Genomic DNA, 56,155 nt, shown 5'->3' with positions numbered 1-56,155 from the left:
TAAAGGCCCTTCCAAGACAGGGTGTCAAGATTAGGTATTGCCAACTTTGAACCTGCATTAGCTAATATTGTACTTAGGTGATGTAAATGTGTGTGTAAAAACACTTGTAGGCTAATAGCTTTTTAACATTTATAACAACTCTACAGTTAAACAAAATACCTAAAACTAATTGCCACACAATGTACCTCCAAATCTGCAATTTGGAAGGTAATTAATATTTTAAAGTTTATGTTACCTGAAACTACAACAATTTCTTATTTTCATGAAAATCCAACGTAAAATTGGTGCTATTGCACACTCTTGTACATACGCACGAAACATGGCCCGCCCCTAGGTAATATCTGCTTTTGGGATATTGATACTTCAAGCAATTTGCATGAGATGTTTTCGTAAAGTACTTAAGTTTCCCGTGTATTCTGACCTCCTGCATTTTTTCACGGTTTAAACATTGCAGCATACGTTGTTGGACTGGGCTTTTATTTTGAAAGCCATACCAGGAAGTTGGGCTTTCCTGGCGCTTGAGCTAGCTAGCTTGATGCTAGTGTGAAAAGCTCACGATCATTTCTGAAGGACGGAAAGAAACACAGTCACTGCTCGGAATACTTTCCCATCTCGTTAAACGTCTCAGCGTTATAACATTATATTTACCAGGTAAGATGTGAGCTGTGTAGCAGCTGAAGGATGTTAGCCGTGGTGTTTTGTGGCCTATTGTCGTTTCAGGCCGTATTGCTGGCGTACAAGCTGAGCTGCTCTCTTTTCACGGGATACATCACGTATGGCGCTCTTTACTTCGAAACGGTTTGCGAAGACCCGCGCCTGTCATGATAATTTCCCACATTTAAAGGGAAATATTCGCAGTTATTCTGGTTCCAGCAGAAACATAATGTCTAAGTGTCATCTTTTCCCACCACCGACCTTTATTTTCCTTCATGAAAGGGCCTTTGGAGAGATTTCGGGGCGCTGAGATGTTCATAGTGAAAAATGTTTTCAGTAATAGCTAGTTTAGTGGAGAAAGAGACACACACCCCCTTTAATTCAAAACTTTGTAAGAGGAATTTGAGGCACTTTTTATGTTTCACTTGTTCTCGTCTCAAATCGATCACAGCCTCACCATGTAGCACAGAATTATTATGTGAGAGCTTTAGACTGAAGACCAGAGGTTGAAATAAAGGATATTTGGTGTTATTTACGTGAACAGCATTGTGTGTTTGCACGCTGGCTCCGCTGCTGTTGCCGCCGCAGTGAAATCCCGGCCCTGCTATCATGGCTGTAATGGCTCTATCAAGGCGTCGCAGCACACTGCTATTGTGATTTTTTTAAAAAACAAAAAAAACAAAACACCCACTTTCGTTTGTGGACTAAAGGATTGAATAGATCTTTTTAATCCTCATATTTAATGTTTTCGTGGCCCCTCAGTGCATTATGGACAACATCAAACAGACTATTTCTGTAAATGACAGCACACATTTGGAGATTAGATCTACTTCTCTACTCTAAAGACTACAGCGATGGGTTTGCAACCAATCATATGATTTTCAAGAAAATGTTGATCAACATACATCTAAAATGTTTATGTTAAAACGAAGCTGGAAATGATAGAATAACAATAATGATAATTAAATCGTCCCGTTTCCTGTTCATGTGGAAATATTCACTACTGATCACAACAGACGATACAGTATAAAGTAGCAAATTTCCACTTGATAATTTTTATTTATTTATTTTGTTAGAGATGAGGAGGGTTTGAATACTGGAGCGGAGTGGTGTATGCAAAATGGAAAACATGTTGCATCATTTGCACTGAAACTACTCATGGGGCGTTTATAATTAAAAGTCGCCCCTATGTGTAAGGTATACTGGGTTGCTTAAGATCTGATCCTCCAGGTTCAGAATCAGGCTGTTCATCTTTAACGTGATTTAAATCTGGGATGATTGGTGAATGTTGTTAATTGCCGGGCTGTGTTGTGCTGATGTTGTCAACAACCGGCATAATTAATGATGGAACCTAAACAACATTATTGATTATCCTCCTCAGATATAAGCGGGATCTCACAAAATACTGGCATTGAGCAGCAATTTCAGCCTACATTTTTTTCTTCTGTGGAAGTGGAGTGTTCTAGTGTAAGACTGCAGGCCACCGGGAACTCTCTGTTGCACAGTCAGCCAGAATTAAGAAAGTGTTAAGCTGTTGTCCTGTAACAAATCACAGATTTTAGGGTACAGGCCTCTTTTGTGACTCTGACTTTTGTTGCCCTATTCTGGAGTTACTCACAGTAGTAATTGAGTCAAAGTTTTCCAGCTGTTTCTGGGAAAGAAGTTCTAATGGCTTCTTTCCAAAGGGTTTTATTCATTATTTCACAATAGTCACATTTAGTTGGTGAAAGAACTTGATTTCCAAAACAGTTTACCCTTAACTAACTGAATCTGTAAGGGATGTTTGGCATCCCTCACGATGTAGATTTATAAATATTTATCCCTTATGAACAATTGAAAACTCCTAATATGTTGGGCCATTATTTTCATCATTAATTCTGTATCTACAATGCCAAAGACTCTGGGCATCACACACTGTATGCATTTGTAAGTCTTATGGCATCCAGTTTGGATCAGATATGAGTTGCGACAAACCAATGTTTATGCAAGCTGCTCCAATGATATTGTAGAGGACATGACAAGGTAGCGTTACAGGATGACTGAGTGAATTGAACAAATGTTTTTATTGATGTTTGCTTAGGCAATACCTTTTTGAAAAGGATTTACCAGCCTGTGCAATGCAAAGTTATTTTGTTCTTAACTTATTTGTGTTTTTCTTGTTTTTGTTTTTATTTTTTGTCCATTAGAAACTTTGGAAACGAAAGAAACGAAAAATCCTTTGGTCATGTCTGGACAGAGGAAAGGAGCTGCAGCACGACTGCCTAAATGTGCCTTCTGCAGAACCAACCGGGATAAGGAGTGTGGCCAGCTGCTAGTGTCTGATGGCCAGAAGGTGGCAGCCCATCATAAGTGCATGGTGAGGAGATCACATTGTCCCTAAGCCTTTTAGGCAGTGATCCTTCAAGACAAAGTCATGCAATTTTTTGTTGTTTCTTTTGTTCATAAGCAGAAACATGCAAAGGAGAAAAATCGCCATTCCATAAAGAACAAGAACAAAGAAAATATGGCAAAAATAAAAATTGCAGAGGCAGAATTTTATGATTAGAAAGCAGTTTAACGCTGTGCAATCAGCTCTGATGTTTGTAAAACACATGAAATGTATGTTAACATTCACAACAGAGCGGAAAATGGTGCAACAGCAGTCAAGGGAAATGAAAATGTAGATGTATACATCCCATAATCATCAAACAAAAGTAATCTTTTTTTTTTTTTCAATAAATGTCATTTGCAGCTTTTCTCCTCTGCCCTGGTCACATCTCACTCAGACAGTGAAAATATTGGAGGATTTTCCATTGAGGATGTGAAAAAGGAAATCAAGAGGGGAAATAAATTGGTAAGTACCCGTTTTCCTTCTCAGTGCAGCATAGAGGAGTGGAGTGTTACAGGGCCACCAGACTGAACCTGGGGATGTATTCTTACAAGATACTGTCATGGACAGCATGTTCCTCAATCCTACAAACTACTGTATGAGAATATGCGTTTTCATGAGTTGTTCTTACTGTTCGGCGATATGTATGTCAGACACTGAATGTCATTAGTAGTGCTGCCTGTAAGACCAAGCTGCACTTGATTTTTTAAAAAACATTTTAATCTAATTTGAGGCATTTGTAATTGAATTTGCATGTTTTTGTTTTCTGTAAATTACAATCAGTTCTTGTAGTATGTGTGTAGTTGCCACCGTAGTTCTGGCACCAGCTCGTGCCATGAAACGTTTATACATATATTTACAGGTACTGTGTCTGCTTATGTAGATATCTCTAGGTAATATGTTTACTTTAATTCACATATATATTGTACTTTCATCCACAGCCTGCATACATATAATATTTTACTGTGAAATATTTACTGGAAAGTGATTTTTAGATACCGACAAATTTTAAATAATGAAGAATATTGGTTATGCAAGCATGCATAAATTTAAAAATGTTTTAATTTTCTTTAACAGGCCATCAATATTTAGCATTTCTCTGTATAATCCTGTTATGTGCCATCTTCCCCGCTGAATTTAATTTGTTTTTCTCCTGCAACAATCTAATTTTCCCAACAAGGATGATCATTTCATGATATTTGCATATGGCCTTTCCAACAGTTGTGTCTATCAGGGCCCTGTGATGTTTGGAGAGCAATTATGATTCAGACCCACATCATAAAATCATATTTCACATTACTAATTGACAAATCCCATTATGAGTTGTCAGTTACATTGAATGGACTAGAACTGCATGTTTTTCTGAAAGATGTAGGCGTGTTTCTTTCCCCTGCCAGATGTGTTCTTCATGTCACCGACCGGGTGCTACTATTGGCTGTGATGTGAAGACGTGCAGGAGGACGTATCACTATTATTGCGCTGTGAAGGACAAAGCCCAGATCAAAGAGAATCCCTCACAAGGGATTTACCTGTAAGCTGCTTTATCTGCAAATTAATCTACAATTTAAAAAAAAAAAGTAATTTAAGTCAGTTACATAAAAATGTATTTCTTTTGCTCCAAACAGTGTTTATTGTCGCAAACACCGGGATACTTCTCAAGATGGCATTCAAGGTGAAGTACGCTTTAGCATCTGTTATACCACTAGCCCATATACTATACATAGGGTTCTCAAGGTGATGATTGTCCTGTATCATTGTGAAATGTATTGCAATGATAAATTCTAATACCATAGATGAAGAGGGAGGTGTGGCCAACGATTCAGACTCATCGCCTCCACAAAGTAGGGGCAGAGGAAGGTTTGAGAAGGGGAGAGCCAAGGCTGGATCTCGTGGCCAATCCGAAGACTCCCGCTCCACCTCCTCACAGGCTGCAGACGAGGAGAGTTCCTCCCATGTAAGGCAACGCGTCTGTTCTCTCTACTTGAGAGGTCTGTTTGCCCCATGTAGCCTCTTGGTTTTGAGTGTTGTTCATTGTGTTCTAGCGGGACCGGTCACCCCTTCGAGCCAGCCCCGGAGATGGCGGCCAGCGCTGTGGCTTTTGTCACGCTGGTGACGAAGAGAATGAAACCAGGGGCGTGCTTCATACCGATAACTCAAAAAAAGTGGCTGCACACTACAAGTGCATGGTAAGACACGTGTGAGTGTGTGTGTAGGTGGGCATATCAGTTTAAGCTGTAAATATGCATTTAAAGCGCTACCACTTGGTGGGTCTGTAATTTATGACCCTTTCCAGCTTTTTTCATCGGGGACGGTGCAGCTCACCACAACATCGCGGGCTGAATTTGGAAACTTTGACGTGAAAACAGTCATCCAGGAAATCAAGAGGGGGAAAAGAATGGTGAGAAGATTAACCTAACTTTAATTTTAAAAATCATTTAGGAGTTTGAAAACAGCTTATTATTTTTGACTTAAAAATCAATGCCTTTGTTGTTTTTCCAGAAATGCACGCTCTGCACTCAGTTGGGTGCTACAATTGGGTGTGAAATAAAGGCATGTGTGAAGACCTACCATTATCACTGCGGCCTGCAGGACAAAGCCAAGTACATTGAAAACATGGCGCGTGGCATCTACAAGTGAGCTCACCTTCTACAGATACACACATTTGCCTTGTGCTTTCACTTTACAGCCAGATTTAGATGCAGTCATTTGACTATATTACTGCATTTTAAATTTTTCACATGGAGATTTTCTCTTTAGTAATTCAGTAATTGTTGCCACATCATTATTTGAACTTTGATGTAAAGTTTGGCATATGATCATAAAAAAAAAAAAGCTGCAAACATCCCTTGAATGCCATTCTTGTAAAACCCTTCTTGATTATAATAGGTTTTTAATTTATACATGTAAAAATATGACAAATGTTCCACTTTAACCCCTGAAGAAAATCGCTCACATGGTCATCCAAGGCTGGATCCCAAAGCTAATTAAAGCCATTCAGACTGCTTTGTTAGAGTGATTTGTAATTATATTTTGTTGTGTCATTTCCCAATGTGTATTAGTTATAGAAGCAAAGTTTACTTTGCCACAACTAACAATACTAAACTAAATCCCACCCATTTCTTCTTAATGCTCCTGTCACAACTAAGCTTGAGAATGGGAATAAAGGTGCGGTAAGGAGTTTTCTTGTAAACAAAATTCTGTTTAGATTCAGCGTTACTTGGCAAAATGCATTGTTGTTGCAGAGGGCTTAAAATGTGTTGGATGCATTTCCTTCCTCATAAAACATTTGGAAAGACCTTTTTTTTAAAAAAAATTGTAAATTACGCAAGGGATACGTTCATGTTAGGTTACTTACAGTCTCCAGCCTTTATTGTGTTTGTGCTCTTTGTGTTAAACCAGGGAACTCCACATAAAAACACTACATAAAAACTTCATAGGCTATCTTTAACTAATAATCTTTACCGCTCAATTGAACCACATCAGACTTTCAGTTTGATTAGTGGTTTGAATCGAAGCTTTACAGAAACAGTTACTGTATTTTGTTACTTACAAGCCCTCCTCTGTGTGTGTGTGTGTGTGTGTGTGTGTGTGTGTTCTTAGACTTTACTGTAAGAACCACAGTGGCAACGAGGAAAGGGATGAGGAAGATGAAGAACGAGAGAACCGCAGTAGAGAAAGGGCAGCAATCAACCATGGAGGAACACCATCAACGCAAGTGAATGGCAACTAGGTACGATGTTGGGATTTTTGTTATAACTTGGAAAATGTCAACATTTTATGTCAGACATGTAGCATCAGAGACATTGCAATAAATGGAGCTTAAATATGTCCTGACATTTCATTGATTTACAGGTTGGCCTGATGGATGTGAAGTGGGGTGAAAACAGAAGAACTCAAAGATGAGGGAGTGATATTTTTTATACTAAATCTTAGCCTACTCACAAAGCCGTGCTCTACAAGCTCCTATGAGTCCTCTACATGATTGCTTCCATTAATTGGACATGATGTCCCAATAAGCAGCAGACGTCTTCTTCGTGAGACCCCGTTTTGAGTTGGCTAGATGAGCTTTTCACAGACTGGTTTTACTCTGCAGAGCACTGGACTGCTGCGGGATCATGAAAAGCCATGGCCAGTCTTTTCCACCAAGAGTCAGCTCAAATTCAAATACACATATTATTGCCATGAATAAGAGCTGATGGACTGATGTTTTGATTGTCACTCACTGCCCATGTCCCCCACAGATTATGTGACACACACAATTGCTGAAATCAATACATTCTTGCTCTTTCTTAGCTTCTAAAGGACTCACTTTTAAGAGGGGTCTGTTTGTTACTAGTCTCTCTATCAAGTTGTGCAGTTTGATTACTTTGTTTCTGTAATCATGTCTTAAAAATACTCTTTTGATGTTAGCCTTTCTTTCTTGATATGTAATATTTTGCTACTGTATTATCATCATGAGTAATTTTGAATATCTGGATTTCAAACAGTCACGATTACAAGTTTTGCCAGCATGCACTTGGATTTTTCCACTGTTAAAGGTGGCATTTTTTTTATTTAGCTGTTAAAGGGCAACGTAGAGCTCTTTGGAAGAGTTGGCTTGACTTTGTTTGATGTACTGTTACTTGTATCTCTACAAATGTATCCATGAATGATTGGAAATAGAAAAGGTTTTATTTTACACATTTAAAGCGTACTTGGAGTCTTTCATTTGGAAGTGTGTCCACAGGATACTCAAAACCCAGAGCAGCATTCATGACTGGTAAAAGCGTGTTAGACGTGAAGATTTCTGGATGAGATTTGAAGAGTGAGGAATGTCACACTAACTGCAGTGTCATGAGGTCACACCACGCAGCCATGCAAGATTACAGTCCTCTCCATCTACAGTAAGGCCTAACATGCGCCCATCTACAGAATTCCATTCTGCATTTATGCATTTAATTTATTTAAATGTACAAATTTTATGCACTTAAACATCAGGGCCACACTATGATATCTATCTATAATCTATAATAAAGCCTTAATGTAGAGTATGTTGATAGTGATTATAGTAAAGTCTTGAATGTTGATCGAGTATATGTCAGCAGTCAAATCACAACTATGTATGCTGTAACATCTGCCATAACCTTAGCAGAACAAGTAAGACTGTGAGGGTGTTACAAATAGGAGACATTGCTTTAAATCTGTAGATTTAACATTGTTAAATTACATTGCTGTTACTGTTTTACAGTACTGTACATCTCAATGTAAGTTATGCTGTGCCCTAAGGCATGCTACATACTAATGCAGTGCTGCTGCGCACTAATGGGAAATGATGTACATGTAAAGCAGGACAACAGACAAATTACAACTTGAGAGTACCACTGGCAATTGAACATCCATCCATTTTCTATACCCGCTTTATCTGGGGGGGGGGGGGGCTGTCCCAGTTGACTATGGGCGAGAGGCAGGGTTCACCCTGGACTGGTTGCCAATGAGTCACAGGGCTGACACACAAAGACAGACAACCACACACACACTTTCACACCTTGGGGCAATCTGGAGCAGTCAGTTCACCTAATGTGTTTCTGGGAGGAAGCCGGAGTACCTGGCACAGGGAGAACATGCAAACTGAGCACAGAAGGGAGATAACCTGGAACCCTCTTGCTGTGAAGCAACAGTGCTAACCACCGTGTCGCCCCAATTAAACATCACCAAGAGAAAGCAAAATTCAAAGTATGTATATTTTAGAATAAATAATAAATGTATTATTATATTTTTTAGATTCCCAGTTCACTGGCTGCCTTACATTGAGGGACAGCCATGTACACAAACAGAGTACTAAAAACTAAAGCATCTCCTAGAGTATATGCTGGCTTTTACCCAGTGTTGTCAGGTAAGGTGTGAAGACATTACAGACTCAAAACTCCCCTGAGTTTGGTTCACAGTTACAGTTTCACAGTTAAAGAAAACTTCAGAAAATAATGTCAAGGTGTTCCTAAGCCTGTGGAGTAATGTTCACAACTGCAGTGCTGGTGGACAAACTCAAAAAAGGGTCCCCAATCTCATGCATTTGACTCTTATGTGGGTCATGACTTACAATTTTACAAAAGTCTTTTAGACTATCTTCCAATGGCAAAAGTCAGTGAAAAACATTATTTTATGATGTTTCTAACTTACTATGATCCTTCAGCAGTGCCGTAGCCAGGGTCTAAGCCGTAAGGAGATCATGGCAACCAGTAAGTGTGCTCAACAGGAACTTCAACCCTGCCCTGCTGTCATAGTAGTTTCGTTCAGCAGTCAAGACTTCACGTTTCGAGTCAGACCCAGACCTATAAACAATGTACTTATATGCTCATCTGTACAAAGACAGGGTGGCAATAAATGAGGTACACTTTGTTTTTGTTTATTTTTCCAACCTGTTGTCACGAGCTTTGCTCTTACAAGTTCCACACACGTTTCACAGCTCGGGCACCTTTCCCCTATCGGCGGGCCGGAGATAACCTTCCTGCTCTTTTGGTTTGCGCTCTTGCGTCATCACACAACACAGCGGCGGAGCTTCGGTGGAGCCGCAGCCCGGAAACACACTGAGCTAGCCGCCTCTATGTGAATGCTGTCACAAGGGCGAGCAGTCCGTGAAACCAAACTGAGGAGACATTTCGTCTATAACACCGCGGTAGACTACACAAGACTAAACGACAGGGACGGACAAAGACATGGAGACATCCAGCCCCTGTGTCGTGGTAAGTTCCCTCCCCGCCCCCAACAACAGGGCTGCTCGCAGGTTACCTCTACATGCACACGGGGATAACACGTTGTACATGGGCGCCGTTGCTTTTGCTGAAGACCCGATACCCTTGTGGGCTGTTTGCTGTTCAATATCTGTCTTTCCGGCCTGTGTGCTCACCTTTTGTTGTGCATAATGCAGTGTGTTTCCAATGTAGCATGGCCTGCGACTACAGAGAGTCACAGACACGCGTTCTCCACGCTTGCCGTACGTGACGCAAAAGATGGACACGCTGAACTATCATGTGCGGGGTCTTATTTGTTCTTTAATACGGTTTTCATTCAGTCACAAGCAGACGAACGTCCTAAATTTACGTCGAGCTGCAAATTTAGTAGTTTGAGCGCGCGCTTCTTCAGCACGTATTTTAAATAACTGGCTTCAGATACATTAGATAGATAGATAGATAGATAGATAGATAGATAGATAGATAGATAGATAGATACTTTATTGATCCCGAGGGAAAATCATTTAATTCAATTCATTAGTCCAATCAAACGCTCGTGTTTGAGTAAGGGCAAGGTTTAATTCTGAAACAGTACTTGAGTTGCAAATAAAAAACATTTGGCGTCTTTAAGCATTATTAGGAGCAAGAATGAGACGTGAACTCTGTCGTACTTATCTGGAAAACAGATGTCTGATTTCTTTTCTCGTTTCTGGGGGGAATCCAATAAATTAGTCCCTTTAGCAAATCAATAAAATTCACTAACGATTTAGTGAATCTGGGAAAACAGCACTGACAGTTGCTGGCTTTGGTGCTATGAGCTACTTGTGTTTACAAGATAGTGTCGGTGAAACAAAGAGAAACAGATGGCTCCACAGATTGTCTTTTTGGTTCCAGTTTAAGTATTTGTGGAAGTTGTCCCGATCTGAACAGGACCAGCATTTTAGGAACAGAAATATGCATCATAAAAAATAAAGTTTTTGTTTGTGTGCATGTATTTTATTTCAATTTGATTTCCAGCACAAGATCTTTCCATGGGATCTGTGTGCATTTGGTAATACACATATTACAGACGAGCTGACTAGCCTGCAATGGCCTGTATAGTGTAATGAGTAAATAAATCACCAGTTATAAACCACTGTGACCTATCTCCCAGGACATTTCTAGTATTTGGAAGCCAGTGTTTTACTGTGATGAAGTCTGGTCAGCAGCCTGGCAGACACACCTGCTGCCAGTGAAATGAAGCTAAATAGACATTTTGCTAACGCAGCATTAAAACAGTGGAAGCTCCTGTGCCATTTTTCAAAGGAACTTAGCTCCACAGTGCAGTGCTGCCAAGCATGGACTTTGCTTGTGTGAACATCAAGATAGTCCATACATTGACCTCAGAGCAGTTCAGTGTTTTTTTTCATGTTTTACAGTGCAGCTCTCTTCTGTAGATAACAGGCAACAAGCCTGTGTCTAACATTGGAAAATACTCCTTGAGATCATGTTACCACAAGGACATCTGCTGGGTATAAGTGATTATTTGGAATTGAAAGGGAGTAGCCAAAACAGATGGCCATGTGTTTATTTTTCATTTTGGTGTGCACAAGAGGAAATGCTTTGTTAAAGTTCAACCACAAGCAATGTGAAGATGAGCACTTTGCAATCCAGTGGTTAGTAAAGCAATGAGATTTTGTTGACTTTCAAGGATCCAAGTTTTTGCACCATTATAAATACTTTGAGTGTGGTTAAGATCAGTCACATCCCTCCCAGAGCACCCCCAGCTCTGCACCACCTTCCCAGTTGTCACATGATACCAGTTCTGACATAACTGTTGTGTTGTCTGGGTTAATGTGGCATGCAGTTTGACCCAGAGCAGGAAATTTGATTTTACAAAATAAAAGAAATACTTTTAACCATTTATAGAATTAGGCATAATATTGAATTTCTGGAACGACATCTGCTAATATCTTGCTGTTTGGACAACATGTTTACACACAAGAGATCTTCAGTGGTGACAAAGGGATTGACTGATATTTTAGCAAGGCCTAAAATGGAAAGATTCCTTTAAGCATCTAACGTCAGTAATTGCTACCACTGACAGCTGGCTGTTGCTTGCTGAACTGCACATAATCAAACATTGTGTTTTGTGGGATTAAACTGAAGAGGTAGTAAAATGTATGGTGGGAGTTGGTCGGAATGTAGACCATCGTTGACCTCCCTCCCTTCCCCTCGTACTGCCCTGTATCAGATGAATGCCCTCTGGCCCATGTTAGGTAATACCCTTGAGAACATATTTTTCTTTCTGAAATTATTTTTAATGCTTTGTGTTGTGTTTTATTTTTTTTTTAAAAGATCAGTGATGAGGAGCAGGGATACGACCTGGACCTTTTCTGCATACCAAAGCACTATGCCTCTGACCTGGAGAGGGTCTATATCCCACATGGACTCATTTTGGACAGGTGGGTCGCATTTTCTGCAGCTCTTAGTAGTATTGGGAAAATGTGATGAATTGTTGACTAAAAGGTGAGTTGTCTGAATGATTGGTGGACTAGTCTGTCTTAACAAAAGCCCTGCAGGATTCCAAGATCTTCAGTAACACCTGCGTCTTAACTATAAACAAAGTTGGGCACTATTTGAGATTTCATAAGATGATGTAAAGTATGTGATCATGTTTTTTCCATTTGCAGATTTAGGATTTAATAATGAACGCATATAGTCTTGTCTGGTAATTTGTGTTAAGGGGATTCCTGGAATTTATGTAGTAGGGAGTGCTTCAGAAATAACAGCTATGCCTGCTGACACAAACAGAAGGGAAACAGGAACTACTGCTGACTGTAGCAGAAAACTTAGCTGACTCTCTCCCTCTCTCTCCCCGTCCCACGTGACTCCAGGACAGAGAGATTGGCCAGAGAGATCATGAAGGAAATGGGGGGGCACCATATCGTGGCCCTCTGTGTGCTCAAAGGGGGGTACAAGTTCTTTGCAGACCTGCTGGACTACATCAAGGCTCTGAACAGGAACAGCGACCGCTCCATCCCAATGACAGTGGACTTCATTCGTCTCAAGAGCTACTGTGTAATCACACTATAAATTAATTCAGCACAAGTACACTGGGTTTCATCCAAATGCAGCTCAAACTTTAACTGAATTTCCAAAGAATGTGAATCAATTCCCTTTTCCATCCAGTACCATAATGTGGATTTTAGGTGTTGTTCAGGTGACTCAAGATAAATGACTGCATGTTAAATAATGACTTTTAGCCAAAGCACTTTGCCTCTCATTTACTCATTCACACACTCAGACACACACTATGAGTTTAATGCAGTATCTGAAGAACACCTTGCGTACATTTTTTTTCAAATTAGAATTCAGGGATGAACTGATTAGAATTTGGTGGTCAAAAGTCAGGGTCACCGTGATTTCACATGTTCTCGTGAATGCGATATCTCATGTTATATATAACATGTGGGGGGAATTTCATTACATCTGTCACAAATGTCCACCTGGACTCAAAGATGAAGTGATTATTCTCTAAATGAAGATAGCATGTCTCTCACTGGAAAATATTCACTGGAATCCTGTTTGTCAGCATGGTAATAACCATACATTAACCATTTTTCCAGTAACTACAAGTCGTCACTACATGTCTGAGTCTGGACAGACATGGATGTAAAGTTCAACTTGACTGGTGCATAGAGGTATACGACTGTGAGACATTTGCACAAACAGAAAACTTTGCCTAAAAACGGATGGAAACGCACCTATTGACAAACAAAATGTGTTTTGGAGAGAGACACTGAATGTAAAAGTAATTTTGTTTACTGGATGTGTATTTTGATGCATATACAACTATGCAACAAATGTAGCTGTTTTTTTTTATTTAATCAACCACTATGTTAAGCTATGTGTACCTGTCCAACATGTAATGTGAAGTGTGCAAAATGTCCACTCCCTGCTTGCATTCACAGAACGACCAGTCGACAGGTGAAATCAAAGTCATTGGTGGAGATGACCTTTCTACACTGACGGGCAAGGTAACTGTCCATTTCTCTGTCTGCTCCCAGTAAATCCGTAATGTCTTTCTGTGAGTGTTCCTCTCACTAACGCTTCCATTATGGTTCCCCCATTTTCTTAATAAGACCATGTAACTGTGTAATGAAAATGCCCCAGAGATGCAAATAGCTGAGTGTTACACCCATAATACATTCCATTTTGGGTTCAGTTGCATACTAAGATCAAATGTATGCAGTTCACTGTTTTTCACTGAAATAATTCTTCTTTTCTTTCTTTCTTTCTTTTTTTTTTTTACACAGAACGTCTTGATTGTGGAGGTAAATACTGATGTTTTCTTGTATAGTAAAGTAGATGGTTTTCTATTCCAAGACGCCTAATATAAGCTCCTCTCATGCTGCTTCAAGGATATTATCGACACAGGGAAGACAATGAAGACACTCCTGCAACTCCTCAAACAGTACAATCCCAAAATGGTTAAAGTAGCAAGGTAATTTGATCTATCAAATGATCATGTATCTCTGAATGTTTTTTAACAACAGATTGTAGTGGTTTTCACTGATAGGCTGTCTCAGTCTCTTGTGTTTATCAGTGTTTTGCGCAGCTATAAATATTATGACCGATGATCAACATGCTTTTCATCCTCAGTTTGTTGGTGAAGAGAACACCAAGAAGTGTTGGCTACCGACCAGACTGTGAGTTCAACACAACACACGTTTAACTGAATATTTGTGAAACTTGTAGTTTGTATAATTCACTGGATGGTCTCCAGTGAAGTTGTCAGAATGTGAACTTTTGAATGAAACTTTGCATACATTAATTTCAGTGCTGTTAGTTAACTAATAGAAAGACAAGTAGATTATTTATTCTTTATTCGTTTTTTTCTTTTCAGTTGTAGGATTCGAAGTCCCTGACAAATTTGTGGTGGGATATGCACTTGACTACAATGAGTACTTCAGAGATCTAAATGTAAGTATTTGAGATAAAGAAACTTGTTGAGTAATGTAGTTGTGTTTCATGCTTGTTAGTGTTTGTACCTGTGTGTTAATGTTAGGCCCGACCAGGTCAAGAGCCGCCAAACTAAATCTGTCAATCAATAAAATGCTGCAATACTCATTGATCCTTTTCTCTTTCAGCATATCTGCGTCATTAGTGAAACAGGGAAGGAGAAGTACAAGGCATGAAGAGCACTTTGTAACAGTTTCTAATGAATGGTTCTCTCTTTGCCTTCTGCGGTTCATTTTATATTTTATTATTTCATATTTTATAGTAAAAATACTCTGCCTGGTTAGGGTCCCTGAGGATACAGTGATGGAGTCATAATCTTGACAGTTGCTTTCTGTATTTCAGCCACCACACTAGCATCAACTTATGAAAAAAATGCCTTAGATAGAACATGTCTGGGTTAATCAGCATGGAGCCCAGCTTCCCCTGAAATTAATTAATTCTAATGCTTCAATGCCCCCACACTGATAAATTATTTAAAGCAAAAGAGAAATTTATTAAGAGCAATGCTGCTAAGTTTAAGATAGATATCACAATTGTTTTGTTACTATAAGGTTTGAAAATATTGCTTTTATTAATTGTAATTATACTTTTACCTGTATCAATAGAAGAAAAAAAGAGGATGTTACTTTTTTTTAAATCTGCATGTATATTTTGGGATAAAACACATTTCTGTTACTGTGCTGTGCGATAAGATTTTCTTAAGATATGTACACTCTGTAGAAAAGTAACATTGATGTCGGCTACTGTCCCTGATTTGACGCATAGGTATGCTGAAGATGAAATATCCCCTTACTGATGAGTGTAAATGAATTTGCTTGTGGAACATAAAAGACAGATCCTTTTGTACGCAGGAAAATATGCGTAAATGTTCAGTTCAGTTGTTGGCGGAAGTTATCAGTCATGTTTGAAATAATTCATCTCTGTGTACCTGTCATTGAAACAGAGATAGTTGTTTTTAATATATAACATGCTCTCATTCAATGGTGCCATCACAATAATATCAGTGTGGACTGAATTTCACAATACTGCTCATTAAATTTTCCCACCCTGACCTATGACTAGTGGATTCTACTACAAGGCTTTGTATACAATATAATGCCAAATATTAGGAACAGTTAAGTATTATTTGGACAGCTGATCATGAAAACACTGTACCTGGAAGTGCAGCAGTGATGCAAATAAATGTCTTCCTCAGATTAGTGATTTAGTGTGTGCTGTGTCCAGGACCTAACAGAACCCACCACTATCCACAAAAATGTTCTAAACTAAGGTAATCATGAAATGTTTGAGCTGGTGGTGTTGTCATCTGGCCTTGAACACCAAGCTGTGTATCTGTACAGCGGGTCAGGGGTTGTGAGCAAAGAAAGGACATCACCATTAACAGAGTGGAGAAAGCTTTAAAAAGTTCAAATCTCATTCATATTAAATCCACACTTGGTTTAGTGTTTGGCTTCTGAACGCACAAAGAACTTGGTTTGCCAGTTCAAATACGATATAAAAGATTACCAAAACTGGCATGATAATTAACCTTAAGTTACTAGCAGCTAGTATGGTAATAAGAATAGTAAGTGCTTGCTGGGAAAAAAAAGTATTCCAGAACAATCGTACCTCTGTCCTCAGCACAGGACCTTCAGCGGGTGAGGATTTCAGTAAAACAAGTAGGGTAAGAACTAAAATTGCCATTTTTGCTTCAGCAAAATGTATCAATCAATTCGAGTGCCAATGTAAGTCTTTATCTTGGAACCAGAGAATGCAGTTCGCCACATTCCTTCTTAGCACGCCGGCCGATGAAGCGATCTCATTGGACAGATCTGCTAACGTTAAAAGGGGCGTGAAGTTTGCTGCTAGCAGCTAGCTCCTGTGTGATCATCTGGCATCTGGGCCATTCTTGGCGGAATCCTGCAGAGACGAAAAACGAAACTGTAGAGCGTGTTATATTTACAGCAGACAGCGGTTTACTTCGCTTGTGTGAGCCGCAGTAGCTACCAGGCTGTTGGACAGGAACATTTAGTGAAATGGTGGCCCGGTCTGTCTCTGGACATGGCATTGTGGCTATTGGCGTTAATGCTAACTTAGCTAGTTAGCCTATCGGGCTAGGTAGCTGGGCTGAATCAACTAGCTAGCAATAAGTGTAACAACACTAGCGTACATGAGCTAGCTTCACTGTGTTAGGTAGAAGATAGATTCGCTCTATGATAACCACTTGGATGCAGCGACGTTAGATTAACGTCACCTGCGTTAAACCTGAAGCGAACACTCATTTTGCACTCAAAGTAAGCAGCTGCTCGGTTTAGCCAATGGTCGCTGATTTACCGCGCTAACGTGCAGTGGTAGTTCAGTAAGTTAGCGTTTCAGTCGTCACCTACAGCTGCCTTGCGCCAGCAGACTAACGGGTCGATAGCGATCAGTTACTGAGCATTGTGCGGTCTGTAGCCATGGTATGCTAACAGTCTGTCAGGAAAGTTGGAGACTGGTCATAACGTTTCAGGTAACGTTAGCGCAGGTCAGATGTGGCTGAGCATAGAGTTGTAGTATGAGTAATTATAGAGATAACGTTGTCGTGGCTAATAGGCAGCATTAAGTTGCTTCAGCACCGGAGTTAATTAAACAGACGACAGGGCCTTGCAGTTTGCCGTAGGATAACTACATTGCGTTAGCTAGTTTGTCCCTCGTTAGCCCAGTAGCCTCACTTATGATGTGTCTTCTAAACATGTAAAGTTAGCCAAGTTTGAGTAGCAACAATGTAACCTCATACTGGCCTATTTAGCCATTTTTTAAGTTTATGAATTGGTGATTGGCATCGTAAGATAGCAAAAATGAACAATTCGGCAGTGTTGCCACAAGAAAAGATGGAGCTGGATCTGGAAATCCCATCTTCATTAGTTCAGAGCGATGGACACTTAAGAAGATCCAACAGTGCACCAATGATAAACGGCTTAAGGTTCTTGAATATGATATATTACCAGTAATTTATTGTTCACTGTATTTCAGTGAATGTGTTTGTCCCTTTTCATACACATTGACGTAACTACATTACATTAAACTGATGGGTTAGAGACACATGATGTATGGTTGTTCTGTGAATTTGTCATTGCAGTGATAACTCCCAAGTGTTTCAAAGAGAGGTCCTGCGTAGCCGGAGAAATAGCACTACAGTTGTCAACAGGCCCAACATGGTACAATACTTAAATACTTTTCCTCAATGTAAGTTCTGCCCGAATTATTCAGTGCTGAGTTTTTTCTTGTCTACACACGTCCTTCTTTACAGGTCCCCTCGTCACCTATTCGCGTCCCCAGCACCAGGCTTCATCAGATAAAACAAGTAAGGAAGTTGTGCCGTCATTTTCGACACTATTGGAAGCTTCATGTTGAAAATGGGCATGTTAGACCACTGTCTCCCTCTCAGGCCGTAGGGAGTGATGGTGTCTAACAAACATGCTAGAGTAACACTTTTTGGAGTTCACAGGGCCGTCGGTCTTTCAGGGTTGATCATTTGGTAGTATCAGACTCCAACAGAGGAAATGGTTATTAATGTGCTGCCTGCTGAATGATTTTAATTGCTGTAATCGAGATGAAATGCGGTTTGGTTAGCTTTTGAGATGAGATTAAGGTTATACCTGTGGGTCAAAATTGGGACTGGCTGCAATGACATGAGACATATAATGTAAAGTTTTAGTTCTGTTTGAGGAATGTGAGTCAAAAAAGGCAAAGATATCCTGGTAAATTCAGAGTTTTAACCACCGAGTCCCTTGTGTGCCCTTGCAGGAAGAGGGTGTAGACGTGATGAACAGAGAGACTGCTCACGAGCGGTAAGTCGTGTATTTATGGATACAGTTGGATGAAGAGATTTCCTTTGAATTACGACTTTATTGTTGGTACAGTGCTACAGGCATTAACTTATTCCTTGTCTTTATGTTTTTGTTAACAGGGAAGTACAGGCTGCCATGCAAATGAGCCAGTCATGGGAAGAAAGCCTTAGTCTGGTAAAGATTGACTCTTCATCACAGTTCATCCACACAGTTTGCCAGTGCATTCTGTTTCTCTGAATTCTTGAGCTTTTTTTTACTTTCCCCACTGCATGTTTTGGCCTTTGGGCATTTTTGGCCTCTCGATTTCTATAGAGAGGACAAGAACAAACATGCTAGATTAACACTTTGGGAGTTAACAGGGCCACCAGTCTCTCAAGGTCAGACTGAGTTGGTAGTATAATACTCCAACAAACTTTATTATGGGTTTTTCTTTTTTCAATCTCACTACCTGGTACTATATGTAGATGTTATGAGATGAAATGGCCTCCAACAGTAACTTTGTGTTTATAGAGTGACAATGATTTGGAGAAGTCGGCATCGTCATCTCCAAAACGCATTGACTTTGTGCCGGTGTCACCTGCCCCATCCCCAACCAGAGGGATAGGAAAAAAGGTACCTCAACCTGTTTACATGTGCATAATGTGACTGTACTGCGAGTAACCAGGTGACTGTCATAGTGGTAACCTGATTTTCCTAATAACTTGCACCAAGATTAATGAATGGGAGTCTATGTTTGTGTGGCAGCCTGTGGCAAGCAATTTTGTTGCCAACTTTAAAACACAAAAACATGGTTCTTGTTGAATATTTTGGGTGAATTTTCTTTCAATTTTATGCAGCTTCAAAAAATAATTTTGAATAGAAATTCTTCCTCTGCATGTGATTCAGTCCCTTTTCTGATGCATATTTGGAGAATAAAATGTTCATACATGCCACATTCACCTTAAAGATTTAAAAATATGCTGCCTTTAACCTCATTATCATCCTGTGGGTCCTCTACTTTGCTTCTTGGCAAGCAGCAGTGTTTCTCACCTTCACTACAAATCCTTGTGAGCAGCAATGGCCTAACACCCAGCCCAGTACCCAGCCCAACGCGGCGCTTCAGGTGAGAAATGGCACTTAATAATCTTATAATGTACTAACATCACTTTACTTCTGTTTTAACCATCCGTCTGTTTGATTAACATCTGTTTACTCTGAGACTACAATAGCAGCAGATGGCCAATTTTACTGACTTCTCTCCGGTGGCATTAAATGTGTTTCCATTTTAAGAATTAAGAATCGCTTTATTGATAGTATATATATATATTTGTCTTCTGCATTTAACCCATTCTTAGTTGAACACACATGCAACACCTAGCAAATTATCACATCACATCAGCTGGCTAATGGAGGAGGGGAGCATTTTTCACATTAATCACTCCACCCTGCCTGTCTGGTGGGGGCATTGAACCGGCGACTCTCCGATCACAGGCCGCTTCTCCAACCTCTAGGCCATGGCTGCCCCCAATTTAGGAGAAAAAGACAATTTCTATGCATTTTACAACAGTAACTGTTCAGATATGTCTGAGTAAACTATAATTCATCTGTATGACAAATTAAAATGAAAGGTTTTGTAACTGTAGCTTATGACCACCGAGTGTGCCTGCATTTTAAAACATACTGCTTTGACAAAGTGTGTGTTTCCTGTGCTGTGTAGCCGACGAAGTCAAAGCCCAATCAACTGTATCAGAGCCAGCATACTCGGGCCAATGAAACGCAAAGGTGAGGTGGACATGCCTTTAAAATCCTGAATGCTGTAAGAATAATTTTTCTTGTTTCATTTCTACCACAAAAAGTGACTTGCATTAATCGTTACCTTGATTGTCTTTTGGTCTCTTTTAAAATGTAATTTTCAAATTTAACCAGTATGGAACTGCGGTGTCTCTCTTGAACTGATCCAATAAGATCTGTGCGTCTGTGAGTTCATCCACATGGCTTGTTTTAGATCAGACAGAGACTCTATGTATTGAGAACACTTTCTAAATGTCAGGGTCCCTTATTCTCTGCAGGTGAGATGGAGACAGAGAGTCAGCCTAAGAGGCTCTTCCAGGGTACCACAACCATGCTGTCCTCGGATGCCTCCAACCTGTCGGATCTCAGCTCCTGGTAAGACTCAGCAAAAATGCCTGAACCTTAAGTCAAATTGACACCGCCTAGATAATGACGCTAAAGTTTATGGACAAAAATGCGTTACTTCATTTGCAATGTATTATTATGTATGACTTTCAATGCCCAGGCACCAGCCTTACTAAGACAAGCTGCCTTTGCTCTGAGTGCTATCACACAGCTGTTAGATTTTTCTGTGTGTTCTACCATACAACTTGGTGTGAGGTAGATTTCACAAGTATGTAAAAAATGTACATTTAAATGTAATATGTAATAGTCAAGTATATTAGACATTATTGCTTTGAAGTAATATTTTACCTTCAAATCAGAAAGATTAAAGCTGAATGCGTAGCGCTTTTCTCCAAGAATATAGATAGAGACTGTGATGTAGCAAATGTTTCCCAACAGTCATAATTATGATAGCCTGCTGAACTTAACATTTTTCCATTTCAGCCACTCTCCAGATTTGCTGGATGGCAGCCTCAGCAGCGTTGGTTCCTCCACTGACTCGCCGGGCAAAATGGAGGGAGTGTCGCCCTCCTCATCGAGCAACTCCCCCTTCGCTTCCCTCCAGGATTTGTCCCCAAAGTGAGCACGGGAGAGCAAGAGACACTATAAAGGACTGGAACCAAAAAGCCTCTCCCCAGGGAACGAGTTTCTTCCTCAGATCCTCCACCTCGCCATCGCTTAGATTTGGTGTAACTGGAATGTTTGTTTCTGAGCGGCTGTTTTCATGGCTACATTTTGGAGGATCTTTATATGTTTGAATTGAGGAAATGGATGCCATGTCATTTTTGTGTGTGTGTGTGTGAGTGTGTGTGAGAGAGAGAGAGAGAGAGAGAGAGAGAGAGAGGGGTAAACCTAGTGAAATTAGGAATGACTGAGGACACTGAGCACCAGCTGCTATTAGAGGATCTTGGATGGTGCTTGGCTTTCGTAGAGATATTGTGTTCCTAAGTGGCTATGCTTCAAACTTGTCCTACCAGTTCCCCTCACTGGAGAGAGAGACACTGAGCACTGGAGAAACAAAGACTATTGGATGTGTACATTTCCGTTTTTGTGCTGGAAAACTTATGTCTGCTGGCCTTTGTATGTACGCAGTCTGCAAATTTAGTAAGATTTAACTTATTGTTTTCCTGCTTTGCGTGTAATTATGTACATATTAACCATGTTGGATGTCGTACATAGTTTTAAGTTTGTGATTGGCTGTGAGATGAATGTGGGCACAAGTCTTCAACAGCAGATGTTTTTCTTAAGGAGCATAAACTACTTCTGAGGTACAACTAAGGAGATTTCCTTCCTGTTATACTGGCAGAGGTTGTGTTTTCAGCAGATATTTTTTATGATGCAGGCTTTGAACAGTGAAGATTTTGGTTTGGGTTTTAAGCCCTCTTCCCCACGACTTGCTGCAAATTAAATTGCTTAGTATGAGCAGTTAAAGCACCTATCAGTTACTTGTGAATGAAATACGAGGGTCATCACTGTTGGGCTTTCAACACTAAAGGTTCCTCTGTATCCTGTGTTTTTGTCAGGATGTTTTTGTAGATATGCAGAGTATAGAAATGATGAAATGAGTTTTCTTCCTTCTGGTGAAATGTCTTATTTATGGGGAAAAAAGGTGTTTGATATAAAAATTGGATGGTGATAGGTTTCTATCCCCAGTAAAAGAGAACCATTTGTGTTATCATTTACACCAAATCAACTGACGGCTGGAGTATGCAGCAAAAAAATAAATAAAATTGCACCATCACATTGTGGATAAAGAGACTGCAGTTTCTGGTTATGTGTATTAAAAGAGCTTTTTACACAGGACGCTCAGTCCTGTGATGTTCCAGCCTGTGTGTGAGCAAGAGAGAACTAAAACTTTCTCGTAAACAAGATCTAAAAAAAGAAATAATACAGTATTTAAAGGTTAAGCCTGTACTGTGATTTTTGCACCTACATTTGCTTTCAACTGTCATGGCCCCAGGGTCCATATCGCTTGTGTTATGTCCCAGCTTCGTCATGGCTATGTAGCCATTAATGTGTATGTACAAGAGGAAGTGATTGTAAATCTTGTTTTGGAAGTGTGCCCTTTAATGAAAGGTGTGGTTGCAGTTCATTTACAGAATGTTTTTCCTTTATACAAATACAAATATGGAAAAAGCCGTCAGCTTGTCCTGTCAAGATTTTTTTTCCCCAAGATAATTTCTTTTTCTCAAGTCCTCTTATGAAGTGTTCAGGGCACAAATTTAGCAAATAATCTTATACTATATTGTATGTGTGTAATGGAAAAGCTGTAATCTGTCAAGCTGGCTAACTACATGCCCACGCTTGTGTCTTTTGTGATTGCAATCGTAGTGGACATCAGGACTAAATAAATTATTTCTTTATTATGCATGTTCAGCTGTTTTGAATATTCCAAGAGCAGTTTTTCTTGTCTGGAGCAATAAAGCATAGACATAAGAGTACTAATTTAAAATGTTAACACAGTAGGACAGTACAATCCTTATTTACTAACCTTGTTTACTGCTGTGGACCCAGATGGTATGCAAGTAATCCTAAATCATATTGTTGTCCACTGTCAAACCTGACACCATGCAGCTCTGAGAGAGACTGGGATTATTTTCAGTAACCATCACTACAAAGCTACCAGAGGCCTTATGTGTTCTACACCCTCCTGACCCAGGTTGTAAAGTGTAGAAAACAGCCTGATTTGATCTGTGATCATTTTACCAGACAGCTGTACTGAGACTTTATTAACATTTGATGAAGCAGTGATATAGTATGGCGAACAAACCAATGTCTTAAAAAGACCTTTCCTTTGGTGACAGGTAATCTTAAAATTAAAAACTCGTTCAGTAAAGTATCCACACATGCAAATAACTGCATTTAGTCTCCAGAAACTTAACTAAAATTGCTTTAAAACATCAATATAATGATGGTTACAGGTGAATATCATAACAAAATTTTAATGGCTTTATATACATGTATCATGTTTGCATGTCCTTCACACTCAAGTAAACCATTTTCTGTTACATAATGGTAATAAAAATACGGACACGGAATATAAGGCCAGACAGCACTTTGAATGGCCTCAAGTTTCTTCACAGGCCCTGCTTGGGGACAGCTCCTCTCACACTACCTGTGACCTACGCACTGGAGTCTCCACTGTTTCCATCAGTCCGGTATTGTGTCAATGTATGTATTAACACAAATATGTAAATTTGAAATTGAGCATACTAAAATGTAATTTTTAACGGAGTGGGGTGAAAAAGTACCCCATCCCGCTTCTGTCAGCTGTACTCCAGTCGTAGTAGTGCTGCAGCCAGAGTGAGACTGTTCTTTTCGTTTTTAGGATCATTTTCCCTCCTCCTCTGCTCACAGCACTTCATGTGCGCAGGATGACCATCGTGAGGAGACCTGAAGTTTAACGAGAAACCACACAGAGCGAAAGGGTTTTGTATCCAGTATGTACTCTTTCAACAGCAATATCAGGGTAGTTCACATTTAAAAAGGTTTTGAATATACAACACAACCTCATTCTGTCCTAACCAGTGGCACAGGTTCGTTAGATTCCTTTTCTACTTACCGAGAACATAAGCAGCTACAAGTTTTTTGTTAACACTTAAGTGGAGGTAGACAGGCACAGTAGATTCTTGCTCTCCAAGTGTTGGGAGCATCAGGGCGGCCATACACACCAGCCCAAGCAGCACCGTCAGCAGACTGGGGCCTCCAGCAACAGGACGGCTCTCTGTCGGGCGCACGTGCACACACACACACGCATACACATGCATACACTGGGATCAGATTCATTACTCAAAATCGTTGACAAGTGATTCAAGGTATTCAAAGTATTTAAACAAATCCCATCAAAAGACCAAAACCAGTGATGCGTTAATCTGTCTTTCAATACTTTTACAGCCTGTCTGTGGCTTAAGCCCACTGGTTACTATTGAAGACATAAATCTGGAATAATGACTCAAGAATATAAACTTTCATTTTAAAAAAGGATAAGCAATTTTATAAAAGAGCTGGCCATTGCAGTTTTTAGCAAATGTAACTCAAGCAGGAGCATATAACAGATTTGTAGCAGATTTGTAGCAAATTTGGTGAGATTTGGTGCCCTGGTAAGCATTTACTGCAGCAGGATGGTGTACGTGAAATAGCCTTAAAATAAATGACATTAAAACTGTGCTGAATCTAAACCTCAGGCAGTTACACGTGGTATCAGTGAAAAAAAAAGACAAGAGTATGATAGTATACTATCTTCCTACAAGATTAAATATGAATCAAGGGCTGATTAACAATCTGTACATTACTATATAATTATTGTCATACTATATTTGTGGGACAGATTGCTTTTTATGTTCTAGGTAAGATAGATAGGCAGAGGCATATTCACAGACTGCAAAATATCAATGTAATGTCCCATGTCCTCTAAATGACAAAAGGTTCCTGTATTTGAGTTTATGAGCATTTGGCTCCATCTAGTGGAATCATCAGATCAAAAGGCCTTCATCCTACCTGTCTGAAATGCGGTCTGTTCAAAAAACTCGCTCTCTGCGAACTGCTCTTTCAATCTGCGTTCCTCATCTTGGGGCCGGGGGCTGGGCGGCTCCTGTGAGGCAGAGGGACGGAGCGTGGCCGTCACCTCTTTACGACCCAGAGCTTTCCGCTGACTCTGCTCAGACACCTGCAGCCGGAACTTGTCGTACACCCCAAAATGGCATGCCCGCACATCTCTGTGTCTGATTACTCTGTATAGACATGAAAAGTTGGACAGACTCCTTACTTGACCAGAAAGTCAGCTGTTCAAACAACCATCTGACTCAAAATCTACAGCCAAAGCTGCCAACGAACCTATAAGTTTTAGCAAAGTAAGCAATAAACAATAAAAAGCTGGAAAACACTGTGATAGGAGGATCCAGAAGGAACAACAAGCTCATAGGTAGGCTCTTTAGTACTATATCACTGTCTGAAAAACTAATGAGTCCTATACACAAAAACAAACTCACATGTCAACACAACACTGTGGCTTGACCGCTCCGGTGGCATCCACCACTGTGTACTTGCTTGGTGCTGTGCACAGTACTGATAAAAAGAAAAACATACACAGAAAAACATACAAACATAATGCAGCATAAATGGAGTCACAAACAGACTGTGTTTTACTCTGCCAACTGACCTTTAAACTTGAGAGCGAACTCATAGGGGTTGTAGAGGGTGAGCACCTGCTTGTGAGACGACTGATCATCTGCGTAGAAGACCAGCTCAGTGGGGAACACGAACACGGGAAGGCTTCCTTCCACCAGCTCAGGCTGTCGATGCTGCTGCTGCATTGGCTCCAGCTGAGCTCTTCCCGTTCCCCGTCCACAGACTGCCTAGGGCCCCCAGCCCTCTCTCCACAAACTATCAAGCTGTGTAAACTCCCTTTAGGTGGAAATGTCAATTCTCTTTCTCATTGCCTCAGGGCCATAACATGGTACTGTGAAGACACAAACGTGGTAAATAGTAAGGTATAACTACTGAGGAGGCACCCGTGTCCCCCTTATTTACATTCTGTGACACTTACAATTTCTATTCCAGGAAATGTTGCATTTGTTCTTCTATTTTAAATTATACAACACATTTTATTTCTGGTTACTTTATACCATAATATTTAGCATGAGACAAATACAGTGAAGCTTACAATAGATTATAAACTTTCACTGATAGCCATCACTAATATCAATACTTGAGAACTTTTAAAAAAAATCAAAAATCAGTCATAAGCTATTATGATCAACTATGTAATGCAGACACTTTTTCTAAACCATCTTAAATATATCTTATCTATATATCTATATCTTTGGCATTTAAGTATGGAAATTTCTTTCTACTTATTGACCAGCATATATACTGATACACTTATAGCTAAGTTATGATTGCATTTTTGTATTGGTGTTTAAGTATCAGCACAGCCCTGCTTATATCCGTAATAAGTGACTATCTACTCATATACCAATCTAGCTATGGCTGAGACTATTCAAAAGTACCTGAGGCACTTACACCTTGAACATTTAAATACGATTTACAAAAGCTAATTCATAATAAGGGAAAGGGAACATTCTACCAAACTGTAACTTCTAACATAGATCTTTAATTCTTGAACGCAGGATTTAATAACGTTTTAGTTAAAATAAGTGGATGCTTTATTGAGCCAAAGGAGATCAATTCCATAAGAGCTATGGGCAGAAACGCCAATTTAATTCATGGAACATACTTAACAATAGCAGCTCAACAAGGCAAACTACATTAAGTGAACGCCATGTGGCTGGTCACGTGCTCTCGTGTGTTTACATGGTTACGAACTGTGGAGCTCCAGCACCCAGCCCGTGTTGGTGTTGTAACACTTTCTGTTATCTGCGTATTTAAATATCACGACCAATTTGTTTTTATAGCAACGGAACTTTCGTCAGCCTACTCCGTGAGGCACACGGAGTAAGCTATATGGCCAGCTTTATATTCGTATTTAAATTATGTGAGCATAATATGTAATGTAAACGTACACGTAAACTGCAGTGTAATCATAGGTGACCACGAAAACAGACACAAGAATAGCAAGAATAACAAGTATTTAAGCAAATGTGTTACAATAAATTAAGCAACCGAGTGATAACAGACAGTTTTTTAATCATGCCTACGATTAATTTCAACCTGAAACCTACAGTTAAACGGCATTTGCTTGCTCTGGCACTCTAATAACATATCGTTACAGTGTAATGCTAACGCTGTTCAAGAGTGTTAACGTTGGCTAGCGTTAGCCGGCTGCGAAAACCCCAGATGTTAGCTCATTGCCACTTAATGCTGTCTACACGCAACGTCATTACAGAATATATAGTACAGAGATGTTTTATTAAAAGGAAAAGTGGGAGCGAGACCATACCTTTATGTCAGCACTCGGGTTCGTGTAACTTTAGTGCCCTCACCAGGGTTTGTGCTTCTGAACCCACCCTGTTGTTGTTTCTGTCCAGGCTTTTTTCTTTGTCAATAATATACTGCAGACCTCGCAGTGCATGCTGGGATAGCTAAGGCGAAAGAGTACGTGCAAGACGTCAACAAAGCGGACGTAAAGATGTTCCAAGCACAGAGTAGGATACAGCCAGAGATTTAGTTACTGCCTATATTATTTTTATTATTATTATATTTATTTCTGTTGTTATAATTGTTATAACGTGCCACTTGTACAAACTGAGCATACAAACTCAGTTACGTTTGGTGAATACTTTAATATATTACCTATACTAAACAGATTAATCCTATTAATCATATAAAGTACCTCAAAATTGTGTTCACATATGAAGTACATTGTCTCACCACGATTATCACCAAAATATCGTTGCTTACTAGGCTTTTCTGCCTTACTTAGACAGAAAAAAAATACAACCTTGGCTAAGTAAGAGTCATGTTATTGAATTCCCTCTGCATGTTAGACATGATTTAAGCGATTTAAAAATATATGTATCGCCCATCCAGCCTATTTTCAGTAAATGAAATGAAAAACAAACAAGTGCAAATGTAAATGGCCTCGTTAAACAGCACACACCGCTTAGTGTAAGCAGGAAAACCTTTCGTGGAGAGATGAGGCTCTTATCTTGCTACAGCTCGGCATGTGTCTGGGTCAGACTATGACTTTCCCTGACCTTTAAATCTATAAGGTATTTCTTTCTGACCTCGTTTGACATAAAGTTTGAACTTAAAATGAATATGACTCAGCGGTTAAGCGTGGTTTAATCCTAAAATGTTTGGTGTTAAAAGAACATATCAAAAATAGGCTACTCTTCATTCTAACAGCTTTTGCTGCCTTACAGTGCTCTCGGATTTATTATTGAGAAAGCCCTTGCAGAGCAGGCAATACTTTTTATGGTTTCCAGAAGTTTGACGGTTAAAGTGACTTTTCCAGTGTTATTGGTATTCTATATTTTTGGTGGGCTTTTTAATGTTTCTGTATTCATTTCTGTGTTCTATCGTTGCTTACCTAATTGTTGATTCTCTTTTCATCCACTACACTAGATGGAGCCACTATTACTTATTCGTATACTTAAACAATGTCCGATTAAAATATTTTTGGTTACTTAGGCCATGTAACTAACTACATGTGTTGTTGTCATGTTGTGTTTTAGAGTCGGAAGGACGGATCTTTCAAGGGGCATTGAACACAACAGGAGAGTGACAGATGAGAGAAACAGAGAGAGGCAGAGAGAGAGAGAGAGAGAGAGAGAGAGAGAGAGAGAGAGAGAGAGATGGTGTACGCGCGCGTGTGAGGGGGCGGGATGCGAGGGAATTGGTCACAAATTTCCGAAATTTTCAGGTTTGCAGAAGTATAATATATACAGCCACAACGATCACTTGTGTGGTTTCAAGCCTTGCAGATAGGCTACTTTACGGTAAAAATCGCACACATACATATACACACCAAATCCATTCACCATACTTTTGGATATCAGATCATTTACCATAGATACAATTGAAAGTCTAAGCGGATGTTCTTTCTCGACCTCGTTATATATTTATATATTGAAGAGGGCGTGTCCAATGGAATCGGTCTCAGCCAATGGCGTTGTAGTGGAGGGAGCGGGGCGTTCCATTCGGTTAGGAGCAGAAGTTGAACAGCGCGAGCTGAGACGGAGCTCTAGAAAGGCAGCTAGGGAGAGAGAGAGAGAGAGCAGAGGCAACGGCCCTCTTCTGGAGGGGGGGCTTATTATAACAAATATATACACACATGTGTGAAGTGTTTGGCCGCACGATAGGTCATATGTGGATAACAGTTATTTTAGAAAAGCATACAACCGCGGCTTTACATTTAAAATGCCTATTTTACTTTTCCTGTTAGACACGTCCGCCTCTATGAATCAGCGCACTTATTTGGGTACGACGTATCTGGACGTTGCTAAAGGCGCGGTTGAGGTCTTTATGAAGGTAAAGAATGATTTTACCCCGACTTTTTCAACAAGTATGCACCTTTGGAGAGCTCAGAGTTCCTTGGTCAAGATTGGTCGAAATTAATATATGTTGTTTTGGTTTTCTTTTTTTGACAGCTGCGTGCCCGAGACCCGGCTAGTAGAGGCGACAGGTACATGCTAGTTACATTCGATGATCCACCATACGGAGTGAAGGTAATTAGCAACTGATACAATTTTTACATTTGACAAGTCGAGCGTATTTTTCTGTCAGTGAGATTTTATTATCCTTCTGGTTTGTAGTCAGTGTTGGGCGGCTTCCCGGTGGCGAAAAACGGCAATTTTTTGCTCCAAGTACCCGCAGACCCGGAGCAGCACTGCCTCCGACCATCCAGCGGACATTTTGCTTTTGTGTAAAGAAAGTCTCGGGCGTTGAGATGGAGGCGGAGAGATTTATTATCGCCTCTGACGTCACGTTTTTTTGAAAGTACAATTTCTAGATTGGTCAAGATATCCGCCAATCATGCTTTACTCCGCCCCCGACATCATCTACGAATTACCATTGGTCAATCTGGGCTGAAAGTTGATAAACCTTTTTCATCATGAGATTTTTTTTATTTTTATGTGACTTCGCTAGAAAAAAAAGATAATTATTCCAGCGATAATTATTTGTCATACCGACATTACAAGCAGTAAGGCCCCAATGCAAACTCTCTAGCTTTCATACACATAGGCAAAACTAAACAGTACACACAACCTCTAAATCACTGCAATAATTTCAAAGGTTTCTTGTCACCAAAGCGATCTTCACTACAAATGTCCTAACTTATTTTATGACCTGGCACACATATCTCACTGAGTTTTTCATGCCCAATAAAATGCAATCCTGAGTGCCCACATGAACCCTGAAGTCCCTGATCTGCCTCAGTGGCTTGCCTAACTCTGTCTACAAACAACACTCTACTGCTGTCAACACAATACGTAGAGTACTTGCTCTATCCCATGTCATTAGTGCTTTAAGACATATAGAACAGGTTGATTTCCTTATGAAGTCTTCTGCTTGCATGCCTCTCGAACAAATTACAAAATGCCAGAGCTAGAAGGTAAATAATTACTTCATCTTTAATTGTATTTGCTGATGTGATGTACAGAGGCATATACTTTTAAAGTGTAGTGCAAGTCAAAAGGTACTTGTTATGACAGTTAATTCAATTTCCTTTTTCAGTTTCTGTGTGCTTTTTTGCATCACAATCCATCTCATGATAACTGAATACAAGCTACACTGTATAATATAATATTTCACACTCTTTGCCCAGACATTAGGGATGCCCTGCCAATGATCATACAAGCAACAAAGAAAATGGGAAATATTTGAATAATTAAACATGTATTAGGAGTGAGAATATAGGATAAGTATGTTGGAAAAAATAGAGCTGGTAAAATAAATCATTTTATGCACTATTCAGAGGCTCTGTCTTGCACAATTAGTGATACTAGAATATTTAGCTCACTATGAGTTATGTATTAAATTATACATTTGACTAGCCTGTTACTAAATGTAATTCTAGGGCTTCTTACATTCTTACCTCGATTGTGTTTTGATAAACCTATATTATTATTTTATTTATTTATTTATTTTGCAAATTAGCAAATTTATATACCCAAATTTTGATAGATATTTAGAACTACTATTTATTATACTTTTAAGAATCAATTCTACAAACCTTCTCATTTTATTATGATAGAGTTACAACACATATTTCATTTTTAAAATGTATTTATTTATTTTTTCAGTTCACTAATGAACATTCTTGCTTGGTATTAATATTTAAAACTATGCATGAGCAAAATAAGGCTAACCCTGGCTCTGCTCATTTTGAATTCACTGCCCTGGCTCTTAAAACATTATTGTGTTACCATATCGTGGGCCTATGTTTAAGACTGGGGTCATGACAAAATAATACGTGTGGATGCTGTTGTTCATGTGATGCTTCCTATATCATTCAGTCATTGACCTTGCAGTATTCCAGTCCAGATCCACTTCATGCACCCCACTGAAAATAGTCTTGTGTGTAACATCATAGCCAAATAATCCAGCCTCTCCTTGTCCCTCACCTAAAATCATCCAGGTACTGCTATCTTTCTCTCATTGTAGTTTCCATCCTAAATGCCTCTCCTTCCTCTACTTTTTTTCTTTGATTCTGTTGCTTTCTTCTTTGTTGTTTCTGCCTGCTTTGTATATTGAAGATTATGATGAAAGGACAAGGTTATGCTGGATGGGGCTGCTCTGATTGCACAGTTACAGAGGCAATAAATTGTTGATGTAGAGGCAGAGAAAGGAGGTTGGTTGGGAAGAAAATAGAAATATTCTGTAGTCTGAATTATTGAGTATAAGATAAGCATTTCATTTCTACTGGCCTACGCAAGAGTCTGTGTGTTGGTTATTACTTTTCTACTGGCCCTATGATTGCTTTTCCACATCCATCACCTTTTGCCTTACCTAGTCAGTGATGTTGCTTGTATGACTGTGTAATACTTAGCTCACATCATTCATGTAACACTCAGCGCCTTCCTAGAAATTCCACCCAAATCATGGCTTTAAAATGATATTGATGCAATATGATACTGATTGAGAGCATACCTGTTGATAAGGGTGCTTCAAGTTTTATTTCTCTTACTCTTCATCTCTTGCTCTGTATTCAGCCTCTCCCCCTCCCTGTCCTAATAAAGAAAGTGGTAAGCTTGCAGGTCATCCTTAGATTAAGAATGAAGCTGCAGCAGGAAGGTACTTGACCTCGCTGGAGCAAAGTCCAAGAGCAGTTACACACCCACATCACCCCCTGTGGGAGTATATCTCTGTCAGGAGAGAGGACAGGCTGCAGTGGGATGTGTATTTTTGGATGCTTGTCATGTATGAAATTAGACTCTTTACTTAACAGCACCATCCAGCTCAAATGTGGGTCTGCATTTCAATAATATTATCTTCCATTTCCAGAGTGTGGCATAAACTGATCTAATTTTATGGTTGCTACTGTGTAATGCTGCACACAATCAATGGGTTGCTAAGACTTCTTTTTCCAAAGGTGGCTGTCATATACTTGACATGAATCAGTTTGCGGTTATCCCTGAATGAAAGTGTTCTGTTTTTCCTAGTAATTACATAGTATGGGCATCTGTGGGTGTGGATCAGGCTTCTGGGTTGAATAGCTCTTTTCTGCGCAGCTCGTTCAGCACTCTGTCCATGTATGTATTTCAGGCAGGCTGGAAGGAGAACCATGCCACCTTCATGTGTGAGCTGAAGAACCTGCAGGCATCTGGCCTGACTACCTTAGGTCATGCTCTCCGCACAGCCTTTGACCTGCTTAACCTTAACCGCCTCGTCTCTGGCATCGACAATTATGGACAGGTATTTGATGCTTTCTTTGGCCATCTATAGTGCATGCTGTACGTTCCATACTGGTTCCAGCGTTTTTACACTTTAATAGTCAACAATCAGAGCTGATGACTAGTGACTTCTGAGAAATAACTGTTTGTCAGTCAAAAGAAGCTGAACATATTTATTTTTTCAGATGATTTATCAATAATGAATAAGAATTCTGAGCTGCTCCCTAATTTTAATAATTTTAGTTATAACCTGCAGATATTAAAACTGTATACAACACAATTCTGTCGTTGTCTCTGTATTCTGTCTGTGTAACTTTGGTTGTGTTTGAAAACACAAGATTAGCCTCACATTTAATACCCTGTGCAGACTAATTGACAAGACAGTGCCATGCCATCTTTTTGTTATCATTTAGTGGTGGATTAGTTGTGTTAACTTTAGAGAACTAGAGAAATAATAAGACATCTTAAAAACAGAGAGGCTGATTTTAGTCCAAGAAAATCTGAAAACAAGTAGAAAGTTTTTTAAAACTGACTCCACAATATCAAATTGTTCTTTCACAATATGAGTGTGTGAAACAATGCTTTCCAGATGCAGCTAACACATACAGTCTGTGTGGACCTTTTCTGGATAAACAAGGTTTTGATAACGATTGTGACCGACCTTTCAGCTAGTAGTCCTTTTATTCCTGAAGAATATTGACATTTGATTGCAGCTTAATCCACTCTGGCTTGCTTCAGTTAGCACTGTCATTAGCTCCGTACACACATCTTTCCTCCAAACCCATGCTTGAAGGCAGAGATGGAATACTACATTCAAGTAACAATGTGAGTCCTGTGCATTGTGTGCATGTAAATCTACTAATGCATTCACTGTGTGTTTGAATTGGGCAAGGCTTACCCCTGCAGCAGAGTGGTAGGGGCCTCTGTCCTTAACGAGTAACACAAGGACACTCTGCAGCTTACAGCTACAAGATTACAAGCTGCAACACACGGTTCATATTAGCATTCAGAAGGTTATCAAAGGTGTGATGCTAATACCCTACTAATCACTGTGTTTAAGTGAACCTCTCTTTAAACAGTATACCTGTATTTTGCATTATTGTAAGCCTGAGAGACCAGTTACATCTTATGTTTTAGGAGATGGGAATCTCTTTGAGCCACAGAGCCCAGAACATGTCCAATGTTTTTGGTTTGGAACATAAAGGAAAGGAAGCGGACTTGTGAAAATAATTGGGGTCACTGTTTGCCTGAACTTGGATTTAATTGGTGAATGTTACCATTTTCTTCTCAGGGACGTAACCCTTTCTTCCTTGAGCCATCTGTGATCATCACAATCACTGATGGGAACAAGCTTACACACAGCTCTGGGGTTCCAGATGAGGTGAGAACACAAACAAACCCAGAAGTGCTGCCATGTACTATCTGTAGTAATGTGATCTCTTTAGACATCAACATGACCTGAATTTTAAAAACTGCAAAACTGTGCTATGGTGACATATGGCAATTTTCACTTATAAAAGTTCTCTCCTATCATCCCTGTCTAGCTGCACCTGCCTCTGAACTCTCCGCTGGCAGGCAGTGAGCTGACCAAAGAGCCCTTTCGCTGGGACCAGCGTCTGTTTGCGTTGGTGCTTAGGCTGCCAGGAGCATCCACGCCAGACAACGAGCAGCTTGGCAGCGTCCCCACAGATGAGTCTGCTATCACCCAGATGTGTGAAGTCACTGGAGGTTCGGCATTTTCTCAATTTGATGGCCCAGTTTTTCTTTTAATATCATCTTGTAATCTCCATGTGTCTGTGCTCTTTTTTGGTAGCACTCATAATTCATTCTGTTCTATATGACAGCTGTGCCTCCTGTTTTTCTGGCAGGGCGATCATACTGTGTGCGGACACAGAGGATGTTGAATCAGTGTCTGGAATCTCTGGTCCAAAAGGTTCAAAGTGGTGTTGTCATTAATTTTGAGAAGACAGGCCCAGACCCACCTCTCATTGGGGAAGGTGAGTTTTTGAATGACACTCAGTGGACACCAGGCAATGACTTTATGTTTGTGCAAGTCCTGTCTTCTACTACTCAAATCTCCAGTCAAGTTCATGAAGCATGAATCATATGGATCATGTACTTTGAAAAAAATGTATTTTTTGGAGTTTCTGAGCACATTATTTCATCACATTACATACATCGAGTTAGAGGAAAGTCACTGGAGACAGTAAAACTGCTGAAAGCAGAAGAGAATCTTCTTAGGCTGGACCACCACAGAGCAGTTTTACACTAAAAGAAGAACTCATTGCATTTTTTAGATCAGCTGAATATAAAAAGTATAAAACTGAAGCTGTGCAAAGGAAGCTGCTGAGATCATCTGACTCATGTATAATTTTATTATTAGAAAGATTTCTATTCATACGTGTTTATTTTAAGAAAGTCACAGTTTTAAACAGAAAATTTAAGGTACCTGACTGAGAGCAGAGCAGAGTCATACCAGTGACTCGGCATTTGTTTGACAGTGGCTGATCTCAAATTAAATTAATTGTTTGTGTTCATCAGAGTTGATGATTGATTTTTGGTTCACATTCTCTCATTTATCCTCCCTTTTTGTTTTCTTAGACAACTCAGTGGAGCCAAGCCGTCCTGTGTCATCCTTCAGCCCACAGCCATGGCACAGTTGCCACAAACTCATATACGTTCGGCCGAACCCAAAGACTGGGGTACCAGTTGGGCATTGGCCCATACCAGAGTCCTTCTGGCCAGACCAGAATTCTCCCACCCTGGTGAGCAGAGAGAGAGGCTTAAAAATATCTCTGCAGCACCTTCAGTCCGTTCTGCGGTTTACATCCTGTCGAACTGGATTTATAAGTGCATTTTTTTAATGTGCTGGTAAATCTGTGTACATAGAGATTTTGTACTGTTTATCCCTGTACTGTCTTTTCCGTCTTTCTCTCTTTTATTGTCAGCCCTCTTTTCTCCGTCTAACACTTTCTGTGATTTCCAATACTTATTGCTTTTGCACTAACACTTTATTTGTTTCCATCTCCTGCTCCCAGCCACCTCGCTCTGCACACCCTGTGGTGCGTTTTTCTTGTGTGGATTGCGAGCCCATGGTGATCGACAAGCTTCCATTTGACAAGTACGAACTGGAGCCATCTCCGCTCACCCAGTACATTCTGGAAAGAAAGTCTCCACACATGTGCTGGCAGGTATGGTAGATGTTCACACACCCATCTGTTCTGTTGGTTTTGCTGTCACTGGTGTTGCCTCTCAGAAATCACAAGACTGCTATTTTTATTAATATTTGTTTGTAGTTCATAGTTGTGAATTAGTAAAGAGTCTTTTGAAGCTCAGACACTGAGCATGGATCTACAAAGGTTTTCTGAAGTGTAATTTTGAGGCTCAATATCCAAAAATGATTTGACTTTGTAATTTTCCTTGTTGTCCTCAGGTGTTTGTTAGCAGCAGTGCCAAGCAAAATGACCTGGGGCAGCCATTTGGATACCTAAAAGCCAGCACCACTCTCACTTGTGTCAACCTATTTGTCATGCCTTACAACTACCCAGTCCTTCTCCCACTCCTCGGTAAGACTTATGGCAGTAAGCCATTTCTTCAAAGTGGCCTCAAAACTTCTGGGTCAGTAAGTATGAGCTGATATAAAGTTTCCCTTTCTGAGTCACTTCATCATCTGCCTTCTTTTTTTTTTACCCCAATTTTCTTTAGCTATAAATGTAATCACAATTAGCAGGCATATAGCAGAGCAACTTAATAAACAGTTTAATAGTGATGAATGTATATTTTGATGCTGGTTTTAAACTCACCACCTGAATATCAGTCAGGCCTGCAGACTTATTTCTTTGTCCCCTTTCAGATGATTTGTTTAAAGTGCACAAACTGAAACCAAACCTCAAGTGGCGGCAGGCTTTTGAGATGTACCTGAAGACAATGCCTCCATACTACCTCTTGGTAAACTAACATTATGTCACTTATGCTGCTTGTACTCAAAAGAATGTTCCTGTTTAGAACAAGCCGATTGCTTGGCTTCTGGTATTGCTGATTGGAGCTTTCTGTGAATTGCTCATCCAAACTTCTTCATACTTGACACTGACTGTGTAGGTTTCTCAAAATTATAACATTAAAACTTAAATTAGCTGATGCTCAAATAACCAGTGTCGCTGTGAGAGAGGTTTAACCCTAACACTGTCATGGTTCTGGGTAGTGAAGGGCTGCACATAATAATTTGTTTTTTATCAATTGATCTGATGATGTTGATGTTATTTCAGTTTGATTGATTTAATGACTAATTTATCAGTTATTTGAAAGATCTTTTTTGGTTGCCGGATTAATGTAACTTTTCATTTACCAAAAGAAACCTTGTCTCTTTCAATATTGTATTCAATCATGTCGTAATCATCAGAGCAGATAATCATTGGCAAAGTGTTTTTGAGTGAGTACAGCGCAAGAAAAAAAAATGATTTACAGACTGTCAGACTGTCTGTAATGTTAGTTTAAGCCATTTTCACTTTCATATGTGGCTGTTAAACAGAAATTACAAAACAAATATCAGCACTCAACACTTTTATGTCTGTTCTTGGACAGACAGACATCTCTTGCTTTATGTAGTCTGACATTCAGTGCATTGATTTATATTGTTTCTTCACATAACTAACACATTTTCCTTTTGCTATCTTCTGACAGCCCTTAAAAAAGGCACTGAGGATGATGGGTGCACCTAATCTTATTGCAGACACCATGGACTGTGGTCTAAGTTACAGTGTTATCTCCTATCTTAAGAAGCTCAGCCAGCAGGTAAAGTGTCCTTGAGCATGAGACAGTGTTTCTTCTTCCATAAGTCATAACATGGGATGGAGGCTCCATTTGAGTGAACAAGGCAACAGTTCAAGTTAAAAATTTCTGAAACCGTTAAGGATTTAATTGGCATTAGTTGTTTTGCAGTTGTAAAACTTTTATATTTTCAGTTGTGGTCATGTGAGCAACTAAAAATGTGTATCTCATGCAGATTATCTTAGACAATGTCACCTACAAACAAAAAAGAAAACAAAATCTTCCTCTTTGTTTGATTATGTGGCGGAGGAGTTGCACAGTGTTTGTAGTAGTTAAATTGATGTAAACATAATGCTGCATTGTCTGAGTTCAGCAAACGACTGTTAAAGAGCGACAGTATAAGGAAAGAAAGCATAAAGTATGAATTTATTTAAATGAAAGACTTAACATAGAAAACGAACAAAATGCTTTTAGGTTTCTGTGCTCTGAATCATATTCCTCTCAGTGTGAAGTGAAGAATCTGAACAGAATGTAAATTGCTTCTCTCCCTGGTTTGCTCATATGAAGGCTAAGATGGAATCAGATCGTCTGATTGTGTCTGTGGGGAAGAAAGCTCCTCAGGAAACCGGCATAAAGGTGAAGAACCACTCCAGCTCTCTCTCTCTGGCCCACCGCCGGGACTTTAAGCAGTTGCTACAGGGAATCACTGGGGAGGGGCCCCTTCGTGTGGTCGACATCAACTTCAAAGAGTTCGCTGGCTTCCAGATTGCCCTGCTCAACAAGGTAGATTTAGGACACAAAGGACATTTCTGAAGAAGAATTGCTTTGTGTGGGTGGCCATGTTAGAGTGGAAAAAAAGTGCGAGTGCAATGCTTGGTGTGGTTTTTCTGATCAGGCATGCTGATGTGTTCGCAGGATGTAAAACCTCAAGCTTATCGAAATGCCTACGACATCCCGAGACGGAACCTTCTGGATCAGCTCACTCGAATGCGTTCTAATTTGCTGCGGACGTCACAAAAACTGATCCGAGGACAGGACGAAGGTATAAAATCCTACTGAGAAAGATTTTTTGAATACTTTTTTTCTTCCTCATATCCTGATGTATAAGATATTTTTTACAGATTTGTGGAAAAGTTGCACTTAGACCTGTATATTTCCTGTGCTTGTCAGACTATTTGCACAGTATTCCAGTGGCTCAGATGGGAAACTATCAGGAGTACCTAAAAATGATGCCATCTCCGCTGAGGGAAATTGACCCTGACCAACCAAAACGTCTGCACACATTTGGGAATCCTTTCAAGCAGGATAAGAAGGTATAAATATATCGACACAAAATACTAGCTGATACACTTGACCTATGCACAATGAGACATCTTCATTTTTGTTTTCTCTTACGTTTATATCAGGGGATGATGATTGATGAGGCAGATGAGTTTGTAGCAGGCCCTCAAAATAAGAAAAGAGGAAATTCCAGCGATCCCAACTCAGGTGCTACATTGAAGAGAAGGCGGATTATGTCTCCATTACTGCGGCGACCACAGACTCCACCAGGGAGCCCCAACCATGTGGTGGTGGGAAAGAGTCTGGTAGGGGTTCAGGGGCAGCAGAACCTCCTCAAACCCCTTCCACAGCACAAAGGTTAGACTAATATGTACCTGGGATTATATTATATGTGTTGAGCATAGGAATACAGATGGCAGATTATCCATGAGGAACTGACTGAAAAGTAGTTTTAAATTATTTGTCACCCCCACAGGGCTGGATGGAAACAACGTCGTGGTCAGTGAGAGTAATGGTTACAGCGTTCCTGGATCTGAATCAAGGGAGAGCTGGCCTGCTGAGCTGGACACTGTAGCAGGGAACCCATCTTCACTGAACCTAGAGGACAAGGCCGGACTAGGGGCAGCAGATCAAGGAGAGGACATCAATATGACGGAGAAGAGACTAGAGGAAGACGAGCAGCCGCTGGAGGAGAAACACAGCTGTGAGGGACTGAGTCCACAGAGCCAGCTAGAGGGCTCTGAAGCCGACCCTGAGGTGCTTGAGACCATATTCATAGCCCCACTAGATGGCAGCCAAGCAGAGCTGAGGAGCCAAGTTATCAAGGAGGTCCGCAAACCAGGACGAAGTGAGTACAAGCCATTGCAGTATATCACACTACATTCATTTTTATTCCCATCTGCTGATTTAAGAGTGATACTGGGGGCAAACAGCTTTATCTTCATCTCTGTCTGTGTCTTTTCTCAGACTATGATGCAATACTCAGACTACTCCAGCAGGTCAAAGGACCAGTTAATGTTCAAAAGTATTTCATCCAGCATGCTATCAAAGAGGCTGTCAGGTAAGAAATATCCACTCATTTTAGTCAGTTTGGTTTTTTTTTTTCAATAAAAGGTTATGTGGAGTAGTTTTTTAATGTCCTTGGAGCACTGAGTCTGTTAACAATGACACATTACTGCACTGCAATTATTTTTAAAGGAGGTTCACCAACATGAATCTCCCCTGGTTTGCCTTTGAGTGCTTGCCTTATTCCCTGCTTCTTTCTAATTTATTTTGCCTCTCTGGCAGGTTCAAGAAGCGAGTGCTCATCCAGCAGCTGGAGATGGCCCTCGCTGAGGTGGAGGAGAATCACACGACATCCTTACTTTTTCCCAACGATCATACCAGTTAGTCATGAGGCCATCTTCACTTTATAACCAAGAAAAGGAAATGAAGCTCCTTTCCTCTGAAGTTCTGTTGGCCAATGGATTCACCATACAAGAAGCATCTTTGTTGAATACCTATAACAAGACAAATGCACTGAAAACAGATGCTCCCACTGTTTCTGTTCTGTTACATCACATCCTGTTAGCGGTGGAGGGTAAAGCGGTTTAACTGAGGGAGGGGCCCTCAGGACAGATCCTTTCCAGATTAGTTAAGAGACTTTGAGTATAATCCTCTTTATATTGACAGATGCCTTAAACATCCATATGGCTTTCGTCTGTATCTGCACATTCTTCAGTAGACACACATCCACCCAGCCACCCACACACTCCAATAGATACGTAATAAGCTGTTGGACCTTCAAATGGCAGAGCAAGAGATGAACGAAGTCATTATTGTCACTGTTAATCTTTAAGCAGATCTTTCTTCAGCTGGTCTGAAAAGTGTTTGCAAAACTGCATCTACGAGTCACAACGTGGATTCATGTAGATTTATGGCTAATTTGGTCCACCCGGGTACACCTCATATGCTTAGTGTTATATCTGCCTCAAGGATGACGCACTGATTTTTTTTTCCTTTTCCAAACTGGTACTCTTATTTAATATTTTTCTAGCCATATCACCCCATACTGATATGCATTTACAATAGGGGTAGGCGATATGTTTGAGTGAGTGTGTCTGTCATTTTATGTTGCAGTATCAATATATTGTGATATCATGCCAATTCTCCTGAAATTCAGCTGAGAAATGATTGAAGGATAAAATGCCGTAGTGAAAATGTTTATTTTTGGATAATCCAGATCAAAAAACCCCCAGATAAATCAAGGTACTACATCACATTGATGCCAAAATTCTGGACATCCAACGTATCCTACATCAAAAGGGATCGGTTCCTCAGTATACATGATATACCAAAATCTCTTATTTCTCTCATCTCATGCTGTGTATTGTCATATCGCCCAACCCTAATTAGCTTTTTTTCAGTCATAAAGTCCAAAAAATGATTAGCCTTCACTCATCTGTCTAATGTCCAGATTGGGACTGTTGGGTTCATTGATTTGTTTCCTGCCATAACAGCAGCAGAGGTTCAGTGAATGCAGCTGCTGGTATCCATTTTTCATTTACAGTCCTCCTAAACACACACACACACACACTGTATCCTATAAATCTTGCTTCACAGCACCACAAACACTCCACTGATTCCCATAATCACAACTTTATTTTGAGGAATTTCTGCATCTGTCTGTGCTCAGTTGACAGTCACCTGTTGTTGGTAATTTGGCCTCTGCTGCTTTTCACAGAATCCCAATTTACCAATCCTCCTTTGTTTCCGTTGTTTTTACGACAAATGTACACTACTTTTTAATGTTCATATGGAATGGAGATTATTTTTGTGAATTTGTTTATTTCAGAGTATAAAAAGAAGTATTTTGAATGAAATGTTCACAGCCAATTTTGTAAACTGTTAAATACATATATAAAATGGAAAGTTTTATGAACCTACTCTTTTTTAACAAAACAAAAAATAAACCACAGGTAGGAAGGTATCTCCTGTTTTATGTGTCCGTGTTTGTGTGTTTCTATGTGTAAGTGACCCCTAATAGCCATAAAACAATTTTAAGCTTTTTAACTGAGATAAACCTTGAGTTTAAATAAGAAATAAGAAGGGAAGAGAAGGGTTTCCACAATATTTTGCCGAAATATGCATGTCAATAGATAGATCAACACATGTTTTCATGCAAATGCAAGAGGAGACAAAGACGTTAAACTTTGTCCTGCACGAAAGCAATTTGGTGCAGCTTCCCTTTCAACCCAGACTGAAAGTTGAGCTTCTAGTGCAACCTAGAGGCCAACATAAGCAACTGCTCAGGTGGATATTTTTGTGACGCAGCTGTCAAGCAAGGTCACAGCTACATCTCTGCATTTTCATTATTAAATTAAAAGCATTTCCTCCCTGAAACAAAGGCCTTTAATCACTGATACCATTAGCATTTCGTATCAATATCTCCTACACTGATGAAGCAGAATGGCAGGATAGTACAGCACTGATGCCTTTCAGTTGTCTTTTATCATCCTCTACAGTTTGCAGAACTCACATTCGACCCCTTTCATGAACAGCAATAATTCAGCCTCTGAATGAGACATAAGAAAACGTCACACTCTGTAAAATCTGTATGCATTTTATTAAATTAAAAACATGTTGAGGCTTAACAAAATGTAAAATGAAGGAAAAATAAACTTCACCCAAATGAATGCACCATTTCTTTCTATGTGCCCAATGTACACAGTATCATGTTTTTTGTTCTCACATCATCTTGAGTTGATTTCCTGTGTCATAACTCAAACGTTTTTCATGAAAACAGGATGTACAAATGAGTCTTTATGCTTCCAGGAAATCATCAAGGAAACAAAGGGGTCCTAAAGTCCTACAACAAAACTCAGTTGACAAAATGTTGTCCAGACAGCTGCTGAAGACTGGTGTGTTGATGAAATTAAACATTTTTATGCCCTTCATACAAGAGAGACACAAAGGAGAGCAACTTCCCAATTCAGTTCAGTAGTGACAAAAAGGTTGACGTCTGTGTCTTAAGACTCCAAAGCAATCACATACTGTATATATACAAAGAAATCTTAAAGTACTGAAGAGTTGGCACAGTCAGTGCTGTATATGGTGGCGCCCACTTTTATGGACAGAGATGAGATGCTTGTCTGGACTGCATATTAGTTTATGTACAAATACAAATTAGAGGAAGATGAATTCTCATTTTTTTCCCCCTTCTGTCTAACAAAAACAAATTTTATCTGATGTTGATGATGTTACACGAGGCCAGTCAGTGCAAATGCTCCAGCTTGCGTAGCCGTATGGGATTGGGAAGAGCTTGCTGGTTGTGTACAGAAGAGGGCTCCTCCTCTGGTGAGCGGAATAGCACCCGACCCCGATGATTGAAAAGGTAAAAGGATGGGTGGTTCCTCAGTGTATCAAATGTTCTGAAGAAAGTAAAAGGATAAAATTATGTAGGGACATTATGTATTAGACTAATATCGCACCATCTCATTCTCAAAATACTCACATGGAAATAATTTTCAGCTTTAAACACAGCCATGTTGGACACCTACAGCAGCAGGTGCAATAATGCATGTGCCACACAGGACAAACCTCTCTTACAGTGACCTCTGCATGCCTTAAAAACCTTTATCTCTTCCCTTAAAAGTCTAGTTCGGACCAGTGAGCAAGGAATTAAACCGTTCACACAACTCAAAAACCTACTGCTATACATTATCTTCTGTGAAACTGTGGACATGGCGATATGACATACTATTGCATGTGCTATCAATGAGGAATTAAGACATTAAAAACAAAGAAGAGAAGAGGTCTGTGGCATTAAGCAATTCAATTTTTGGGCATAAATTAACCACTGGTGTTTTTCTTTTTTTTTTTTTTTTTTACAGTCTGGTATTTACATTATGTTTCACATATTTAATAAAAACACCATCTATGATGTTAAGCTGCACCTGCCCTTCACAACATATTGGCCACAAAATAACATAATAGCATACCAACTCAAAATTCCAAAGTCATGGTGGGTTGCTATAAATATAGTAGAGGTGGTGAGCATCGTTCCCCTGGGGCATAGGACACAAACAACTACATTATCAAGGGAGGAAGGTGCAGCAGGGTGTCAGCTCCACTTACTTGTTTTTCAGCTCTGAGGAGGCGTCCATGTCTTTGAACTCTCCAGCAATGTGGACAATACCATAACAGGTCAGCACAAACGATAATAGAGTCTGCAATACAATCTGCAAAAACAGAAAAAAAGACAACGATGAAAATAACAATCAGCCACAGTGGGTTTGCAGTGAAAGATGGCGGAGATTTAAAAAAATGACTGCATTAGGATGAAAGACACTCACATCAATCGGTAGTGTCTCGTTTTCCTTCTCTGTGAGTCTCATGTATGACCGATCTGATGGGAAAAATGCATTTTAGTCAGCAATTCAATTCAACACCTTTACACTATGGCAGATGTAAATAGACAACCGAGACGCACTGGATGAATACTATACTATACTATTCACAATGAATATTTCAGTCTTTTAGTCCTGTGAATGAGTCTGAACGGGGCGAAGCTACGCTAGCGTCCAGTTAGCTAGCTGCTGGACCGAAAGGCCCAAGCTGCTGTTTTATAACCGTTCCGGCAGACAACGGAGCCCTCCTGAAATAAGAACAGAAAATGAGACCTGTGTTTTCACTCTGTGCATTGAAACTTACGCTGTGCCGCAGAGAAAGCTGCATGAGCTAAAGCAAAGAGTCCTATTCCGACAACACCTTTCCAAAACGACGACGCCATTTTAAACCAGGGAGATGAGCGACTGTGTGCAGTGTCGTAAAACAATGTCGTAAAAACAGCCGCGAACATGACCAAGTTATGAACATGAATGTATCATATAGATGGTCAAAAACATCAACAACTACATAAAATCAGTGAGAGTATATCCAATTTGAAATTTTATGATGAACTAATTTATTTGTCATGGACATAACCCAAAAATAGTGGCGAGCTCTTACTTTGAAGGGAAAGGGTAACATCCGCTGTAGCCTCTGTCCTTTCCTGTTAGCTAACATTGCGCTTTCATGTCATACCACATTTAGCCTCATATCTTTTTAATACATTTGGACCGTCTATACTAGTTTAACGATCAAACACAGACATGGCAGACGCCATTCAAAAGAAGCTGAAAGCTGAATTAGAAAAATATACAGTGATTCAGAAAGGTAGGTACTATTTAGTATTGCATGGTTTCTCTGCCGTGCCATGTTGTGGCAAGCGAACTAACCATATTAGGACACCTGGTCGCGTTAAATGAGTTCGTTATCCATTAATTGTAATTTTAAACTATTATTTGTAGTTGCAAGAATACTGCCATTACATAAAAAAAATAGACTCAATAGATTTATTTACTAGTATCTGTCTTTTGTTCAGATGTTAGCAAGAGCATGTCAGCCAGACAAAAGCTGGAGACGCAGCTGACAGAGAACAACATTGTCAAAGAGGTAACTAACTTTTCTTTTCCCTTTTCAAAAGATTTTTTCTCTGTCACGACTGGTATCAGTGTTACTCGCCTGGTCAAGACTGATCAGTTTTAAATCTAATCTCTTTTTGTCTTTTCAGGAGTTTGATCTGCTGGATAGCACAAACACAGTTTATAAGCTTATCGGTCCAGTATTAGTGAAGCAAGACCTGGATGAGGCCAAAGCCACAGTCACAAAAAGGCTGGAGTACATCAATGGAGAGATGTAAGTCTAAGTTTATTCTTCTGTTAGAGTTCATCCAGTCCCACCAGGTAAGTAAAAAAAAAGAAAACTGCGTCTCAGTTCCTAATAATGTCAACATGCAGTACTATGCTGATCCACACCTGCTCTAAACTGCTTCAGGAATCGTGTCCCAGTTCAGGGACTGGGTCTTCGTCCAAATATTGTCCCCACCGTTCACATGGGGTTCTTCCTTATTTTGCTGTTTTGTGTCCCCTCATCTCCTCTGTCCTCCTGTTTGTGATCTGGAAATCGATTTCAATGTACCATCTTTTATGGATATCTCATTTCTTAAATTGCAGCTTGAGATAGTAGGCTTACTGGTGGAGCTGTAAGAGAGAATGCACAGGTGTATCCTTTGCAAAAGTCGTTTTGGCACCCATGTCTTATAAAAGAGGTGTGACACAGCTGGAATATACAAAGTATGGCAGGAGTATGACTCTACAAATGTATTTATGAAAACAGGTGGGATAAGAAAGGATGTCAGGGTCACCTGCAGGGAGTGCTGCCTTTGAACTGACCCTTGTGACTAAATGTTTAGATGCCCACTCTGATCAGTTTTTCTCTTTTTTAAAGCATTCATCCTTACTCATGTCTCTGTCTACAACCACTAATGTGACTAATAAATTGATTGAGTATGAGTCTACCAGAGGCCATTAGTCCAGTCTGAATGAATGTAGCGCCCTCTGTTGGAATCAAGTGAAATAGCAACAAGGACCCATGAGTGTCACTATCAGTAGACTCACTACTAATTCGCCCTTAGACTCATTAACATATTTCTGCGTTTTATTGTTTTATTTATCTCTCTGTCCAACATCTCAAGTGTGAACATATTTGATGTATGTAAATGTTTAATCTTTTATGTCTTTTTTTCTTTTTTTTTTTGTCCTCAGTCAAAGGTATGAAACGCACCTGAAGGACTTGGAAAAGAAATCTGAGCAGCATCGAGAAGTCTTGGCCAGTTTACAGCAGGAGTTTCAGAAAGCTCAGGGCCTGGCTGTTGGCAAAGCCTGATCAAGGCTTACAGCTGCATGCTCTCTCTCTCTCTCTCACACACACACACACACACACACACAGATTACATAAAAGTGGCTAGTCGTAATGTAATGTAAACCTACAGCATAAAGCTGAGTAAATTCTGCTTGTATCTTGACTTTCGTTGGCAGTGTGTTGACTGTGACTTTTCTCTTGTTACTAATAAACATGTTTTTCACGAATGGTTTCCCTTTAGTTTTAATTGCCTCAGCCTAATATTTAACTGATGGATTACACAACATAGGATTGTGCTGTGCCTCTGTGTGTGTTTGTGCTTGCTTCTGTTGTACATTTACATTAATTGCAGGGGCAGGCTGGTGGCCCCCCACCCAACAGTGGCAGCAATGACAAAAAGCACAGCGGTGCAGCATTGTTCATGTTAATGAATGTGCTTTCCCACACCGTCTACCACCAGCTGAGGATTTTGGCAACATGAGCCATGATGTACAAAGTATTATCAATAAAAACCTCATTAATGACCCACTGCAAAATCAGGACAAACAGCCAAGATATCAAGTCTGACTTAACATTTATGGTAAACGGTTATGGTTGGAATTACCCTGTGTAATGAGTTAAATCTTTGCTAATTTCCCAGGTCTGAATCACCTGAAGTGTACGTTGCACTATGTCACACCGTTCATGACGCCAGTAGACTACAATTTAACATGAGAAAATGTGTTCATAAATTAATTTAAAAATGATACAATGTCTGTAGCAAACCAACGCACACCCGATCCTGGTTTCCAACGTTCTGGGAAGCACATTTAAGCCAAAGCTCAGAATGATTACACACACTGAACGAGATGAGATTGTTTTGCTCCAAAAAATGGGGCTGCACGGAAATAGGAGCTTACAAGTACAGGTTTTAGAGCCTTGTTGAATTTTGGTTACAAATACCTGACAAGCACACACGCACGCGCGCGCAATAATAACACTGCAACACAAAGGGCTGTTTTCGTGCACGAGCCTGTCACCTCTGGCGCGTGGGCAGCAGCCAACCCATTAACACCCTGACGTATGGCGCTCTTTTAATGGGCCTAGCAGGCTTCAAAAACTGTCCGACACGTGGCCACTGGTGTCCCGGGCCGATACACCTTTTCCAAAATAAATCTAAAAAAACCCCATAATCTCGGAAGTTCTGTTAAACATGGCGATTCGATTCGTTAAAGGTTATTTACAAACGCAGGACAACGACTTTGACAGCCAAAGAAAATCCACCAGCTAAGAGCTAAGTAACAGCATTAAATTACTCCAGGAGGAGTAGGTGCCCACAGTGTATATCTATATATATGTATATATACAGCCAGCTGTGAACTGTCGCTATCAAATGGTTTGTTAGTGAGGCCAAAAGGTGTTTTGTCACTTCACGTTTAGGCTGTTGTACTCGCATCAATGTGATAAAAACCAACAGTCAGTCCCACAGAGACAACAGCTGACTGAAGTTTAGTGCAGTGTGGTGTGGTGGGGGACAAATTTCTTGTCTTAAGGTCATTCTGCGGTCTGTCTGGGATGAAATGTCCTCATGTTTTTGCCTAAAGTAAACACACTAAAGACCTTTAAGATGCATCCACATTGGACTAATCCTTATTCCCTTCACACTGACAATAAATTCTGCCACTGCCATCAGGTTGAGCTCCATTTACACAGACGTCCTCTCGGATGAAACCCTAATCTGGTTGCAGCTTTAATTGATTTACTTAGTCCTGTGGGCTGTTCTTTAGCAGATCTGCGCTTAAAAGCGCACAAAAGAGCATCCTGTCCAGAGATCAGCCCAGCGGGACTAACACCTGCTTTGAAAAGGGACGTTTTCAGAAAGGTTAGGAAGGAATGTGAGTATCCCATAGCAAACCCAAGCAAAGCCTCACGGGAAAGCTTGAATAGTGAATTTCACTTCTCATCTCAGAAAAATGTTCGTATATTCAAGTTAAATATCTGCAGACGTACAGTCTCTGATAAAAAGTGATTCAAGCAAAGAAAGTGCCGGGGCAGTGCCTGTTGAGACCCGATGACCGTTTGTTTGTTTCGCTTTGCTTGTTATTTATGTTGATTAGTTAAACGACTACTTTATTTTTTATTCTATAGATTATTTTTGAGTACTTGATTAACTTATCCAGCACAGCCTAAATATAAAAACTATAATATAATATATAATAGAACTGTGTAATCACAATTTAATTTCCACATCATGGCTGTATAATAATAATAATAATAATAATAACAATAATAATAAAAATAATAATGAAATGATCTTATCCTGATCGGAAGTTTCTAACACTGAAGATGTCGCGTGTCCAAATGACATGCCGATGGAGGACATGTGGAAAGACAGCAGAGATTCCCTGCTTTATCAACAATAATAATAATAATCTTCACCAACTTAAACTCAGTCGTAAGTCAGTTGTTGTGATGATTTAAATGAGCTGTTAACAGCTGCATTGCTCTGGTATTTACAGTAAAAGAAAAATGGCCACTTCACACAGCACTTATGACACCAGTCTGTTGATGTGTTGATTTACTTACTTTTTCACATGTAGAAAAGCCATTAACACACCGTCAACACTCCCCAGCAAACAGTTTCATCCCATCTACTAAAAACACTTCAGATTCCGTGAAATAGCCTGACTTGTAAAACATCTTTTAACTGCAGTCTTTGTTTGCAACATCATTTATTTTTTGTTGGCAAAATCGTAAATGGACTGGGCAGCATTTCTACCAGACAGATCAACTATGTTATTGCGACCCTAATTAAGAAAGATCGGCTGACAGGGAAATGCAGATGCGCGCTCTTGGTTTGGTTTCAGAGATAAGATACAACTGTGGTACACAACAGACAGTTGGCACGCAGCGTCGATTGCACTGATTTGTTTTAAATCGAAAAGATCAAACCTCACACTGGACACACACACACAGCCGTAGATGCTGGGTCTGAGCTGTAGAGTTTGTAGATTGGGAGCTGCCACACCTGAAGCAGTCTGCATGCTGGACAGTGTGTGAATGACTGCTCTCATGTGCTTTTGTACACCTGAAAAACTGCACTCACCACCCTCATCATATCAATAGAAATAACTGCTGTCCAAACCGGACAAAGTATGTGCTAACTGTCCTGTGGGTGTACCCCACTTTGATTCAAGAGGCAGCTGGAAGGCTCCTCAAGTACAAGCTATTCACACAGCGAATTGGCCACTCCGGATCCGGGAAGATCAGGAAATTGTACTTTTATTGTAAACGTGGACAGAGAATTCAGCAAGCACAATCATGTCTCACATATACATCTCAAAGCAAGGACAGGAAAAAATAAAAAATAAAATCGTAAACCTGATCAAGCTACAAAAATCGAAGCAGATTTTTTTACGCACGCGTTTCCTGTGTACTCATGTATTAAAAAAACCACCTGCGGACACTGCCGCCTACACCGTCACATATTTACAGCTCAGCTCCAAAAGAAGAAGTAAATACAGCGCGCGTGGAAATAAGGAGAACCTTAAAGCAAAAAGGCCTCGTGAAAGTGGATAACTTAAAAATAGCTTCACTGTACAAAAGAATCAAGCCTGTACAATAAAATACATATTTACAGTCTGTCGGCATCAACAACACCGAGCCTGTCAAAATAAACATCTGTGTCAAAGTGTCACTGAGGCCAGGGCCTCCACACGAGATCGGTGATGTGCGTGGAGGCTGCCGTGGGGGAGACCAGCTCCCTGGTGTCACAGTGGAGGCCGCTCATCCGGGTAAGGTGTGAGCGAGCGATCCCGTGATACTGGAGCTGAGGAGACACAGCAGAGGGGTCACCAGCAGGACAGGGTATCCGTGACCTGTGGACGTGTCCGGGGGAGGAGGGGGGGTGGCTCGGGGGAGAAGCCTGGGTGACATCGCCACCGGTTTCCATTAACTCCTGGGTCTTGCTGGCTATGAAGTGACTGACCCTCAGCAGGCAGGACCTCATGCCGTCACGGTAGTTGTGTTGGCTGGCACAGGTCGGGCTCTGCGCCCTGGACAGGTCCGTTTTTGCGCCCCGGTGAGCCCGGTCCACCTCTTTCGTTGTCTTCAGGAATTGGACAACACTCTCCAGAATTTCTGCCTTCCCCACCTTTGGATTCTTCAGGCTCTGAACGGAGTAATGTGAGAGAACTAATCAGGCATAAAGTATAGAGCAATAGCCTGACATTAGAGGACATCAGGATTAGAGTCAAACAAAGTCGTGACGCACGGGTTTTACCTCATCGCTGGTGTTCTCCAGCATCATGAGTCGTAATGTCTCCAGACTGTGGTTGATCCGCTCCCGTCTGCGTTTCTCCATCTGGGGTTTTGAGAACTTTGGGGAAAAAAACCCGAAAATATTACAATGATAACCGCGAACAACATGAAAGAAAGCCTTAAAAAGTGCAAAGTGCAGCAGCGTACCTTTCTCACGGTCCTTTGGCGAGGAGACTCTGGAGAAAAGGCCTTCATGTTGACAAAAAAAAAAGTTGGCTCGTGTCTGTTTGTCTCCTTACAGCGAAATCAAAATGAAAATGGCATGTTTGTTTCCTCCTGGCAATTTGTTAATGTGCCTGCGGATAGCCCCGCCCCCGCGGGACACGCCTCTCATTCATTCAGCAGCACGCGGCCCTGGCACTGAAGAAAATGTTTACGCAAGTGCAGTCCTTTACTTTGACTTGAGCTGAACTCTGCAGCCGATCGCGAGTCATATCGTTTGCAGAACGGAAGTGCCTGAAAATGTGAAAATTTAACTGAGTAACCTCAAATAGACGGGGTTTACTCTGTGGTCTGTGTTTGGGTTTCTCAGTGCATTAAAGGGTTAGTTCACCTAAATCATGAAAAATCATTTTCTTGCTTCAAGTCATTCCGATACAGCGGTATCAGCAGTGATGGGGGAATAATTACTCGCTAAAAGTACTCAGTGTTCATTGCAAAGTTTTTAGTGTTAGGAAAAGTACTCATTCTGCTGTAAACTGGCCCTGCCAGTTTTACACGTGCATTAATTTATGTGTTTCATTTTATATTTTCAGTTGTTTAATGTTGCACTATGTTTAATTGCTTCCGACTACATACTGTTGTGTGGTTTAATCTACAGCAATGACTCGTGTTTCGTGAGATGATGGCGTGTTTGTGGTGTCGCTGTCGTGAGAGAACCACCGAAAAGTTCGTTTTCATGAGCTAAGAAAAACAGTCCTGTTTTCAGCTTTGTGACACTCCGTTTTCCAGCTAACCCAAGTTTTTTTTATATAAATGGTTAATTAGTTTAGGAAGAATGAGATCCTTCAGCCTGTCAGACAAATTAAAAGTGGAATGAAAAGTAGGCTACAAAATTTGCCTATGAGAAGACTGCTAAAAATACAGGAATGTTATGATAACACCCCCAAACACACACACACACACACACACACACACATACCTCCAAACAGGGGTTATAGAGCCAAACTGGCCGATTCACACCTGAACGTGTCGTGTGAAGGAGCGTTTGTGTGTTTGTCTGATCGGTGGGTGAGACTGAGCATGGCGCAAGATCTGTGCAGGAGCGGCCACATGTTTTAATACTCAGTTTCTGTTTCTAAGAAGTGTCATTTCAAAGGTTGACTGAATGAGCTTTGAGTTTGGGGGTAGTGCCCCCCCCTCCCACACACACACACACACACACACACCCCTCACTGCATTTATTGTCACCCTGATCCCCATAATAGGCTCAAGTGTGGAGATAACACCGGGATGATCCGATCACAGGGATCCGATTAAGTGGCTTTTCAGAGGCGATGATACTTCCGTTTTCAAAGAGAAGGGCGATTAGTGGAGGCTCGGAGATCACTCTTGGTAACGAAGGAAACTCACTTCATGGGACAGATTTGAACCTATACAACTTCCATAGTCCAGATGTGGACTGTCTCTACACACACACACACACACAGCCTTTTTGAGCCACGTGGAGCCAATAAGTCCTATAATATGCTCGCCTGAGCCTGTGATGGAAGCTAATTAGTGAAGACGCGCCTCTTTGGTGGCAGAGAAATGGACCGTAGACTTCTAATATCGTGACCCGTCGGGTGTGTCGGCCACACTGACAAAAAGAGTTCAAATCAAACGGATTTGAGGGGAGGGGGATCGGGTGTGAAGTCTAAACATCAGGCATCAAGCTGACCTGAAGCGGCGCACACTTAACACTCAGGTGTAATAATCATCCTCACACCTCATCACGTCTCTCAGACTGGACCTGTTCCCTTTTGTGGTCCATACATCTACTTTGTTTAGGCCTATCATCATGGATGTATGCAAAAAATAAAAGCAACAGCAACAACAACAACAACAAAACAAAAAACAAGCAAATACATAAGCTTCTAGAATTTAAATTAAAGTGTCTTCATATGGGCCCAAAATGGGTCTTTCTTAACACTCAGTGCAAAGTGTTGATGTCTCACACATCGTAAAATGTCCTCATTTGCTCACTTTCTCACTTCATTTCTGTTCCCACGAGAAAAAAAAATGTTTCCCATAGTCTCACTTCACGGAGAAGCCTCAAAAGTCACGAATAAAGCTCAGCCTAATTAAATTAGCGGCCTAAATGATGATGATGTAGAGATGGACATCCAGACTCGTTACATTCATTTTCCACATTTACTTCCTGTGTAGGAAGACACTGAAATAAAGACACTGAATTTTTAAGCTTAATATAGAAACTATAAAACTACGCCTGATGTTATCGTTTGTGCAAATATGCCATTGGTTACCTACTGATAATATGATTGCCTTTAATAGTATTGTTCTCGAAGGTATTTTAAAGACACAGCACTAACGGATCACTGTTTCGACTTGAGTTTCGATTTTATCCGTGGCCCATTAAAAAGTTAGCTGAGGACATTTTCGACTAAAGTGTCGTCACTCACACCTGTCAGCCAATCAGAGGCAGCATGAGGTCGGTACTTAAAAGCGCCAGCAGGCAGCAGGAGGCTGTTTCAACTGCTGCAGCCTCCACTCAGGTCGTTTGGACCAAACATGACCAGGAAGCTACAAAATCCAACTCCTGAAGATGGAAAGACCAGAAAAAGGGTAAGAACTTCAAATCTATACATTCCATCACACTACCACAAAGGGTTTCTAAGTTGTAACTTTTATATAACAAGTCTTTACTGAGCAGTTTTAAGCCACGAATGAGACATTATTGGGTTGCCAGGTTTATCCATGAATTAATAACATTTTTAACCACAAACACGACTGGCAACCTGTATGATTTTCTTAGCACTGACTGTTTAGTATCCATAAAATCAGATGTTATAAATTACAACTTTGTATCACCAGTTGCATCTCTATACATGTAGATCACGTGTATGAGTGACATGACTTCACCATACCAACACATGATAATGTTTATCTCCTTCTAGGTTCTGAAACCCGTTGTGGAGAAGAAGAGAAGAGATCGAATCAATCAAAGTCTAGCTGAGCTGAGAAGTCTGCTGCTGAACCACACATCTGATCCAGTGAGTCATGTCGAGAAAGTCTCATCAGCGTTTACATGTACAGGGAATCATAAACCTTATAGTGAGGAATTGTTTTTTTCTCTCTCCCATTTCACTGTTATCACTCACAGCGACTGCAGAATCCAAAAATAGAGAAAGCAGAGATTCTTGACTTGGCTGTGAAATATCTTCAGAAGTGGACACAGGGGGAGAACCTGAGCAATGGTCAGTCAGATAAACATAAAAAAAATCTTCTTGAAAATCCCTCTCTCTGCTGCAGCGTTTTAACCTCACACTCTTGTTTTAGCCCTCACCCTGGCCTTTTCACTTGTTACAGATGCTGCTAACACTGACATGAGGATTTGTGCTCCTGTGGGAAGCCTTCATCACCCAGAGTCTATTGCTCCTACTCTGTTTACCATAGAGAGTGCAGGCTTTCAGCAGTGTGTGGCCCAGCTGACCTACTACATGCACAAAATTACGCCGTCACAGAGAACAAGCCTGATTGAAAGGCTGAAACATCACACAGAGAGCCAGCAGTCAAACAGTACAAAACCAGACCGCAGTCAGAGGGTGACAGAGACCGAGACGGCTGAGCAGCTGCACGCAACATCTGGTGACGCCATCTGCACATCTGACAGCAAAGAAGAGTCTCCAAAGTTGTTGCTTCCATCTCAGTCTCCATTTCAGCCTCACTCTTGCTCCACACCATGTCACGGCTACCTGTCCCCTCCTCCCTCTCCCTGGCTCTCTCCCTCTTTCTCCACGTATGCCACCTCTCCTCCTTTCCCGTCATTTGCCTCTCACTTCTCCTTCCCACCCAGCTTGTCACCTCTGTCTTCCAACACCTCCTTCTTTAGTTTCTCACCCACCGTCCCTCACTCTGGCCCTCCTGCCCTCCTCTGCCCCCCTCCACACCCTGCACTGAGGGAGGGGTCGCCGTCAAGCTCCTCCTCACCCATGTGGAGGCCTTGGTTTTAGTGAAGTGGACCAGAGACTGACAAACTGAGGGCAGCAGAGCCACCTGGTGGGGACGAGCTGCGACCATTGTCTGAGGAGAGGACGGGAAACCCTCCATGCTGGGAATGTATAGTGTACATATTATTAAATGTCTATATTTTCAATTTCTTCTTATAAATAAAACTTGAACCTGGCAAGTCTCAGTTTGTGCATTTTTCTACCTATTAGTGTAATTATACAATCAGTGAGACCAAATTGTAGATTTTAGGTTCACTCACAGACCTTGAGTTCACTGATAGTTACACTTTGCAAAAACAAAAAACTAGGAGCTACTCTATAGTGGGCATTAAAAACATGCATTTTGGTGCTTGGGATGATTCTAATGAAGGCTAATGTGCAGATGCTTGTTAGACTTGTCAGAGCAAAGGTGGAACTAATAAAATTAATGATGGTGTTTCCGTATGCCAATCGCACGGCTGTGAGCTGGCACATGACTGCAATGCAGCCATAATTCATTAATATCCATTTCTCATTTCCTGCTGTGAAATGTCCGGCTGCTTTCGAATACACATCTTTCAGGAGGACGTTTACACAATTCTCACAGAACAACAGATGTTATGCTATGTTTGAAACTCGCAAGGATTACTCCTCTCAGAAGTTTGTGAGTAGTTTGGCACCTTTTTAAATAATTTACTGTGAAATCCAAGACCGTTAGCAACTGCTCCTAACTATTGTTATCATTTTATTTGTCCTTTCCTTATCTATTCTTTCTATTATTTATCTTTAGTGTTTATTCTAATGCTCTCTTGTAACATTTTTCTGTGTCTTCTGTATTTTTTGGTCTGCAGTTGAGTTTGCATTGTGGCGTCAGGCTTTGACAAGGAAGAAGAATGGGTGAAATAAGATAGGATAAGATATATCATTTTTGGACATGCGTGTCTTA

At 40.4% G+C, this 56,155-nt stretch overlaps 9 protein-coding genes and 1 non-coding gene across 11 annotated transcripts; 7 read left to right on the top strand and 3 right to left on the bottom strand.

Moving 5' to 3' along the window:
* The first annotated feature begins 493 nt into the window (after positions 1 to 493).
* Positions 494 to 7,704, top strand: phf6 (PHD finger protein 6). Its single transcript, XM_046405528.1, has 11 exons — positions 494 to 651; positions 2,841 to 3,010; positions 3,386 to 3,487; positions 4,420 to 4,553; positions 4,648 to 4,694; positions 4,816 to 4,976; positions 5,065 to 5,208; positions 5,316 to 5,420; positions 5,522 to 5,655; positions 6,623 to 6,752; positions 6,875 to 7,704. The coding sequence occupies exons 2-10, from the start codon at positions 2,879 to 2,881 to the stop codon at positions 6,750 to 6,752; spliced, it is 1,089 nt and encodes a 362-aa protein (XP_046261484.1). The 5' UTR covers positions 494 to 651; positions 2,841 to 2,878; the 3' UTR covers positions 6,875 to 7,704.
* Positions 7,705 to 9,549: 1,845 nt separating this feature from the next.
* On the top strand, positions 9,550 to 15,784 carry hprt1 (hypoxanthine phosphoribosyltransferase 1). Its single transcript, XM_046405836.1, has 9 exons — positions 9,550 to 9,741; positions 12,067 to 12,173; positions 12,606 to 12,789; positions 13,683 to 13,748; positions 14,028 to 14,045; positions 14,133 to 14,215; positions 14,374 to 14,420; positions 14,618 to 14,694; positions 14,862 to 15,784. Exons 1-9 carry the CDS (start codon positions 9,715 to 9,717, stop codon positions 14,907 to 14,909), a joined length of 657 nt encoding a protein of 218 aa, XP_046261792.1. The 5' UTR covers positions 9,550 to 9,714; the 3' UTR covers positions 14,910 to 15,784.
* A 752-nt stretch (positions 15,785 to 16,536) lies between these two features.
* pabir2 (PABIR family member 2) lies at positions 16,537 to 22,454 on the top strand. The gene is made up of 10 exons (XM_046405834.1): positions 16,537 to 17,674; positions 17,831 to 17,909; positions 18,002 to 18,055; positions 18,499 to 18,542; positions 18,662 to 18,716; positions 19,053 to 19,154; positions 19,559 to 19,644; positions 20,239 to 20,303; positions 20,591 to 20,687; positions 21,141 to 22,454. The coding sequence occupies exons 1-10, from the start codon at positions 17,550 to 17,552 to the stop codon at positions 21,277 to 21,279; spliced, it is 846 nt and encodes a 281-aa protein (XP_046261790.1). The 5' UTR covers positions 16,537 to 17,549; the 3' UTR covers positions 21,280 to 22,454.
* On the top strand, positions 18,808 to 18,955 carry LOC124068758. Its single transcript, XR_006844973.1, has one exon. It is a non-coding gene; the product is annotated as a small nucleolar RNA U109 (small nucleolar RNA).
* Positions 21,491 to 27,746, bottom strand: mospd1 (motile sperm domain containing 1). Its single transcript, XM_046405837.1, has 6 exons — positions 27,595 to 27,746; positions 25,855 to 26,154; positions 25,685 to 25,760; positions 25,194 to 25,426; positions 24,259 to 24,420; positions 21,491 to 24,089 (listed from the first exon to the last, which is right to left on the bottom strand). Exons 2-6 carry the CDS (start codon positions 26,006 to 26,008, stop codon positions 24,058 to 24,060), a joined length of 657 nt encoding a protein of 218 aa, XP_046261793.1. The 5' UTR covers positions 26,009 to 26,154; positions 27,595 to 27,746; the 3' UTR covers positions 21,491 to 24,057.
* A 1,550-nt stretch (positions 27,747 to 29,296) lies between these two features.
* Positions 29,297 to 42,008, top strand: ints6l (integrator complex subunit 6 like). Of its 2 annotated transcripts, XM_046406075.1 has the most exons (19): positions 29,564 to 29,627; positions 29,747 to 29,824; positions 29,912 to 31,737; positions 32,865 to 33,014; positions 34,284 to 34,373; positions 34,537 to 34,720; positions 34,861 to 34,989; positions 35,594 to 35,757; positions 36,031 to 36,183; positions 36,426 to 36,558; positions 36,846 to 36,940; positions 37,673 to 37,783; positions 38,327 to 38,542; positions 38,675 to 38,801; positions 38,930 to 39,072; positions 39,166 to 39,397; positions 39,516 to 39,887; positions 40,007 to 40,100; positions 40,328 to 42,008. In XM_046406075.1, exons 4-19 carry the CDS (start codon positions 32,895 to 32,897, stop codon positions 40,428 to 40,430), a joined length of 2,466 nt encoding a protein of 821 aa, XP_046262031.1. In that variant the 5' UTR covers positions 29,564 to 29,627; positions 29,747 to 29,824; positions 29,912 to 31,737; positions 32,865 to 32,894; the 3' UTR covers positions 40,431 to 42,008. The 2 variants fall into 2 exon arrangements, with proteins under 2 accessions (XP_046262030.1, XP_046262031.1); XM_046406074.1 differs by lacking the exon at positions 29,912 to 31,737 and having other exon boundaries at positions 29,297 to 29,627.
* Positions 42,009 to 42,625: 617 nt separating this feature from the next.
* On the bottom strand, positions 42,626 to 44,888 carry mmgt1 (membrane magnesium transporter 1). The gene is made up of 4 exons (XM_046406076.1): positions 44,732 to 44,888; positions 44,374 to 44,426; positions 44,156 to 44,259; positions 42,626 to 43,449 (listed from the first exon to the last, which is right to left on the bottom strand). Exons 1-4 carry the CDS (start codon positions 44,877 to 44,879, stop codon positions 43,293 to 43,295), a joined length of 462 nt encoding a protein of 153 aa, XP_046262032.1. The 5' UTR covers positions 44,880 to 44,888; the 3' UTR covers positions 42,626 to 43,292.
* A 150-nt stretch (positions 44,889 to 45,038) lies between these two features.
* On the top strand, positions 45,039 to 46,989 carry pfdn6 (prefoldin subunit 6). The gene is made up of 4 exons (XM_046406078.1): positions 45,039 to 45,235; positions 45,444 to 45,514; positions 45,633 to 45,757; positions 46,666 to 46,989. Exons 1-4 carry the CDS (start codon positions 45,172 to 45,174, stop codon positions 46,784 to 46,786), a joined length of 381 nt encoding a protein of 126 aa, XP_046262034.1. The 5' UTR covers positions 45,039 to 45,171; the 3' UTR covers positions 46,787 to 46,989.
* Positions 46,990 to 49,997: 3,008 nt separating this feature from the next.
* On the bottom strand, positions 49,998 to 51,385 carry her5 (hairy-related 5). The gene is made up of 3 exons (XM_046406410.1): positions 51,209 to 51,385; positions 51,024 to 51,119; positions 49,998 to 50,912 (listed from the first exon to the last, which is right to left on the bottom strand). Exons 1-3 carry the CDS (start codon positions 51,254 to 51,256, stop codon positions 50,436 to 50,438), a joined length of 621 nt encoding a protein of 206 aa, XP_046262366.1. The 5' UTR covers positions 51,257 to 51,385; the 3' UTR covers positions 49,998 to 50,435.
* Positions 51,386 to 53,688: 2,303 nt separating this feature from the next.
* On the top strand, positions 53,689 to 55,395 carry her11 (hairy-related 11). The gene is made up of 4 exons (XM_046406601.1): positions 53,689 to 53,845; positions 54,178 to 54,273; positions 54,384 to 54,477; positions 54,590 to 55,395. Exons 1-4 carry the CDS (start codon positions 53,792 to 53,794, stop codon positions 55,231 to 55,233), a joined length of 888 nt encoding a protein of 295 aa, XP_046262557.1. The 5' UTR covers positions 53,689 to 53,791; the 3' UTR covers positions 55,234 to 55,395.
* Positions 55,396 to 56,155: the final 760 nt, after the last annotated feature.

Source organism: Scatophagus argus, chromosome 12, assembly GCF_020382885.2.
Source record: "Scatophagus argus isolate fScaArg1 chromosome 12, fScaArg1.pri, whole genome shotgun sequence".
Classification (NCBI taxonomy): Eukaryota; Metazoa; Chordata; class Actinopteri; family Scatophagidae; genus Scatophagus; species Scatophagus argus.
The sequence above is the reverse complement of the archived record's forward strand: the minus strand, read 5'-3'. Positions and strand labels throughout refer to the sequence as shown.

What these genes read in the sequence shown, in the direction of transcription:
- mmgt1 (XM_046406076.1), bottom strand. Translation starts at nt 44,879, where the DNA reads ATGTTCGCGGCTGTTTTTACGACATTGTTTTACGACACTGCACACAGT. An exon ending in ACGAGACACTACCGATTGAT is followed by an intron (nt 44,260 to 44,373) that starts GTGAGTGTCTTT and finishes CTGTTTTTGCAG; the next exon opens with ATTGTATTGCAGACTCTATT. An exon ending in TCCTCAGAGCTGAAAAACAA is followed by an intron (nt 43,450 to 44,155) that starts GTAAGTGGAGCT and finishes TACTTTCTTCAG; the next exon opens with AACATTTGATACACTGAGGA.
- pabir2 (XM_046405834.1), top strand. Translation starts at nt 17,550, where the DNA reads ATGAACAATTCGGCAGTGTTGCCACAAGAAAAGATGGAGCTGGATCTG. An exon ending in CCAGAGGGATAGGAAAAAAG is followed by an intron (nt 19,155 to 19,558) that starts GTACCTCAACCT and finishes CTTGGCAAGCAG; the next exon opens with CAGTGTTTCTCACCTTCACT. An exon ending in CGGGCCAATGAAACGCAAAG is followed by an intron (nt 20,304 to 20,590) that starts GTGAGGTGGACA and finishes TATTCTCTGCAG; the next exon opens with GTGAGATGGAGACAGAGAGT.
- hprt1 (XM_046405836.1), top strand. Translation starts at nt 9,715, where the DNA reads ATGGAGACATCCAGCCCCTGTGTCGTG. An exon ending in TTCGTCTCAAGAGCTACTGT is followed by an intron (nt 12,790 to 13,682) that starts GTAATCACACTA and finishes TTGCATTCACAG; the next exon opens with AACGACCAGTCGACAGGTGA. An exon ending in AGTACTTCAGAGATCTAAAT is followed by an intron (nt 14,695 to 14,861) that starts GTAAGTATTTGA and finishes TTTCTCTTTCAG; the next exon opens with CATATCTGCGTCATTAGTGA.
- phf6 (XM_046405528.1), top strand. Translation starts at nt 2,879, where the DNA reads ATGTCTGGACAGAGGAAAGGAGCTGCAGCACGACTGCCTAAATGTGCC. An exon ending in CAGCCCATCATAAGTGCATG is followed by an intron (nt 3,011 to 3,385) that starts GTGAGGAGATCA and finishes TGTCATTTGCAG; the next exon opens with CTTTTCTCCTCTGCCCTGGT. An exon ending in TCAAGAGGGGAAATAAATTG is followed by an intron (nt 3,488 to 4,419) that starts GTAAGTACCCGT and finishes TTCCCCTGCCAG; the next exon opens with ATGTGTTCTTCATGTCACCG.
- mospd1 (XM_046405837.1), bottom strand. Translation starts at nt 26,008, where the DNA reads ATGCAGCAGCAGCATCGACAGCCTGAGCTGGTGGAAGGAAGCCTTCCC. An exon ending in GTTCGCTCTCAAGTTTAAAG is followed by an intron (nt 25,761 to 25,854) that starts GTCAGTTGGCAG and finishes TCTTTTTATCAG; the next exon opens with TACTGTGCACAGCACCAAGC. An exon ending in TGTAGCTGCTTATGTTCTCG is followed by an intron (nt 24,090 to 24,258) that starts GTAAGTAGAAAA and finishes GTTAAACTTCAG; the next exon opens with GTCTCCTCACGATGGTCATC.
- her5 (XM_046406410.1), bottom strand. Translation starts at nt 51,256, where the DNA reads ATGAAGGCCTTTTCTCCAGAGTCTCCTCGCCAAAGGACCGTGAGAAAG. An exon ending in GCCAAAGGACCGTGAGAAAG is followed by an intron (nt 51,120 to 51,208) that starts GTACGCTGCTGC and finishes TTTTCCCCAAAG; the next exon opens with TTCTCAAAACCCCAGATGGA. An exon ending in TGGAGAACACCAGCGATGAG is followed by an intron (nt 50,913 to 51,023) that starts GTAAAACCCGTG and finishes TACTCCGTTCAG; the next exon opens with AGCCTGAAGAATCCAAAGGT.
- pfdn6 (XM_046406078.1), top strand. Translation starts at nt 45,172, where the DNA reads ATGGCAGACGCCATTCAAAAGAAGCTGAAAGCTGAATTAGAAAAATAT. An exon ending in ATATACAGTGATTCAGAAAG is followed by an intron (nt 45,236 to 45,443) that starts GTAGGTACTATT and finishes TCTTTTGTTCAG; the next exon opens with ATGTTAGCAAGAGCATGTCA. An exon ending in AGAACAACATTGTCAAAGAG is followed by an intron (nt 45,515 to 45,632) that starts GTAACTAACTTT and finishes TTGTCTTTTCAG; the next exon opens with GAGTTTGATCTGCTGGATAG.
- her11 (XM_046406601.1), top strand. Translation starts at nt 53,792, where the DNA reads ATGACCAGGAAGCTACAAAATCCAACTCCTGAAGATGGAAAGACCAGA. An exon ending in TGAACCACACATCTGATCCA is followed by an intron (nt 54,274 to 54,383) that starts GTGAGTCATGTC and finishes TATCACTCACAG; the next exon opens with CGACTGCAGAATCCAAAAAT. An exon ending in GGGGGAGAACCTGAGCAATG is followed by an intron (nt 54,478 to 54,589) that starts GTCAGTCAGATA and finishes CACTTGTTACAG; the next exon opens with ATGCTGCTAACACTGACATG.
- ints6l (XM_046406074.1), top strand. Translation starts at nt 29,517, where the DNA reads ATGCCTATTTTACTTTTCCTGTTAGACACGTCCGCCTCTATGAATCAG. An exon ending in ACCAGAATTCTCCCACCCTG is followed by an intron (nt 35,758 to 36,030) that starts GTGAGCAGAGAG and finishes TCCTGCTCCCAG; the next exon opens with CCACCTCGCTCTGCACACCC. An exon ending in TGCCTCCATACTACCTCTTG is followed by an intron (nt 36,941 to 37,672) that starts GTAAACTAACAT and finishes ATCTTCTGACAG; the next exon opens with CCCTTAAAAAAGGCACTGAG.